Source organism: Petromyzon marinus, chromosome 79, assembly GCF_048934315.1.
Source record: "Petromyzon marinus isolate PM22_M1 ecotype Great Lakes invasive population chromosome 79, UKy_Petmar_22M1.pri1.0, whole genome shotgun sequence".
In the NCBI taxonomy this organism is placed as follows: Eukaryota; Metazoa; Chordata; class Hyperoartia; order Petromyzontiformes; family Petromyzontidae; genus Petromyzon; species Petromyzon marinus.
Genome location: NC_133745.1, coordinates 17,856,376 through 17,928,464, shown reverse-complemented (window position 1 = coordinate 17,928,464; position 72,089 = coordinate 17,856,376). Strand labels below are relative to the sequence as shown.

General features: G+C 45.7%; 1 protein-coding gene, 1 long non-coding RNA gene and 4 other non-coding genes across 11 annotated transcripts in view; 1 reads left to right on the top strand and 5 right to left on the bottom strand.

Moving 5' to 3' along the window:
* The first annotated feature begins 15,668 nt into the window (after positions 1 to 15,668).
* LOC116957620 (putative methyltransferase DDB_G0268948) lies at positions 15,669 to 44,208 on the top strand. Its single transcript, XM_076056964.1, has 6 exons — positions 15,669 to 15,743; positions 29,011 to 29,171; positions 30,258 to 30,471; positions 38,135 to 38,235; positions 39,679 to 39,813; positions 42,971 to 44,208. The coding sequence occupies exons 2-6, from the start codon at positions 29,137 to 29,139 to the stop codon at positions 43,068 to 43,070; spliced, it is 585 nt and encodes a 194-aa protein (XP_075913079.1). The 5' UTR covers positions 15,669 to 15,743; positions 29,011 to 29,136; the 3' UTR covers positions 43,071 to 44,208.
* A 16,513-nt stretch (positions 44,209 to 60,721) lies between these two features.
* LOC116957611 (uncharacterized) overlaps positions 60,722 to 72,089 on the bottom strand; it is a 16,887-nt gene continuing 5,519 nt past the window's right edge. Inside the window, exons 2-11 of one of the 6 annotated variants that reach the window (XR_012931008.1) lie at positions 71,665 to 71,734; positions 70,770 to 70,848; positions 70,331 to 70,402; positions 69,675 to 69,743; positions 68,931 to 69,010; positions 67,985 to 68,054; positions 65,549 to 65,635; positions 64,626 to 64,695; positions 63,426 to 63,497; positions 60,722 to 61,474 (exon numbers count right to left, since the gene is read on the bottom strand). This is a non-coding gene — a long non-coding RNA (uncharacterized LOC116957611). Of the gene's footprint in view, positions 61,475 to 63,425; positions 63,498 to 64,625; positions 64,696 to 65,548; positions 65,636 to 67,984; positions 68,055 to 68,930; positions 69,011 to 69,674; positions 69,744 to 70,330; positions 70,403 to 70,769; positions 70,849 to 71,664 lie in introns of all 6 variants that reach the window. The other 5 variants (XR_012931011.1, XR_012931009.1, XR_012931010.1 and 2 more) reach the window with 5 other exon arrangements.
* On the bottom strand, positions 65,399 to 65,475 carry LOC116957650 (small nucleolar RNA SNORD83). Its single transcript, XR_004405221.1, has one exon. It is a non-coding gene; the product is annotated as a small nucleolar RNA SNORD83 (small nucleolar RNA).
* LOC116957649 (small nucleolar RNA SNORD83) lies at positions 68,754 to 68,830 on the bottom strand. The gene has a single exon (XR_004405220.1). It is a non-coding gene; the product is annotated as a small nucleolar RNA SNORD83 (small nucleolar RNA).
* On the bottom strand, positions 70,597 to 70,673 carry LOC116957647 (small nucleolar RNA SNORD83). Its single transcript, XR_004405218.1, has one exon. It is a non-coding gene; the product is annotated as a small nucleolar RNA SNORD83 (small nucleolar RNA).
* Positions 71,924 to 72,000, bottom strand: LOC116957648 (small nucleolar RNA SNORD83). Its single transcript, XR_004405219.1, has one exon. It is a non-coding gene; the product is annotated as a small nucleolar RNA SNORD83 (small nucleolar RNA).

The window sequence follows — 72,089 nt, the reverse complement described above, 5'->3', positions numbered from 1 at the left end:
CCTGTTGGGGATCAAGATAAACCCTGGGCACCTCATTTCACCTGCGAGAAATGCAAAAAAAAAACTCTGGAAGGTAAGATAGACAATTGTTCCTCGGAATTTAATGTTATTAAATTTGTAAAAATAATAATAATCGTATTCTAGATTTAAAGCTTTCGTGACTGCAAGGATCCATACTCTTTGGACTTTACCCAATAATAATTGTAACAGTTTTTAATTTTAAAATGTTTTACAATTTTCAATGTTATTGAAAATATATATATATATCATATATGAAACATGTTGCGATAATCTCTTATTAATTAGTCATGGGTGGAATAAATGTATTTTTGTAGGATGTTACAGAGGGGAAAAGAGAGCCATGAATTTCGCTATCCCAAGAATTTGGCGGGAACCCAATGACCACTCAAGCAACTGCTATTTCTGCATGGTGGACCCTTCCAAACGTCGGACTGGCAAGAATGCACCTGCTACCACGTATCTGGACCTTCCTTCATCCATCACCCCGGTGCCACACTTCCATGAGCTCCCCGTACCCACTTCTCCGGAGAGAGAGCAGCCGTCTTTAGAAGAGAGCAGCAAGTCAGAGAGCGAGGAAGGGGTTGTAGATCCAGATGACAATTTCAGAGGTGGAGCTGAGGAAAGAAACCCATAAGACCACAACAAAAAAGACTTCAACGACTTGATCAGAGATCTTGGTCTCACCAAGTCCAATGCCGAGCTTTTGACGTCTAGGCTCAAGCAGTGGAACTTGTTGGATGAAAGTGTGCAAGTCGCAGATCAAAGGAAGTGTCACCAACCTTTTTACAGCTTCTTCACAACAGTACCCATGAAATATATCTACTCATTAATCCATAATAAATTGTCATAAAAGCTGAGATGCTTCTTGGCCCACAACCTGTATAGACTACTATACATTGCAATGTTATACCTTCCAATCTAAACTACATTGTATAATTTCGTATACACAGCCCAATGTAAGCTCTAACATTATGCATTATATTGATATGTCTTCAACTAAACTTTTTTCTACATTACACGACTATACACCGTAATATACACTGCCATAGACAAACCCACCCTTGAATTATACAATGCGTTACTGTACACTACCCTATACTTTAGACTGTAAAATATAAGACTTGTAATATTACACTATGTATTATTATACCAACCCTACTGTATACCACACTGCTGTGTCAGTTTAACACGTAGGCTCAGTTTAACACGTAGGCTTTCGCGACCAATATTATTCGCTGCACCTGAATACGTTAAATGATGATGTCACCCTGCTGCTCTATTTAAGACCGGAAGCAAGTGAGGGTTTTAATAAAGTATTAAAGCTTTCGTGACTGCATAAAATTACTCATTGTTTTTTTCGGTAAAGTCACGTATGTAGAAATACAATAAAATTATATTAGAACAAAAAACAATCACGACGCTTCGATCACAACGCAAGCGATCTTCATCAGGTGTCAAGAACAAATCACAGAGGTGAATACAACAAAAAGATGAGAGACGAGAATTCAACAAACCTGAAAAAACATTATGTGAAGCACATCCAGTCAGGCCAACAACACAGTTAGACACTTCCTGGCGGACCACGAATTTCAGAAGAGTGTTAAATTTCATGTTCAACCTTTGGATTGCACATACCAGCATAGATAGAATGAAAAATACGAGGTACACGGTCAGTAGAAATACATATACAAGTCCACCAAGAGGTAAGGAGGGAGGAAAGACGGACAGGGAGGCAGAGAGAGGGGGGGAGGGATGAACAGAAGCTTAAATAGGAAATACGGTTGGAGGGGGGGAGGGGCTCTCGCTCTGGCCCCTCCCCCCCTCCAACTTTAAGGATTCATCTTCTTTGGTTCTTTCGGTAAAGTCACGTAGAATGAGAATAAAATAATACATTGATAAAATAAAATAATACAATAAAATTCTCACGACGTTTCGGCCACAACACAAGCGGCCTTCATCAGGTGAAGGGACGAGACTGTCTGGAAGACAGCGCTGGAGCGAACAAAGCCAAGCTCAGATCGCGACCTTTAAGCTGTGTGAGAAGAAACAAAGCGCCTTGACAAAGGAATTAGCATAGAATTTAGCATTGAAATAGCTGAGTGATTAGCTTGTGACTGGTCACAGAAATGGCTATGTTAAAGTCAAAGCATACACATCCACAGAGGCACCCTTGACAAAGGAATTAGCATAGAATTTAGCATTGAAATAGTTGAGTGATTAGCTTGTGACTGGTCACAGAAATGGCTATGTTAAAGTCAAAGCATACACATTCACAGAGGCACCGAGTACAAATCAAACAGGAGAATTAAACATTGAAATAACTGAGGGATTAGCTTGTGACTGGTCACAGAAATGGCTATGTTGAAGTCAAGGTCTACACATCTGAGCTATTCACAGTAACTGGGTATACAATACAATGTATAATGAATACTATATAGTAAACAAATAAAAAACTAAAATATAAATTCCTTTGTCAAGGCGCTCTGTTTCTTCTCACAGCTTAAAGATTGCGATCTGAGCTTGGCTTTGTTCGCTCCAGCGCTGTCCTCCAGACAGTCTCGTTCCTTCGCCTGATGAAGGCCGCTTGTGTTGTGGCCGAAACGTCGTGGTAATTTTATTGTGTTATTTTATTTTATCAATTTATTATTTTATTCTCATTCTACGTGACTTTACCGAAAGAACCAAAGAAGATACAAGCCCATAGGCTGCACATAAATGTAGCAGCCTCCTAGCATTGTTACTGAGCTAATCCGGCCCATAGTTTCCAATAACTCCAGCCCACGTATCAGCGTCATCAGCCACTTAGACCTTAAAGACACCCAACAGCATGACTGTGCCGAGGGCAACTTAAGCTAGCACCTGTGACATGCGGTCACAAAAGGCATCTGACTACACATACATACACACCTTGACACACACACAGACACAAACTCACATTTGGGTGGGGATTTTCGTTGGCTCCTCTATAAAAACGGGTATCGCTCTCTGGTCTAGAATCATCAGGGAAGCTCCACACCACCTCCTCATCCTCGACACCTTGAGTCAGAGAAGTTTCGCGCAGTCCATATCCTCCTCGCAGCAGCAGCAATGTCTGTGCGCATGTTCGAGGGAACTGAACATGCCTGCCTGTACAAGCGCTACCGGCCCACCCTGTCGGCAGATGTCTTGAAAACGTTGACGGACTACGTGTGGGAAAAGGTGCGTGAGTATTATGTGTGTGTGCTGCAGGCTATGTGTGTGTGTGTGGTGCAGGCTGTGTGTGTGTGTGTGTGGTGCATACATTATATTCTTGCTTATGGCAGCAATCCGTTCAGAAGCTGAATGCCAATTTCGAGATATGCTGGTCAACCACGTGGTTTTGCTTTTCCTCCTTCGTTAGAGAAGTGCGGACCTCAGTGGCTAGGAGATGTTAACTACCTCACCTGGTATACACCACGTCGTCCGCTGGATCCCGACTCTGACGCTTGCTGGATGTTTGGAGTTTGCGTGTATGTCTCCCTGAGGCCGCGTGCACATTTAGAAACATGCATTTAGAGTATTTTGCTGCTATAAATTTGCACGTGACAAGCCACTTCTTTGGGCTATAATTTGTGATGACCAGGTCGGGTCTGATTAAAGAGCTACATACCTCAGTGGTGGGGCCTTAGCTGCCAAAATAAAAAAAAATCGAAAATGTCAATCCATATTGTAACCTAGAACGATCTAAAATACCTTTCTAAAGTCATTGATCGTAAACAACGTGGTTTCCAAGCGTAACCAGCGAGCGCGAACAAATTTTTATCATACATGCAGAGCGTCCGTTGATTTATTTTAGTGTTATTACACGCTTTTATTTAACTCACTCTGTTGCTCAATTTTAACCCACTTCCCAATGTCCTATCGACTGCAAACTTTGTATACGTATGTCATACTGATGACAATACTATATTCTATCATTAAAAATAAAAATAATTATGTTAAACCATCTTTTGTATATGTTATGTTTCGGCTTGAGTCTAATTGTCCACGCTCAACTAACGTTGGCTGTAAATCACCACGGCCCCCTTACGTTGTGGCAAGCTTCGGGGACACTTCCTGGAGTCGTGGAGTTTTGCCATTACGAGTACGGTACATTTCATTAAAGCGTGTTTTAAAAAAAAAGTATTTTTTAAATATTACTTATTCGCTTGCAGTTACTAAACGAACACTGGTGGTGAGACAAGGCCATATTGAAGGATGTGTCTGCTGTACGTCAATCCGGTTCGAAGACAATGCAAACAAACATGCTCTGATAATTTTCAGAGCATGTTTGTTTTCATGTTTTGTCACAAGTACTGTGCGGTTAATGCAGACTTGATGCCTTTGCAATACTGGGTATTTATTTGGTGTTTGAACATCTTAACACAACTCCTGTTTTATTTCCAGAAAGGGACAAACCTATTCCCATCTTTTTTTATCATTATGATACTGGCAAAAAGGTATGCCATAATATAACGACACAACCCGAGCTATATATACTCTGATATGTGCATTGTCTTTGTACTGTTCGCCTTTTAGCGTCCTCTGGTCCAACATCGGTGGTGGCACAAGGCCATGAAGCAGGCTGCCTCTCGTGTAGGCCAATCAGTTTCAAACACAATGTATATATTAGTATCAGAGCATGCATATATATTGAACTTCTTTCGCACCATACATAGCAAACCGTAATAATCGGAGGTGCGTTTGCATGTTTTTTCTGCAAGTAAAGTGTGGCGAATGCAAACTTTATGCCTTGCAATACTGTGTATTATCTATTTGGTATTTGGACATCTTAACAGAACTGTTTTAGTATTGGCAGAAAGGGTAATGAAGCCATGAAACCCATTCTAATCCTATTTTTCATCAACACGTGAAATTGATGAGCGTGCTTTTTTTTTTACACAATCCACTAAAACGGTTGCATATATTTTTCAATGTAAATTTCCTTAGGATCAGAATGAATACTTTAGCGAGGCATTCCTCAGGGCAGAGAGGAGAGTCGGAGACGAGCCCAGAGCAGCCCCGTCGGGTCGGGACAGGGGGTTATGTAATTGGTGACGTTTTGGGCAATAGGCCTTCTTCAGGAGGCACAACAAAGTTGGATAAAAAAAATGAACACGCGGATGTGTCCTTTAAAAGGTTTTTGGGTTAGATTGCTAAATATAAAACTATTATGTTCAGTTGTGGCAGAAACTGTAAAATAACACATTTACCAAAAGAAAACGCACACTAACGCAGTCACACCATCACCCCGCACAGAAATCCTCATCAATGCACTCAAACATCGGGCTAAGAAGGTGTCAGATGGTGAAAGTCTGAGGAGTGAGATTAAAAATGTTTAAGAAGCGCTGCAATTAACGGTTTAAATGATGCACAGGACAGGGCACTGAATGCCCAAACCAAATCAAATAGCACAAACGTTGAAACTGATCAAGCAATTACAACTATTAAAATACCGTACATTGTGGGATTAACTGATAAACTAGCCAGATCTTTGGAAAACAAAGCATCCGAGTGAGATCTTAATGATACATATGTATATATGTAGTGCCTTGGATTCACTCGGACGACAATTGCCTTTCTACCACCGTCACTTTTATTTCCATCATTCCGCACACACACACACACTATATAATTTCTCCTCTCCGCGCTCCGCCAACTCGAACACTTGAATTCCCCTCAGCACCGTCCGCTCATACTCCTTGTCTCCCCACACAGTCTCTTCTTCTCTCACCGCACACACAGTGGTTCTATCTCTGTCCATCTCTTCACACGCAGTGACTCTGTCCATCTCTTCACACGCAGTGACTCTGTCCATCTCTTCACACGCAGTGACTCTGTCCATCTCTTCACACGCAGTGACTCTGTCCATCTCTTCACACGCAGTGACTCTGTCCATCTCTTCACACGCAGTGACTCTGTCCATCTCTTCACACGCAGTGACTCTGTCCATCTCTTCACACGCAGCGACTCTGTCCATCTCTTCACACGCAGCGACTCTGTCCATCTCTTCACACGCAGCGACTCTGTCCATCTCTTCACACGCAGCGACTCTGTCCATCTCTTCACACGCAGCGACTCTGTCCATCTCTTCACACGCAGCGACTCTGTCCATCTCTTCACACGCAGCGACTCTGTCCATCTCTTCACACGCAGTGACTCTGTCCATCTCTTCACACGCAGTGACTCTGTCCATCTCTTCACACGCAGTGACTCTGTCCATCTCTTCACACGCAGTGACTCTGTCCATCTCTTCACACGCAGTGACTCTGTCCATCTCTTCACACGCAGTGACTCTGTCCATCTCTTCACACGCAGTGACTCTGTCCATCTCTTCACACGCAGTGACTCTGTCCATCTCTTCACACGCAGTGACTCTGTCCATCTCTTCACACGCAGTGACTCTGTCCATCTCTTCACACGCAGTGACTCTGTCCATCTCTTCACACGCAGTGACTCTGTCCATCTCTTCACACGCAGTGACTCTGTCCATCTCTTCACACGCAGTGACTCTGTCCATCTCTTCACACGCAGTGACTCTGTCCATCTCTTCACACGCAGTGACTCTGTCCACCTCTTCACACGCAGTGACTCTGTCCACCTCTTCACACGCAGTGACTCTGTCCACCTCTTCACACGCAGTGACTCTGTCCACCTCTTCACACGCAGTGACTCTGTCCACCTCTTCACACGCAGTGACTCTCCACCTCTTCACACGCAGTGACTGTCCACCTCTTCACACGCAGTGACTCTGTCCACCTCTTCACACGCAGTGACTCTGTCCACCTCTTCACACGCAGTGACTCTGTCCACCTCTTCACACGCAGTGACTCTGTCCACCTCTTCACACGCAGTGACTCTGTCCACCTCTTCACACGCAGTGACTCTGTCCACCTCTTCACACGCAGTGACTCTGTCCACCTCTTCACACGCAGTGACTCTGTCCACCTCTTCACACGCAGTGACTCTGTCCACCTCTTCACACGCAGTGACTCTGTCCACCTCTTCACACGCAGTGACTCTGTCCATCTCTTCACACGCAGTGACTCTGTCCATCTCTTCACACGCAGTGACTCTGTCCATCTCTTCACACGCAGTGACTCTGTCCATCTCTTCACACGCAGTGACTCTGTCCATCTCTTCACACGCAGTGACTCTGTCCATCTCTTCACACGCAGTGACTCTGTCCATCTCTTCACACGCAGTGACTCTGTCCATCTCTTCACACGCAGTGACTCTGTCCATCTCTTCACACGCAGTGACTCTGTCCATCTCTTCACACGCAGTGACTCTGTCCATCTCTTCACACGCAGTGACTCTGTCCATCTCTTCACACGCAGTGACTCTGTCCATCTCTTCACACGCAGTGACTCTGTCCATCTCTTCACACGCAGTGACTCTGTCCATCTCTTCACACGCAGTGACTCTGTCCATCTCTTCACACGCAGTGACTCTGTCCATCTCTTCACACGCAGTGACTCTGTCCATCTCTTCACACGCAGTGACTCTGTCCATCTCTTCACACGCAGTGACTCTGTCCATCTCTTCACACGCAGTGACTCTGTCCATCTCTTCACACGCAGTGACTCTGTCCATCTCTTCACACGCAGTGACTCTGTCCATCTCTTCACACGCAGTGACTCTGTCCATCTCTTCACACGCAGTGACTCTGTCCATCTCTTCACACGCAGTGACTCTGTCCATCTCTTCACACGCAGTGACTCTGTCCATCTCTTCACACGCAGTGACTCTGTCCATCTCTTCACACGCAGTGACTCTGTCCATCTCTTCACACGCAGTGACTCTGTCCATCTCTTCACACGCAGTGACTCTGTCCATCTCTTCACACGCAGTGACTCTGTCCATCTCTTCACACGCAGTGACTCTGTCCATCTCTTCACACGCAGTGACTCTGTCCATCTCTTCACACGCAGTGACTCTGTCCATCTCTTCACACGCAGTGACTCTGTCCATCTCTTCACACGCAGTGACTCTGTCCATCTCTTCACACGCAGTGACTCTGTCCATCTCTTCACACGCAGTGACTCTGTCCATCTCTTCACACGCAGTGACTCTGTCCATCTCTTCACACGCAGTGACTCTGTCCATCTCTTCACACGCAGTGACTCTGTCCATCTCTTCACACGCAGTGACTCTGTCCATCTCTTCACACGCAGTGACTCTGTCCATCTCTTCACACGCAGTGACTCTGTCCATCTCTTCACACGCAGTGACTCTGTCCATCTCTTCACACGCAGTGACTCTGTCCATCTCTTCACACGCAGTGACTCTGTCCATCTCTTCACACGCAGTGACTCTGTCCATCTCTTCACACGCAGTGACTCTGTCCATCTCTTCACACGCAGTGACTCTGTCCATCTCTTCACACGCAGTGACTCTGTCCATCTCTTCACACGCAGTGACTCTGTCCATCTCTTCACACGCAGTGACTCTGTCCATCTCTTCACACGCAGTGACTCTGTCCATCTCTTCACACGCAGTGACTCTGTCCATCTCTTCACACGCAGTGACTCTGTCCATCTCTTCACACGCAGTGACTCTGTCCATCTCTTCACACGCAGTGACTCTGTCCATCTCTTCACACGCAGTGACTCTGTCCATCTCTTCACACGCAGTGACTCTGTCCATCTCTTCACACGCAGTGACTCTGTCCATCTCTTCACACGCAGTGACTCTGTCCATCTCTTCACACGCAGTGACTCTGTCCATCTCTTCACACGCAGTGACTCTGTCCATCTCTTCACACGCAGTGACTCTGTCCATCTCTTCACACGCAGTGACTCTGTCCATCTCTTCACACGCAGTGACTCTGTCCATCTCTTCACACGCAGTGACTCTGTCCATCTCTTCACACGCAGTGACTCTGTCCATCTCTTCACACGCAGTGACTCTGTCCATCTCTTCACACGCAGTGACTCTGTCCATCTCTTCACACGCAGTGACTCTGTCCATCTCTTCACACGCAGTGACTCTGTCCATCTCTTCACACGCAGTGACTCTGTCCATCTCTTCACACGCAGTGACTCTGTCCATCTCTTCACACGCAGTGACTCTGTCCATCTCTTCACACGCAGTGACTCTGTCCATCTCTTCACACGCAGTGACTCTGTCCATCTCTTCACACGCAGTGACTCTGTCCATCTCTTCACACGCAGTGACTCTGTCCATCTCTTCACACGCAGTGACTCTGTCCATCTCTTCACACGCAGTGACTCTGTCCATCTCTTCACACGCAGTGACTCTGTCCATCTCTTCACACGCAGTGACTCTGTCCATCTCTTCACACGCAGTGACTCTGTCCATCTCTTCACACGCAGTGACTCTGTCCATCTCTTCACACGCAGTGACTCTGTCCATCTCTTCACACGCAGTGACTCCGTCCATCTCTTCACACGCAGTGACTCCGTCCATCTCTTCACACGCAGTGACTCCGTCCATCTCTTCACACGCAGTGACTCCGTCCATCTCTTCACACGCAGTGACTCCGTCCATCTCTTCACACGCAGTGACTCCGTCCATCTCTTCACACGCAGTGACTCCGTCCATCTCTTCACACGCAGTGACTCCGTCCATCTCTTCACACGCAGTGACTCCGTCCATCTCTTCACACGCAGTGACTCCGTCCATCTCTTCACACGCAGTGACTCCGTCCATCTCTTCACACGCAGTGACTCTGTCCATCTCTTCACACGCAGTGACTCTGTCCATCTCTTCACACGCAGTGACTCTGTCCATCTCTTCACACGCAGTGACTCTGTCCATCTCTTCACACGCAGTGACTCTGTCCATCTCTTCACACGCAGTGACTCTGTCCATCTCTTCACACGCAGTGACTCTGTCCATCTCTTCACACGCAGTGACTCTGTCCATCTCTTCACACGCAGTGACTCTGTCCATCTCTTCACACGCAGTGACTCTGTCCATCTCTTCACACGCAGTGACTCTGTCCATCTCTTCACACGCAGTGACTCTGTCCATCTCTTCACACGCAGTGACTCTGTCCATCTCTTCACACGCAGTGACTCTGTCCATCTCTTCACACGCAGTGACTCTGTCCATCTCTTCACACGCAGTGACTCTGTCCATCTCTTCACACGCAGTGACTCTGTCCATCTCTTCACACGCAGTGACTCTGTCCATCTCTTCACACGCAGTGACTCTGTCCATCTCTTCACACGCAGTGACTCTGTCCATCTCTTCACACGCAGTGACTCTGTCCATCTCTTCACACGCAGTGACTCTGTCCATCTCTTCACACGCAGTGACTCTGTCCATCTCTTCACACGCAGTGACTCTGTCCATCTCTTCACACGCAGTGACTCTGTCCATCTCTTCACACGCAGTGACTCTGTCCATCTCTTCACACGCAGTGACTCTGTCCATCTCTTCACACGCAGTGACTCTGTCCATCTCTTCACACGCAGTGACTCTGTCCATCTCTTCACACGCAGTGACTCTGTCCATCTCTTCACACGCAGTGACTCTGTCCATCTCTTCACACGCAGTGACTCTGTCCATCTCTTCACACGCAGTGACTCTGTCCATCTCTTCACACGCAGTGACTCTGTCCATCTCTTCACACGCAGTGACTCTGTCCATCTCTTCACACGCAGTGACTCTGTCCATCTCTTCACACGCAGTGACTCTGTCCATCTCTTCACACGCAGTGACTCTGTCCATCTCTTCACACGCAGTGACTCTGTCCATCTCTTCACACGCAGTGACTCTGTCCATCTCTTCACACGCAGTGACTCTGTCCATCTCTTCACACGCAGTGACTCTGTCCATCTCTTCACACGCAGTGACTCTGTCCATCTCTTCACACGCAGTGACTCTGTCCATCTCTTCACACGCAGTGACTCTGTCCATCTCTTCACACGCAGTGACTCTGTCCATCTCTTCACACGCAGTGACTCTGTCCATCTCTTCACACGCAGTGACTCTGTCCATCTCTTCACACGCAGTGACTCTGTCCATCTCTTCACACGCAGTGACTCTGTCCATCTCTTCACACGCAGTGACTCTGTCCATCTCTTCACACGCAGTGACTCTGTCCATCTCTTCACACGCAGTGACTCTGTCCATCTCTTCACACGCAGTGACTCTGTCCATCTCTTCACACGCAGTGACTCTGTCCATCTCTTCACACGCAGTGACTCTGTCCATCTCTTCACACGCAGTGACTCTGTCCATCTCTTCACACGCAGTGACTCTGTCCATCTCTTCACACGCAGTGACTCTGTCCATCTCTTCACACGCAGTGACTCTGTCCATCTCTTCACACGCAGTGACTCTGTCCATCTCTTCACACGCAGTGACTCTGTCCATCTCTTCACACGCAGTGACTCTGTCCATCTCTTCACACGCAGTGACTCTGTCCATCTCTTCACACGCAGTGACTCTGTCCATCTCTTCACACGCAGTGACTCTGTCCATCTCTTCACACGCAGTGACTCTGTCCATCTCTTCACACGCAGTGACTCTGTCCATCTCTTCACACGCAGTGACTCTGTCCATCTCTTCACACGCAGTGACTCTGTCCATCTCTTCACACGCAGTGACTCTGTCCATCTCTTCACACGCAGTGACTCTGTCCATCTCTTCACACGCAGTGACTCTGTCCATCTCTTCACACGCAGTGACTCTGTCCATCTCTTCACACGCAGTGACTCTGTCCATCTCTTCACACGCAGTGACTCTGTCCATCTCTTCACACGCAGTGACTCTGTCCATCTCTTCACACGCAGTGACTCTGTCCATCTCTTCACACGCAGTGACTCTGTCCATCTCTTCACACGCAGTGACTCTGTCCATCTCTTCACACGCAGTGACTCTGTCCATCTCTTCACACGCAGTGACTCTGTCCATCTCTTCACACGCAGTGACTCTGTCCATCTCTTCACACGCAGTGACTCTGTCCATCTCTTCACACGCAGTGACTCTGTCCATCTCTTCACACGCAGTGACTCTGTCCATCTCTTCACACGCAGTGACTCTGTCCATCTCTTCACACGCAGTGACTCTGTCCATCTCTTCACACGCAGTGACTCTGTCCATCTCTTCACACGCAGTGACTCTGTCCATCTCTTCACACGCAGTGACTCTGTCCATCTCTTCACACGCAGTGACTCTGTCCATCTCTTCACACGCAGTGACTCTGTCCATCTCTTCACACGCAGTGACTCTGTCCATCTCTTCACACGCAGTGACACTGTCCATCTCTTCACACGCAGTGACTCTGTCCATCTCTTCACACGCAGTGACCTGTCTATCTCCTCACACGCTGTAACTCGTCTATCTCTTCACACGCAGTGACTCTGTCCATCTCTTCACACGCAGTGACTCTGTCCATCTCTTCACACGCAGTGACTCTGTCCATCTCTTCACACGCAGTGACTCTGTCCATCTCTTCACACGCAGTGACTCTGTCCATCTCTTCACACGCAGTGACTCTGTCCATCTCTTCACACGCAGTGACTCTGTCCATCTCTTCACACGCAGTGACTCTGTCCATCTCTTCACACGCAGTGACTCTGTCCATCTCTTCACACGCAGTGACTCTGTCCATCTCTTCACACGCAGTGACACTGTCCATCTCTTCACACGCAGTGACACTGTCCATCTCTTCACACGCAGTGACTCTGTCCATCTCTTCACACGCAGTGACCTGTCTATCTCCTCACACACTGTAACTCGTCTATCTCTTCACACGCAGTGACTCTGTCCATCTCTTCACACGCAGTGACTCTGTCCATCTCTTCACACGCAGTGACTCTGTCCATCTCTTCACACGCAGTGACTCTGTCCATCTCTTCACACGCAGTGACTCTGTCCATCTCTTCACACGCAGCGACTCTGTCCATCTCTTCACACGCAGCGACTCTGTCCATCTCTTCACACGCAGTGACTCTGTCCATCTCTTCACACGCAGTGACTCTGTCCATCTCTTCACACGCAGTGACTCTGTCCATCTCTTCACACGCAGTGACTCTGTCCATCTCTTCACACGCAGTGACTCTGTCCATCTCTTCACACGCAGTGACTCTGTCCATCTCTTCACACGCAGTGACTCTGTCCATCTCTTCACACGCAGTGACTCTGTCCATCTCTTCACACGCAGTGACTCTGTCCATCTCTTCACACGCAGTGACTCTGTCCATCTCTTCAAACACAGTGACTCTGTCCATCTCTTCAAACACAGTGACTCTGTCCATCTCTTCAAACACAGTGACTCTGTCTATCACTTCACACACAGTGACTTGTCTATCACTTCACACACAGTGACTTGTCTATCACTTCACACACAGTGACTTGTCTATCGCTAACTCTCCCTGTACCTACCTATACCGTAATCTCCACTCTGCTCACGCTAACTCTCGCTATCGCTATTTATTGTCCTCTGGGTTCGGCTCTCAATCTATTTCCCACTAACACTTGCCGGGCTTCCCACTCTTCGCATCTCTCTCTACCCGCTGCTGTTTCCACTTCTCGCCAACTCTCCCGCCGTCCAAATCACCTAGCGTTTTTATCCCCTTTCCAATCAGCCTTAATTAATTGCCACGTGCCTCGCTGGCATTATCCCGTCAGCTCCGCACCTGTCCAACGTCCCAGACTCCGTGACGCCGCCACTTAACGCTAACAGCCTCTCGACCAATCACAGCCCTCGTCCCTTGACTCCCTTAATTACTTTGGCTTGTTTACGCCACCCGTGACTTCATCGCCTGATCGAACTTACATGACCCACACTGTTTGTATGTACTGTATATGGCCAACTTACCCATGTGTATTGTCTACTCCACTACATATATATGAATAACGTGGGGAGCGGTGGTGTAGTGGTTAGCGCGCTGCGCTACCAGCCCCGGCGGCCATGGGTTCAATTCCTGCTCATGGCTAACAACAGTGACAATTATCTGAACCGGTTCTGGGCCTCCCCATAGGTCGACTCAGCCTCAAATGAGTTGTACCTAGGTGCTGCGTGCAGCAAACATCGCCACTTGAGAGACGAAGGCGGCCCGGGGTAGTGTCGGCCACCCATTCCTTCTTGTGCCATGCCGGCCTTCACAGGTGCTACTCGCTAACAGCACCCGCCCCAACATTCTTGTGAGATGTAAATTACATCTCACAATCGCTTCTAATAAACATCACGACACGTGTAGAGGCTATTTGGCCGCTGTTATGAATTTCCACACGACGATGATGATAGTCCCACCTCGTTGAGCTATGGGGCCATCAATAAATGACGTCACGCGATTTTGGCCGATTTTTACCCCCCCCTCTAGTCACATGACGTCACAAAAAGTCAGACCCCCTGAAATATGACGTCACAAAACTCTGCCCCCCCCCCCCAAAAAAATGCTTCAAATCGCTTTAAACTATTGGCATTGTAGTGGCGCTGCACTCTGATGTTGTAGGAGAAAACATTTATTTAAAAGTTTATTTAATTAAGTAGAACGTGTTGTTTATATTTATTTAAAGTTGTGAATTTTGATGTGACGTCACATTTCTCAACCCCCCCCCCCTCGTCACACATCGTCACAAATTTCTGACCCCCCCCCCCACCCCCCCATATGGTATTTTAACAGGCTTAGTGCGGCCTGGAAGCGTATTATTAAATAATACAAATTACAATTCCTTACAGAGGAAACACATACTAATGATCTGATTACTAACGTAGCATATAATTACAATAACACACATTACAACTCATTGCTAATCATAGCAATTGACTGATTACCAATCTATTATATATTTACAATACCCCCGCCCACCCCGCCTGAAATCACTGCACCTGCATGAGTTAAATGATGACGTCACCCTGCTGGCGAATTGCCCGATGACGCTGGATGTAATTACAAGCGAAACGTCACAGTACTACTCAAAAACTGTAAATGTTGTGGATTCACTCTTCAACACCACCGGTGGGCTAAAGTAGTGAACTATTTATGTCTTTTGTCAACGTGACACTTTTTTGCTGATTGGCCGTGTCGGGTGGTGGAGGGTTGCGACACATTTATAAATAACGCGATCTAACCCAAACACCTTTATTATGAACAAGTGGTGCAAGTAGTGCAAGTAAAGCGAGTGGGTTAGACAATGGGGGAGGGGGTAGAGACAGGGGGAGAGAGAAGGGAGGTAGAGAGAGAGGTGGCGCTGAAAGGTGAGGGCGCAGTCCAAGTGTGTTCGACAATGAGGGGAGGAAGAGGGTAGAGATAGGAGGAAGCGAAGGGGGGGAGGGGAGAACGGGGGGGGGGTAAAAGTAGTGCCTTTCAGCTCCACCTCATCTCTCTCTCTCCCCCTGTCTCTGCTCCCTCCCTCCCCCCATTGTCTAACGCACGAGTTGTACCCCCCTCTCTCCCCCTATCTCTACCCCCCCTATCTCTACCCCCCCCCTTCTCTACCCCCTCCCCTTCTCTACCCCCTCCCCTTCTCTACCCCCTCCCCTCTCTCTCCCCCTCCCCTCTCTCTCCCCCTCTCTCTCCCCCCCCTCTATCTCTCCCCCTCCCCCTCTATCTCTCCTCCCCCTCTCTCTCTCCCCCTCTATCTCTCCCCCCCCTCTATCTCTCCCCCCCTCTATCTCTCCCCCCCCCTCTATCTCTCCCCTCTCTCTTCCCCTGTCTCTGTTCCCCCTCTCTCCCCCCATTGTCTAACGCACACGCTTTACTTGTGTAAAGGAGTTCCCGACGACTCACTCGGAGGCTAAGGTAAGGTAGGGGCTTCCGCCAAGGTTTTATTACAAATCTTTAACAATACACAGGAGGTGAACAACTCCCCAGGGGTTAGGGGTCCCGGGCTAGGTCCCGACCCAGCCGGCTGCCCTGTGCTGTCTCCTGCCCCGGCCGTGGGATCAACCAACACGGCCGAGCGAGGAGCACAGCCACCTCTAGCCTGGCACTGTGACCTCTCCCCTATCCCTACCCTCTTGCCCCTGGCTCCCCGTTCCACCCTTCTCAGACCCCTACTCTCCAGCTACGACCCCGCTTACGTCACGGGGTCCCCCTTTTTATCCTCGAGGAGCCGTGACGTCACTCTGCTGCCCCGAGCGCATGACGTCACGTCATCGCCCTGGACAGCGCAAGTGACGCCACTTCCCCATTCTACTCCTCTACATTTGCACTACTTGTGGCGCTTTGCCCCTCCTACTTTTGCGCTGGCTACCCCGCCCGTGCTGTTTACGCCGCACAACTTTGCACACTTTGAAAGCCCTGATGAGCAGTTGCATTTGGAGGCTTGCCCCCTCTTTTCTCTCCGCCTGATGAAGACTGCTTGTGTTGCGATCGAAACATCGTGGGTTTTTTTGTTTTTATTATTTAAAATGTATGTTTTTTTATTTAATTGTATTATTATTTTTCTCCCAACAGAATATGAATTCCTGCAGTCACGAAAGTTTGAGCCAAAATTTTACAATGATTACGCTTGGCTTGTCAACGCAGTGGTAGAGAGTATTACATAAGACGTCGATCCCTCCCCCTATACCCTGTAACCGACTGTTTGGGCGGCAAGTGCTGTGATTAGCGAACATCCTGCATAATGCGTTCAGCATCTCCCTGACCCTGACGCCTGCTGTATGTTTAGAGTCTGCGTCTCTCTCTCTCTGCCCGTGGTCGTGTGGATGTTTCTCCGGGTCCTCCAGATTTTCCCTCCACATTTAGAAACATGCGTTTAGACGTCATCGCATATGTTTGTTATACATTTACACATGCAAAGTCACCTCATAAGGCTATCATTTGTAATAGCCAGGTCGCTATATATATAAAAAAAATATTTAAATTACAATGGACATTATTGGTTGGGTTATTCACATTGAATCACCGTATATAATGTATGCACATCACGTGTCCACATTATGCGTGAACATTGTGTGCATTCATTATGTCTACATCCTGCCTCTAATGTTGTGCGCTTTATTTGTTTACTTGCACCCTCTGGATCGGCATTAAAAGTCTACCGCAGAATTCGGCCGCAACCAAATGATTCTTCCTCACCGAGGGCCACATTTGTGTTCTCTTTTGGAACCCAGCCCCATATGGAACCAATTGGCAAACAAATCGAACGCTAGCACGGCACATCTCGGTCTCGACATCGAGCTACTGCACAGCCCCATTTTGAGGTTGGGTGTATTTCACAAATTCCTGGGCCCAATTTTAGACGCCAGTCCCGTCAACTGGCGGTCTATGCCGAGGGTGACTGGGCCCGACAGACAAAAGTGACACGTGAATCATTCAAATAACGATTTAAGAGACACCTGTGACAGGATAATTCCCTGTGGCGGTTTAGTCCCGAACGCCAAATATATATCATAGTCGTCTTAGGGTACACATCATGGAAACAATGGGGTCCAGGCTGCAACTATGTCGACTAAACATTAAATAACAACCCTGGGTGTGTAAACATGAGCGGTGGGGATACAAAGGTGGCCCGAGCGGCCTTCGCGTTGGTCACCCATCACTTTGTGTGCCACAGTGCCGCACTACTCGCTACTAATAACACTTGCCCCTATAGCTTGTTCTAGGCTATACGGGGGATCTTTGTCTTTCTTGGGTATGAGTTGGCGGTGCAGCGGCTAGCGTTTTGCTGCACTACAATACAGCGACCAAGTCCCGAGTTCGATTTCCAGCTCACGGCAACCAACAATGGTAATAGCGATTATCCGAACCGGTCTTGGGCCTCTCCTCTGAGGTGGACTCAGCCTTACCTTGAGCGGGTGTGTAAGCGTATCAACTGGGGAAGACAAAGGCGGTCGGGCGTGGTGCTAGCTCAACCCACCTCCCACAGATATAACCATAATTTTTATTTTTATTTTACCAGGTAAGACCCACGGACCTAGGTAGCTTTTTTTTTATCAGAAGCGACCTTGCCACAAATGATAGCTCAACGAAGTGGGCCCATCATCCTGTGGACATTTATAGCATCGGCCAAATAACTCTGAACGCCTGATGTTCATTCGTGTTGCTGTGCATTCTATATGTAGTATATTGTAACAGCTCCGATAATGTTATCGAGTCCAGCATGACAGATTCATGCACACATCTCCCGGTTGTGCCTGTGACATCCGGAATAAGATGGAGTGTGAAATGTACAGCAAATTGATTTTTTTTCGCATTGCTCTGTGGCTCTGTTGTTCACGTGCACCAAACAAGATTTAGTTTTTTTATTTTAACTGAACGAAAAACTGTTATTTTTTTCCAGGAAAGGTCCACGGAGCAATTATCTTGTTTTTCAGAAGCAACATTGCCAGCACAAATGATAGCTAAACGAAGTGGCTTATCACGTGGAAACTTATTGAATTAGTTAAATACTCTACGCGCATGTTTCTAAATGTGGAGGGGAAAAACCGGAGGACCCGGAGTAACAATCCACGCAAGTACAGGAAAAGAGGCTATGTTGTATATTTGCCAAAAAATTATATTCATTGGGACAGTGTCTATTTTTAATATCATAGCTCCTTGCAGATAAATATGTGCATTAAGTGCATACTGAGCGTAAACAAAAACATAAGAGGCAGAACCAATTGGCATGAGATCCAGGAGTGACCCAAGGACATTTCTGAGAGATAAATTTACAGACGTTGTAATGGCATCAGCGTCTCCAAATAGCTGAGCAGAACAGTATGCGAAAGGGACGATCTGTGGCAAAACACGATAAACTCACTGACCAACCATGGACAAATACAGGGCAAAAATATAAGAATGTCCCTTGCCATTTAAACGACTGTCTAAATTCACAAAGCCTGGTGTCTGGAAAGTGTAAATGTTCAAATTAATATCCACGTGCATATGAATAATCTTAAAGATCGTGCTCCTACATGGTAATATCATAATAGGATGTATTGTTACATGACAATACAGCAGAGTCAGGAGGGTTTGAAAATGACTAATTTGCATGTGTTTATTAATGATCACCGTTATAACATACGGTCTAAGTTAAGCGTGTGAAACTTAAATTTTGATTTAAAGCTTTCGTGACTGCAGTAATTCATATTCTTAGTTTTTTCGGTAAAGTCACGTTGAAGAGAAACAACACATTACATAAAATCCGTGATCTGGTTCCGTCTGTAAAATATGTGATTCCGGACATACAATACCCTGGTGTCTACAAACTAAGTTGCCTCTGTGGTAGTAGTTACATTGGAGAAACCAAACGCCATGTCTCGGACCGCATTCGTGAACATAAAGCAGACCTTAAACACGGTAGGACCAACACCTCGGCCGTAGCAGATCATTGTTCTAATTCAGTAGGCTCACATGCCATTGACTTTTCCAAGACGGAGGTTCTTTGTAAGCCATCTGGCTTCCATGAGAGATTCGTTCATGAGGCTATCCACATATACAAGCACAGAGACAATTTCAACCGAGAAGATGGATTCTATCTTAGCAATCATTGGAAAGATTTGATAAACCATTTCAGTTCTTAATTGATTGTTCACGCTTACAGTGGCTTTCAGACAGCATACATTATAAAAAAATTCGTCTCCCCCCTCCTCTTTTCAAAAAAATAGATGGACTAGTCCTGGGCAAACTGCCAAATCGCTGCGCGTGACGCCAACGTTTTTTTTATAAATAAATAAATGTGCCGTTTAAAAATACATTTATGCAAACCAACACACCTGATGATGACCGTTTGAGTTATGGTCGAAACGTCGTGACAATTTTTTATTGTTTTATATATATTGTTATTTTGTTGTTTCTCTTCAACGTGACTTTACCGAAAAAACTAAGAATAACGTGTGAAACTTGATAATAATGGAATTATGGAAGATAATTTTGAAGTATTTAACCTAAGGATCACTCAAGACAATAACGTGTGTATATATATATTCTAATTGTCAATTCTGCACAACCAAAAATAATATGTATTCAAGGTGTATAGCCAGAGCCATGCCCAAAAGCCTTTGTCTTCCCAGTTGGTTAATCCGGACCGTTCAGGCAACCGCCACCGTGTTGATTGTGAGTGGGACTTGAACTCGGAAAACCAAGCTCATAAAAAGGGACTCGAACACCCAGAGGGAGTAATGCCATTTCACACTTAAACACATGGCTATAGGAACATAAAGTAGCTATGTGTTTACACAAGCCTTGGGATGACCTCCGGAGGAAGGGAGTATGATAGGATTTATTACATCAGGAGACAGGATATCTGTGGGCCAGAACCAAAGATGACTTGAGGCTGATCCGATGGAGGCTTGAGGAGTGTGAAAGTGGGAGGACCTTTGGGCTTTTGATGTGCCTTTAGAAATTAAATTAAATAAGCTAGACATTCTGAAAAAAAAGTACAAGGACTCCTCTACTTACAGACAAGTTAGGTTCCAGTGGTCTGTTTGTAAGTTGATATGTTCATAAGTACAACTGAGCAGGCACCCCCCACCCCCCGCCCGAGTGCTTTTTGGGCACTTTTAATCTGCCCCTCGGCACTCTTGGCATCCACAACAATGCTAAAAAATAAATAATAGAGGTAATAAAAATGGATGTACGGTATGCGTGATTGAACTCTTGACTTTCTACTCCAAAACTAGGTTTGCAATGGAGGCGCAGCACACGGATGCGGTAAAATTGTTACTTTGCTTGTTAAACCCAGGAATGCCTCGTTGAGTCTCGAATGTTCCTATCCAGAAGGGTTCTGCCAAGTTACCGGCATAAGTATTGCGATGATCCTGCTGCTGTGTGTAAGGGCAGTCCTTGACTTACGAACATAATTCGTTCCCGAGACCCGTTCGTAAGTCAATGACTCTGTAAATCCCACTGAGAAGGCACTGATCGTAGTGATGTAATGCGTTGAGGAAGCTACCTCCCCCAGTGTTATTCCTTAGAATATATTTATGTTTGTCCATTGGTTCCTTGGCGGGCGAACCAGTGTATAGTTCAGGGGCGCACCAAACTTTTACAACATGGTGGGTATGCAAGATACAACTGTGGACCTCTGTCCTTTCTCCCGACTCACTTTTACTGAAATGGCCACAGATGGTTTTTAATCCATATCCAGTAATACTTAGGCTATAACTATATATGTATAAACAATAGTCCCTCGGTTAAGTGATATTGGTTAACGCGTTTTTGCGGCTAACGTTTCTTCTCCCATAGTGACCCCATGGTTTCGCCAGGACGTTAAAAATGTTTACTGATGGGAACTTTGTTATGTTATGCGCATGCAGCGGCGCTAATTTCGGCCAATCAGAACACTCATAAGTCTGACTGAGCTAAGCCCTCAGTCAATCAGCGACGCCCATTTATGACTGGGTTTAGACCTTGGACTGGCTTTGTTTAACATTATACCTTTTTTGTTTTTGGCTGTAAACGCATTAATTATTTTAATGTATAATTCCTATATTCGATTAAGAGTTAGTTCGGTTATTTGTTTACGTGGAACTGATTAAAAACGTTAACGGAGAGACTACTGTGTATTATTGTTCTCATATATATATTTTTAAATAATTTAGTCTTTACATTTTCGTTCTGGTTTTCATATGTTGATTCGGGACCCTCTGTGGCCGAATGGGCCCCTATGTGTTGTATAATGCTGCCACATACCGCCAAGCATAGTTTTGCCTCCGGTATAGGTAGCAATACAGAGACGCCTCTACTTGCGAACACATTAGGTTCTAGAAGTCTTTTCATAAGTCGATTTGTTCGAAAGTCCAACTTTACTCCTGTCGATTCCAAACATGTTGTACATCATGCACACTAAACACGGGGAATGGCTTTACAAGTTGTATAATCTCGTGTACGTGTAGATGCCACCACTGCCACACAGGCAACTTGACGGCAATTTTTGTCCCTATCTCTGAAAGTTCGTAAGTCGAATGCTCGTGAGTAGAGGAGTCCGTGTCGTCATATTTCATTTTGCATCATTCATAACAAATGAATCGCGCAACATTCTACATTAATTATACCAAGAGGGCAAGCAAATTAATAATAATGAACAGAAAACATATAGAGCACCAAAACAAAAGGCGCAAACAAACAAAAAAGTTATCACAATGGAGAATTGAATCACTGAAGTCTTACAATCCAGACCACAATGCCAACGTCGCACACAAGCCAGGAGACCTTCACGGGAGGGCTGGCTGGCGGCGGCGGTGACCACTCGCGATTGTCCAAAATGTTATGTTCCTAATCGATCAGCGTATACATTCCTGGATGAATAGTTACAGGGGTGCAACTATGGGGGGCGGGGTGTGGCGAATAAGTATGGAAGCGTCATGCACAAGGGGGGACCCGAATAAACATGATAAACAGTTACAGTCCCAAAAAATGTTAAGATGTAATTTTTTTTTTATGTATTTGCAAAAAATTACCTGAGGTCTACCAAGGACCATGCATCTGTGGCTATTATTTCAATAGAGCGGCATAACGTTGCGCAATCCTCCACCCGATGGGACAGGCATGAACGCAAGACGCATGATAACTTAATCGTGAGTATTGCAACTTTTACATTTTTTCATGATTACGACAATCATTGAGACCATCTTCCTATAAACCAGTAGTTATTAACCTTTACCATTGGCCAGAGCAGCGGTTCGTAACCTTTACTGCAGCCCTGTATCCCTTTGATTAGCAATCGTTATTTTTTTAAATAATTACATAGATTTGATCAAACAAAGCAGTTGTACTTACGTGCCCGTGGTTAATTTTTGTTTGGATTATTTACTTTCTAAATAAATCTGGCATGTCTCACACCCCCAGGAAGGGCATCTCGCAATTCCAGGGGGTGCGTGCAATCGAAGTTAAGAACCACTACCCTAAACCCAATACACGGTGCAACAAAAATAATAATATATAGTTATAACATAAACATATGATTGTATATTCTGGTTAAAAACCATCCGTAGCTATTTTAGTAAAAGTGAGCCTGGAGAAAGCAGGGTGACACAGAGTCAGACTTGCATAGCCCCCCCCCCCCCCCCACACCTTTAAAATAAATACCAGTTGCACACCTGAAAATGTGTACACATACTCAACCCAGGTGGTACTTATTGTATCGACTCACAGGGGTTTACAGACTGAGTCACCCCCCCCCCCCCCTGCACCACGTGATGATTGAAATGGAACGACGTGTGTGGGGTGATAGATTAGAAAACACAACAGATTGGTCTCTGGTACTGGCCGCAAACCAAACCCTCCAACCGTTCCCTCTTCCCCCGGGGCCTTTATTATCTGGCCGGCCTGGGCAATCAAACCTGGGCTTGCTGTAGTAGGTGGCTGCTAACCCAGCACCTACATTCTCCCTCCCCCCGTTGGTATTCCCCCTCGCTGCCTGCCTTAGCCTTTGTTTACCTAACTCTTGCCCCCCCCCGCCCCCTACTCGTTTCCATTACCCGTCTGCCCCACTGTCCTCCCTCCACCACAGACCAGCAGGGCACTTGGTCCAGGGTAAGCAGTGGTTGTGCCCATCCCCACTCTGCTCCCTCCCTCTCCTCACCTCGTACAACTCTGAAGAGTCACTAGAGCAGTGGTTCTTAACCTGGGTTCGATCGAACCCCAGGGGTTCGGTGAGTCGATCTCAGGGGTTCGGCAGAGCCCCCGCCACGGAGGTCCGGACACACTTGAATTATTGTGTAAATTTGTGATGACACACACGGCCCGCTTGGCCATCACTGGCTGCAGATAATCATGCTACACTGCTTGGCCAATCAGCGCTGCGGGGAATTTAGTGCGTACTCAGTACTCAACGTGTGACTGTTGTTGTCGTACGTCGTGTGATTTCTTTAATATTTTATCCATACTAACTATGTCGGGCAAAAGAAGAAAGTGGTCGGACGAATATGTACAACATGGATTCTCATGTATCACGGAACGTGATGGGAGTGAGCGTCCTATCTGCATGATTTGCAACGCCAAGTTGAGCAACTCTAGTCTTGCACCGGCAAAACTAAAGGAACACTTCTTGAAGCTGCATGGAGACGGGGAATACAAGAACACAACACTTGCTGAATTCAGGGTGAAGAGAGCCAGATTCGATGAAAGGGCCACTCTGCCTGCTCTTGGATTTGTACCTGTTAACAAACCGATCCTGACAGCATCGTACGAAGTTGCTTACCTGATCGCAAAGCAGGGCAAGCCACACATTATTGGTGAAACACTTGTGAAACCAGCTGCATTAAAGATGGCGAATCTGATACTCGGAACAGCGGCCGAAGGTAAATTATCCCAAATTCCCCTTTCAAATGACACCGTCAGTGACAGAATAGAAGACATGAGTAAAGACATCTTGGCTCAAGTAGTCGCGGATCTGATTTCAAGCCCGGCAAAATTCAGCCTTCAACTCGACGAAACCACAGACGTTTCTGATCTAAGCCAGCTTGCTGTTTTTGTACGCTATGTGAAAAACGACATGATAAAAGAAGAGTTTTTATTTTGTAAGCCTCTTACAACAACAACGAAGGCAGCCGATGTGAAAAAGCTTGTGGATGACTTCTTCAGAGACAACAATCTCTCATGGGATATGGTTTCTGCAGTTTGTACGGACGGAGCTCCAGTCATGCTGGGAAGAAAGTCTGGTTTTGGTGCGCTAGTAAAGGCCGATGCACCACACATCATTGTGACGCATTGTATTCTGCACAGGCAACAAAAACCTTACCTCCAAAAATGGCAGAAGTATTAAAAACTGTGGTGGAATGTGTGAACTATGTGCGAAAAAGTGCTCTGAGGCACCGCATCTTCAGTGAGCTGTGTAAAGAAATGGGCTCTGAATTTGAGGTACTTCTGCTCCATTCTAATATTCGGTGGTTATCCCGGGGACAGGTGCTGAATCGTGTTTTTGCCATGCGTGTGGAATTAGCCCTGTTTTTGCAAGAGCACCAACACTGCCATGCAGATTGCTTCAAAAATCCTGAGTTCATTCTCATTTTAGCGTACATGGCTGATATATTCGCAGCTCTCAATCATCTCAATCAGCAGATACAGGGTGGTGGAGTCAATATCATGGAAGCGGAAGAACACCTGAAGGCTTTTCAAAAAAAGCTACCGTTATGGAAACGACGAACAGAGAACAATAACTTCGCAAACTTCCCGCTTCTGGACGACTGTGCAAGTAAGATCGAAGATGTGTCTGGAATCGGAGATATTTCTGTATCTACGGAAATGAAGCAAACAATTGCCACGCACTTAGATGAGCTTGCAAAGTCTCTCGACGGATATTTCCCTACAAGAGAGTCATATCCAGCATGGGTGAGACAGCCGTTCACGTTTGCTGTTGAAACAGCAGATAATTGAAATTCAGCAGAGCCAGGTTCAACAGCAACTCTTCAGAACAACAACGCTCTCAACGTTTTGGTGTCGACAAATGAACAAGTATCCAGTTATTGCTAAGAAAGCCCTGGATTTTTTTATACCATTTGTTACAACATATCTTTGTGAGCAATCCTTTTCGAGGATGCTGGACATAAAAACGAAGAAAAGGAACAGACTTTGCTGTGGAAATGACATGAGAGTGGCACTTGCCAAGGTGAAGCCACGCATATCTGAACTGATCTCTCAAAGGCAACAGCAGAAGTCACATTGATTTCCAGGTATGTAATTTGTTGTGAGTTTATGCATTGTGTTGGTTTTATTCTTTGAACAAGGTAATGTTCATGCACGGCTCATTTTGTGTACCAGTAAAAAACATATCTACGTCTTGAATTTGAAAAAAATCACATTTTATTTTTCACTAAAGAGGGGTTCGGTGAATGCGCATATGAAACTGGTGGGGTTCGGTACCTCCAACAAGGTTAAGAACCACTGCACTAGAGCTTGTAACTGGGACTCAACTAGTGGCCTGCTAATTGCGACCCCCCAAGCTGATTGACTCTTTGGTTGGCTGAGCCTCCGCTGGTGGCTTTGCCGATCAACGCTGGGTAACTGTTTTGGATCACTGCCTGTGTGCACAATCGTAGCCTCACCTGTTTTCTACACGCAGGTGATGTTTCCTGCTGGCTAAACCAGCTTGGCCATTCAACGGTTCAGCCCCTGACCTCCTGGAGCCAGTCTGCTGGAGCTTGTTTGTTGGAGCAGGCCTACCAGATCGGTCTGCTGACCCGGCCCACTATTGCCAAGTCGTTACTTGCCTCTGCTCATCCAGGGATTTCACATGGTCGCCATGCAATACTACTACTCCCTTGCCTCTCTTCGAGGAACTCTAATCACTTCGATGCTTACCTTTTCTCAGTTTGTCAACTCCTTGGATTATATTATTACACTGCCATGCTTATTTTCACTGTGGGTTGGGTCACGCTCGGTTTATTAACCAGTTAACTGACTCATTGTTACACCAACATTACCACCATCCACTCTCATATAAGCATCTTTGCAAGACCGATCGTGCGCACATTCAGGACCACCACTGCCGGCCATTGCTTACGAAATGCCATCTCTCCATCTAGTATCAGCACTAGATTTTTTTCTGACCTTGCTTGTGTAACTTTGTTAAACATACGTTCAGTAAATAGTAAGGCACTACTCGTAAAAAAATGAATTTCGTTATTTTATGTTTACATTGCGCTTTTATCCAAGGTGCTTTCCAAGAGTTATGAGTGCTACAATTAGGGTAGCTGAAAGTGATATGGTGAATAGGGATAGGGTAGGGGGAGGGAGGTTAGTGGGTGTGGCACTTATGGGGGTGCCTAGGGATGGAGGGACGGATGGCCCAGGGAGAAGAGGTGGGTCTTGAGGGAGGAGCGGAATCTAGGCAGGGAGGGTGTTTGCTTAATGTGGAGGGGAGGTTTGTTTCAGTGCAAGGGGGAAAGTAGGAAAAGGAGCAGAACGGGATTGTACCCAAGGAGAGGGGGGGACAGTTAGGAGTAGGAGAGAAGGAGAGTGGAGCGAGTGGGAGGGGACAAAACGACACAAGGGAAGCGAGGTATGGTGGGGCAAGGCCATGAAGAGATTTATATGCTAGCATAAGGAGCTTAAACAGACAATATAAATAGATGAAGAGCCAGTGCATTTCCATAAGAAGGGTGGAGGTGCAGGAGCAGTGTGGTAGGTTGAATTGAAACGTGCAAACGCATTTTGGATCTGATGTAGTGGAATGAATGCATAGGATGGGAGACCGAGAAGTAGAAAGTTACAGTAGTTTAACCGAGGGAAGATGAGTGAGTGTATTCATAGTTTTGTGGTGGACTGAGTGATGAGACGGCTTATTTTGCGAATGCTAAAAAGGTGGACATTACAGGTGCGAGTGACGGCGGAGATATGAGAGGTAAGAGAAATGGAGGAAGTCATAGAGGACACCAAGGTTGCGGGCAGAGGAGACAGGGGTGAGTGAGAAGGGTGGGAAGTTCATGGAAGGGGTGGGTGGAGGGGAAAGCGCAGTGGGGAAAAAGAACCTGGATTTTAAAGGAGTTGGTGGAAAGGAAGTAAAGTGACATCCAAGACTGAATGATGGTTAGGCAGCCTGAAATGCGAGAAGAGAGGTCCGGAGTGAAAGTGGAGGAAGAGAATAATATTTAGATGTCGTTGCTGAAGAAGTGGTGGGATATGTTAAAGGAGGAGAAACGTATTTCGAGAGCAGAGATGTAGAGGGAGAAGAGAAGTGGGCCCAGGACAGAGCCTTTAGGTAAAGGAGAGCCTTTTGTTCTATCAATATCATTAAGATCTTCACATTGTACATCGCTTTGTATCCCACGGTCCAGGCGTCACACTCGAGGTGATCGTGCCTTTTAAAATTGCGGTACTTAAACTCTGGAACGCCTTTCCCTTCGAGGTCAGGGCTTTGGAGACACTGTAATTCTTCAAAATAGTTTTCTCTCTTAAGTTACTTTCAAACGTCTATATCACTTCCTTACTTGGTTGTTAACTGTTTCCTGTCTTTGGATGAACAGCACCCTGAGCATGATTATTGAAATGCTACGACGTAAGGAAGGACCCACTGCTACATCCTGCAACTGCCCAGTGGGCCTTACCTGGTGTTAGTCAATTGGCAGGTATTGATATGGTGCTTGATATCGCAACGTTTCAAGCCCGTGAAACTACTCCCTTACACAGCCGCCGGCAGATCACAGATTGTTCTAAGCTCTGCACGTCAATGAGTCGGCTCGAGACCCCCGTTGTCTGTGGCGCATTGTGAAGGGTCCTGCTTTACGCCAACCACCCATGAACCAGTCAATCCGGACTGTGCACAGGACTTGGGACATTCTTCGCAAGTAACATAGTGGCGATCAAGAGGGCAGTTTCTAAGCATTCTCCTGGTCTGCCATCTGAGTTTGATCAACCTGGAACCAATGAAAAACTCGACACTAGCAACAACGTCGGTGGCAGAGGTGTTGATGTTTATTGCATGCCTACCAAATAAAGACATCGCCGCTCGACTACTCCGCACGTAGATTCTCAAATCCTGCTCAGACACGCTCGTGCCGCCGATTGTCCACCCGGCATTTCTTTTCAGTGAGGGGTGTTTCCCAGACCATTTGAAAATGACGCAGGTAACACTGCTCCTGAAAAAAGTTGTCTTCAGAGCCATAGTGAACCTGAAAACTATATCCCGATTTCAAACCCAAGTGATTTAAAAGTCATAGACTCCCTTTGTCTCAAGAAGTTACTGGAGAGAACACGATGGGACTGAGAAGACAGTGGTGGCACATGCGCGAAATTCTAGTGGTACAGTGTGTTTGATCACAAGTCAGCGACCTGAGTGCGGAACAACGTACATCGAGACGACGTATATTGGGGACCCCCTGTACCATAGAAGTCTCATTGATCAAATACTGTGGAGGAGGTGTCGCATCCTTTCAATCGATTGAGATTATAATATTGATTTACTTTCGCCATTATGAAGTTCATAAGAGAGAGCCTTTTGACGTGCATTGAGTCAAGGTCTACTTTGAAAGACCACAGATTGTCCTTTAGCTCTGTCACACATCCCAGTTTGCCGACACACTCTGGAAATCATACCCAGGTTACATGCTCGGACGTCCATCTGAAAATAATTGTAGAAAGGCTTAGGGAGCGAACGGGCTACATTGCTAAGCCACCTAATCCCATGTGTGTGTGTGTGTAGGCGGGGACAAAGCCCACCCTCGCTGTGGACGTTGGCTGTGGGAGCGGCCAGGGCACGGAGCTTCTGGCTTCTATCAGCACAAAAGTGTTGGGGATCGATGTGAGCCCATCGCAGATTGAAGAGGCGATGCGCGCCAAACATCTCGACAACATCACCTACATGTAGGTTCACAACCACACGCTCAGAGATAAAGGACCCTCCGGCCTTCCATGGGCATGCATTCAAACATACACACTAAGTGTGTTTATAGGATTGAGTGAGTCAAGAAAGATTAGGGGCTGATTTGGTGGAAGATGTTTGTGTATTATATCATGCCATATAAACTAAAAAAATTAAACTCTTTTTTTTATCTTGCCGAGTAAAGCCCACTGAGCTATATAGCTTTTTTTGACACGTAACCTTGCCATAAATGATAGATCAGCGAAAAGGCTTATCACGTGGATATTTATAGCAGCCGAATACTTTGAAGGCAGAGTTATAAAATGTGGAGGGAAAAAACTGTAAAACCCGTAAAAAAATCCACACGACCACAGGGAGAACTTGCAAACTCAATATACAGGTGTCCGGGTCAGGATCGAACCCACGACACCCTGTATACCAGGCGAGATAGCTAACATGTCCTAGCTTCCTTGGGGTCATAATATATTGTGGTGGCATCCACTTGCCCTGCCACTAAGTAAAGGATCACAAAAAAACATCTGTCTGAAACATCGATGTTTATTTTTTATATCCGTGTATTGCAACCCTCTAACTTTAGAAAAATGCAACTTTTTTCAATGTTGTGGTCTATTTTACACCACCAAAGAACACGCTTGTCACGTCGAGGAAATTAAACTCACTGGGAGAATCAGTAAGAAAGCAGAGTAACTTTCCTTTCAATGTATTAGTTACAGATTGGACACCCAAGGAGATGACAGTTTTTCAGTATGGTTGTAACATCGATGGGCATACTACAACTATGTGAGCCTACTGTGCAAATGTATGGAGCCAGGAGACCATGGCACACTGTCTCCGGCTCTGAAGTCCGAGTTCAATTCACGCTCACGACCACCAAGAAGGGTGACGATTATCTGGACTGGTCCTGGACATCCCCTAGATCGACTTGGCCTCAAATTAGTTTCTTGGTGCGGTGTGAAGTAACCATCGCCACCGGGGAAACAAAGACGGCCGGAGGGCGTTATGCTTCGTGTAACAATGAACGAGCCACGATGCACATTCGGTTGTTTTTTTCGTCCCCCCCATCGTAGAGTGGGGCCAGCTGAGACCCTTCCCGTAGATGATGGCTCCGTGTCGCTGCTGACTGCCTTCGTGTCAGCGCATTGGTTCGACCTGCCAGCCTTCATGCACGAAGTCGAGCGGGTGCTGCAGCCGCGTGGCTGCCTCGTGATTTACTCCTACATGTACCCGTTTGACATCGAGTGTGGAGTTTTCTCGGAGAAACTCACACAAATCCTGTGGAAGGTGACAACATGCAACTTCATTATCAGGGTTTTGTGCTTCCTTTTGCTCGACTTTATTTGTGTATCTGCTTGAACCTTTCACGCTCATTACATACACAAAGCGCACACCACAAATGAACCACAACACCTCGCTGATCTCAAGGAGCATAAACCATCATCATGCCAACTCGGCTCATCTTCAGCAGCAGCTGCTTTTGGCTGGCAATCGTACAAAGACAGTATATAGAACAGGTGGGTTGATCACAGTCAATCAGTAATGCGATGCCTTGACACGGCATACAAATGGAAGGTGTATTAATAATTTTCTTCCCAGCAACACTAAGATTAGCTGTCAGAACGGTTAATTATTTTTATTTCTCTAAATTTCAATAGATTCCCTAATATTATTAGTCTTGACCTGTAATAATTAGTTTTAGACAACACATGAACGTTTTCAAAATCACTTGAATGTCCTTGTTGTCAAGCATGTTCTGCAACTGCCGACAGTTGTGTTTGTGAGTATTTTATATGTACTCTTTGGTTCTATTCGGTGAAGTCACGTAGGTAAAAAATAAAACAACAAAAATCACGACGTTTCGGCCACAACACAAGCGGCCTTCATCAGGTGAAGGGACCAGACTGTCTCGAGGACAGCGCTGGAGTGAAACACAGCCAAGCTCAGACCGCGACCTTTAAGCTGTGTGAGAGTAATTAAGGTACCTTGACAAAGGAATTAGCATAAAAATTTCCATTTAATAGACGGACTTAGCATGATGAAAGGTGGGGAGGGGGTGAACATGTGCAGGCTGGCGAGGGGGCAAGGTAGAGTCTACATGCTGGTGGTGTGAAAAGGGAATTTTAAGAAGCTGCGAAAGTTTAGGGTACCACTACTTGAAAAAATATACTGTACCATTGAAAATTAGTTTAATGTTTGGTTCGATTTAGAACATCTTTCCAATGGTTGCTTAATTTGAAACCATCTTCTCGGTTGAAATTGTGTCTGTGTTTGTAGATCTGAATTGCCTCGTGAACAAATCTCTGCTAAAAAAGCCCGTGGGTTTGCAAAGAACCTTGGTATCGGAGAAAATTATATCGTGATCATCCACAGCGTTGTAACAGTGATCAGCTACGGCAGAATAATTCGTTCTGCCATGTTTCAAATCTGATTTGTGCTCGCGAATTCGGTCAGAGACATGTCGCTTCGTCTCCCCGATATAGCAATCACCGCAGGTACAACTCAATTTGTAAACCCCGGGGTACTGTAAGTCAGGAATGACATCCTTCACGGATGGGATCAGATCGCGAATTTTGTGTACTGTATTGAACCAGACCTGGATCTTGTGTTTGTTTAGAATTTTGGAAATCTTTTTAGTAACGCCTGCTATATATATGGTAGTGTGATGGTTTTGACCGGGGTATCAAGTGGTTGTTTCTGTATGGAGGGAGAAACAGCTTGGCGGATGGTACGGTCAGAGTATCCATTCATTTTGAGGGCCAGGTGTACATCTTTCAATTCACTGGTCAGGTGGTGTTGGTCCGAAATGCAATGAGCCCTATGGTATAAAGTTTTGATGAGAGAATTATTCTGAGCTGGGTGGTGGTGGGAATCAGGCTTCAAGTAGGAATCCGTGTGGGTGGGTTTCCTGTAGACAGAATGCCCCAACGAGCCATCAGGTCTTCTTTCAAACATAACATACAAGAATGGTAGCCTGCCATCCTTCTCCACTTCCATGGTGAATTTGATGGCTGGATGTCTGGAATTGATGTGGTGTAGGAAAAGGTTCAGAGCTGGGAGGCCATGTGGTCACATGACGAAAGTGTCATCCACTTATCTCTTCCATAGGGAAGGTCTGAGGGTGGAAGTCTGGATGGCGTCCGATTCAAATTTCTCCATGAAAACATTGGCTATCACTGGTGACAAGGGGGAACCCATGGGAGTACCCTCATTTAGCTTGTAGAAGGAACCATTCCAAGTAAAGTAGGTGTTGGTGAGGCAGTGCCTGACCAGAGTATGTACCTCGGGGTTTAGTCCATGTTGTACCAAATTTTCAATTATATCAATGGTATCAGGTACCGGGACCTTGGTGAACAAGGAGACCACATCGAAGCTGACAAGGATATCATCAGGGGACAGTACAACGTCCTTGACCATAGAAACCAATTGGGCCAAGTTAAGTACTGCTGAGGAGGTCTTGCCAGTGAAAGGTAGCAAGGTATTCGAAAGAAAACGTGCCAGCTTATAGGTAGGGGAGTTGATCGTGGATATGATGGGTCGTAGTGGAGTGCCTTCCTTATGAATTTTTGGAAGACCATAGAATCTAGGTGGTCTTGCAGCAGAAAGTTTTAGGGAGGGACGTTTAGTTGGTTCGATTAGGGAGGTCGAACTTGTGATGATCTTGTTGGTTTTTATAGTTAGGCTATTAGTAGGGTCATTTTTAATTTTTGAGGAACTACCATCATTGAGTAGGTCCTGAATTTTATTGTTGTATGAGTTTTTATCCATAATTACAGTGGCATTGCCCTTGTCGGCTGAGAGGATGACTATATCATGTCTCTCTTTTAATTTCGCGAGTTCAGAGCGTTCATCTTTGCTGATGTTGCTAACGGGTTTCTTAGCATTCTTAAGAATAGTAGCTATTTCAGCTCTCGCGACGTCTGCTTGGATGTGTCCTATACCTTTGAGGGCTACATCGACCTGAGAAATGATATCATCTATCGGTATATGTTTTGGGATGACAGCGAAATTTAGTCCTTTAGCCAATACTGTTTTCAGATTGTCTGAAATCGGGGTGTTACTCTGATTGATAACAATTTTGTTCACGTCTAGTTTTGTGATCTGTGGAGCCGGGTTTTTCTTTGATAGGTGGTTGAATTTAGCAATTAGGTTAGCTTTGCATTTGATTGAAAGTGAATCGGCAGAAGACGCAGTCATGTTGTCTACGTGGTTCCAATCAGAAGGTGACATTTTTTGTGTTAACGTTAAATGAGCTTGTAGGAGAGTCCTTTCTAAAGTATCGAGTTCAAAGCGGAGTAGTCTTATCCCCTCTGAGATTAAAGAGAGGCCGGCCTTAAACAGAATCTGTTTAGAATTCGGTGAGGACACAGCAGCAGCAGTGAGTGTGAAGGCGATGTGTATTACCTTGTGGTCGCGAGGAAGGTTAGCGTCTCGATGACGTCGCGAGAGCTGAAATAGCTACTATTCTTAAGAATGCTAAGAAACCCGTTAGCAACATCAGCAAAGATGAACGCTCTGAACTCGCGAAATTAAAAGAGAGACGTGATATAGTAATCCTCTCAGCCGACAAGGGCAATCCCACTGTAATTATGGATAAAAACTCATACAACAATAAAATACAGGGCCTACTCAATGATGGTAGTTACTCAAAAATTAAAATGACCCTACTAATAGCCTAACTATAAAAACCAACAAGATCATCACAGGTTCGACCTCCATAATCGAACCAACTAAACGTCCCTCCCTAAAACCTTCTGCTGCAAGACCACCTAGATGCTATGGTCTTCCAAAGATTCATAAGGAAGGCACTCCACTACGACCCATTGTATCCACGATCAACTCCCCTACCTATAAGCTGGCACGTTTTCTGTCGGATACCTTGCTACCTTTCACTGGCAAGACCTCCTCAGCAGTACTTAACTCGGCCCAATTGGTTTCTATGGTCAAGGACGTTGTACTGTCCCTTGACGATATCCTTGTCAGCTTCGATGTGGTCTCCTTGTTCACCAAGGTCCCGGTACCTGATACCATTGATATAATTGAAAATTTGGTACAACATGGACTAAACCCCGAGGTACCTACTCTGGTCAGGCACTGCCTCACCAACACCTACTTTACTTGGAATGGTTCCTTCTACAAGCAAAATGAGGGTACTCCCATGGGTTCCCCCTTGTCACCAGTGATAGCCAATGTTTTCATGGAGAAATTTGAATCGGACGCCATCCAGACTTCCATCCTCAGACCTTACCTGTGGAAGAGATATGTGGATGACACTTTCGTCATTTGGCCACATGGCCTCCCAGCTCTGAACCTTTACCTACACCCCATCAATTCCAGACATCCCGCCATCAAATTCACCATGGAAGTGGAGAAGGATGGCAGGCTACCATTCTTGGATGTTCTGTTTGAGAGGAGACCTGATGACTCGTTGGGGCATTCTGTCTACAGGAAACCCACCCACACGGATTCCTACTTGAAGCCTGATTCCCACCACCACCCAGCTCAGAATCATCCTCTCATCAAAACTTTATACTATAGGGCTCATTGCATTTCGGACCAACACCACCTGACCAGTGAGTTAAAACATGTACACCTGGCCCTCAAAAGGAATGGATACTCTGACCGTACCATCCGCCAAGCTGTTTCTCTCTCCATACAGAAACAACCACTTGATACTCCGGTCAAAACCATCACACTACCATATATAGCAGGCGTTACTAAAAAGATCTTCAAAATTCTAAACAAACACAAGATTCAGGTCCGGTTCAATACAGTACACAAAATTCGTGATCTGATCCCATCCGTGAAGGATGTCATTCCTGACTTACAGTACCCCGGGGTTTACAAATTGAGTTGTACCTGCAGTGATTGCTATATTGGGGAGACAAAGCGACATGTCTCTGACCGAATTCGCGAGCACAAATCAGATTTGAAACACGGCAGAACGAATTCTTCTGCCGTAGCTGATCACTGTTACAACGCTGTGGGTGATCACGATTTAATTTTCTCCGATACCAAGGTTCTTTGCAAACCCACGGGTTTTTATCAGAGATTTGTTCACGAGGCAATTCAGATCTACAAACACAATTTCAACCGAGAAGATGGTTTCAAATTAAGCAACCATTGGAAAGATGTTCTAAATCGAACCAAACATTAAACTGATTTTCAATGGTACAGTATATTTTTTCAAGTAGTGGTACCCCAAACTTTCGCAGCTTCTTAAAATTCCCTTTTCACACCACCAGCATGTAGACTCTACCTTGCCCCCTCGCCAGCCTACACATGTTCACCCCCTCCCCACCTTTCATCATGCTAAGTCCGCCTATTAAATGGAATTTTTATGCTAATTCCTTTGTCAAGGCACCTTAATTACTCTCACACAGCTTAAAGGTCGCGGTCTGAGCTTGGCTGTGTTTCACTCCAGCGCTGTCCTCGAGACAGTCTGGTCCCTTCACCTGATGAAGGCCGCTTGTGTTGTGGCCGAAACGTCGTGATTTTTGTCGTTTTATTTTTTACCTACGTGACTTTACCGAATAGAACCAAAGAGTATGGATCCTTGCAGTCCCGAAAGCTTCAAATCTATTTTATATGTATTTGCTGTTCTTTAATCCCGTCTGATGTCAGAGTTGTCATTTGGTAAAGCTGGTTGTAGTTGCAATTAGTGGCGACACGTCACAGTAAGGGAATTGTTGTTGTGGTTTTACTCTCCAACACACAATTGGTTTAGTGCTGAGCTAGTAACTAATTGGCTACATTATTTTTACATGACAAATCTTCCAGATGGGCTGTGTCGGGGTGGTGGTGGTAGGTTTAACGACAGTTATATTTACATGATCGAACACAAAAAACCTTACGGATAATATTGGTCGCTAAAGATTACTCCTATTTGTTAAATTGAATGTGGTGATTATCACCCACCAAGGATTTGTGCCTTGCGACATTTTTATGGACAAGTCCTGGCCTGGTTACAGTCGGGAGAGGCTCATAACATAACAATACTTATCATAATAAGGCCACAATGTTATCTTAATGAGTTGGTTTCACGCAATTTGATTATGTTACATGATAGACGAAGAATGGTGGCAAAACCGATTCAATGGGAACATTCGCACGTTTTACTGTCATCATTTGCAGAAAACCCCACCGAAAGATTGTAACCTGGGGTTTGTGTGTTCCAATGACCCTCAGAGCTATGTCGCCTGGAGTCTTGTCCTCCTGGTAGGGTCTCCCTTAGCGAAAAGGTCTGGGAGAGGTTCCAGACAAATAAAGGTTAAAAAGCCCCTCATGAATAGTTAAACAATAAAAAAATCAGAGAACCTCCCCCAGACAATGGATACTCTGGGTGTTGTGTTTGCCGGTAAGTGCGTGGTGGCTCGGTGACCCACGTAACCCAGTCGGGCCCAACCTGACTGTGGGCCCACCATCTGCAGGACGAAGGATGAAGGGCAGGTGCAATTCCAGCATGGCAGGGAGAGAAATGGTCTCAGACAGATTTAATCTTGGCGATGGAGACTAGCTATTGGGGCATGTAATGTCGCATCACCTGGGGGGAAGGAGCCAGAGCTGGTGGAGGAGGTGGAAAGGTACCGACTAGACAGTCAGTCCCTTTCTCCACACAGTATTGGCACTGGAACCAAACTTCTCAATCGGGGGTGGTCTCTCTCCTATTCCGAAGTAACCCTGGGTGAAAGCCCTGTGCGGGTGTGGGGATACTCAATCCCCCGTCTGGGTGCTATTCAGTTGGAGTTTGTCCCAGGGGATGAGACAGTCACCTCAATGAGACTTCGGTTCTCAGAAATGAAAACTATGTTGTTTGTAATGCACCAAACAGCATTTCAGATAATTCGGCCTTCTTGAAGACGGTGGGTGCAGTGTTCGGCAAAGTGCTGCCTACCGACTCCATAGTCTTTCTGCTCAACTTCAATGCTTAGGTGGGAAACGATGGAGATACCTAGAGAGGCATAATTTGGAAGAATTCTCCCCTGATCTGAACCCGAATGGAGAGATGTTATTGGAATTCTGGCTAGTCACGGAATGTCAATAATAACAAACACCATGTTCGAACACAATGATGCTCATAAGCGTAATTGTTACTAGAGCACTTTGGGCAGATGGTCAAGGATTTACTTTATAGTTGTATTATTGGACCTAAGGCCTATGTTCTGGACATTCGGGTGAAGAGAGGAGCAGAGCTGTCAACTGTACATCACCTGGTGCTAAGTTGGATCTGATGCTTGGGGTACTGACAAGATAGACTTGGAAGGCCCATACGAATAGTGCTGGTTTTCTGGGAAGGTTTGGTGGAAACCCCAGTGCAGAAATATTTCAAATTCCACCTCCCAGGAAAATTTTTGCTCCACTCCAGGGGAGGTCGTGGACATTGGCCTGAAGGCAGCTGGTACATAGCACGGCGGCAACCCTAGGACCCGCTGGAGGACACCAGTGGTGAGGGAAGCGGTTATGTTGAAGGAGGCTTTCAGATTGGAGCGCCAAGCCACAACATTTATAATCTGAGTACGACGTTTCGCCAGTAATTACAACTAGCTTCATCAGGCGACAGCCGGTATGCTGTACTAGTCACGAATTGGCATGTTCTGTTTATGTGACAACCCTTCCCTTACTAGTTGCCTGTGTCGGGTGGTGGCAGGTTTTAACGACACATTTAAAATATACGTTATCTAACTCAAAAACCTCTATTATGGATTTACAGAAATTTGAAACTGATGTATGCCTTATGGTTTTTCCAATGTTTGCACGCAAAAAAACACATTCCTCCGGATTGAGTGAGATTCAGAAAGAAAGATTGGCGTCGCAAGCCAATGCCGTGACAATTTTAAATGCCGAAAATACCCACGGCAATATTATTGGCCATTGCTGGAATATGTTGAAGAACCCCCTGGGCCTAACGCATCCAATGTAATAATCTATTGTGGATTGCTGTTGTTGTTAGGTTATCGAAGATCTTCGCCCGTACGAGAGTCACAAGATGAACCACGTGCGTGAAGATTATACTGCCATGTATGAGGCCATTCCGTTTGCGGACAAGAAGAGGTTTGAATGTTTTTAACGGCCAAAACCGCAAATCTGTAGGAGGGTGGGTTATCAACATTAAAACAAAACGAAGCAGTCGGGAAGGCAACACTGTAGAAGATGCCTCTTAATGCTTAGTTCCCCCCCCCATTCTCATCCCCCATGCTCATCCCCAATTTAATTATCAGTGTCTTGCCATGAGGCAAAGTATAAATACAGTACTCTCGATTTATTCGATTTGCAGATTAACTACGCACCTGCGATTGACTAATAAATCATGGATTTACCCTTAAGCCCAAATAATTTTAAAACATTGTTATTCATTGTCATTCTTGGAAATGTTTATCACAAGTCACACGCTTAAATTTAACAAATATGTTGCTCCGGTTAATCTGATAACCACGTGATCAGCTCTACGATACAGTAGTTCCATATCTTTACAACAGTGGGCTGAGTTTAATATTAATAGACGTGACTCTGCTGTCTACTTAGTGAGCCGAGTCTTCTGCTGCTCGGGAAGTGGAAAGCGTTAACGCTGAGCACGGGCATTGATCGATAGTATTAATTCTAAATCTTTAAGTTAATTTATTTCATAAAAAAACTAAATTTTCTTAGCATTTTTTGCATAGAAAATTTATATTTTTTAATTACCCGCGATTTTGAATTATCCGTGGCCATCCTACCCTTAATTAGCAGAGATAATGGAGTCGTACTGTATATATTTGAAATTATTACAGAGCAGTGCAAAACGCCTCTGTGTTAGAGAATAGCCCACAGAAGTGGCTGTTACAGAGCCACTTCCTGACATTCATTCTAGTGACATCTGGTCCACACAGTGAGGGCAGCATGTTGCCACCTGCACTGCCACTGAGAGCAATGTTCACCACATGACATTAAAAGCAATATATCAGAAAAGGAAGATTTCATCACAATTCTGGCAAATGGTCCGATGAAGCTGGTGGTTGTAATCACCAACAAACCGTCAAATGCATTGTAAGTATTGTAGTGGGTTTCATCTCTAACAGACAACCGGTTAGTGCTGAACTAGTCTTTAATTGGCACGTTTTGTGCACGTGACAGACCCTTACTAAATGGCTGTCGGGTGGCCTGCGGATTAACAATCCATTTATATTTACACAATCTAACTAAAAAAAACATTTTATAAATTCCATGAATGTCTGCTCTACGTCTGGCATGTACAATTACCACGTGGCCTTACCCAAACAAACAAATGTGGTGTTAATTTGAGTTTTGTTATTCGATTAAAGCTTAGCAAAGCAGCAATGCAAGTTGTGTTAGATGATGCAAGTTTCATGTTTATAACGTACGTTTCGTTAACTTTACAATTTAGGTTTTTGTAATGCAATACAAAGCCAGTTCTGCTGGCGCTAACAGGCAAGTCAAAGGTGTTTTTAAGGAGAGTTAATAATATCGGCATTGCGGGTTTCTCTAAATCATCTGCAGGCTGGAGAGTGTCAGGTTAATTCCACTCAAGTTGCCGGAATTAATGGGGTTCATCGGTAGCTTCGCCGAATACCAGGCACTCAAGGCTGAAGATCCTCTTACTGCACAGGCCCTGATGGAGGAGACTGAGAAAAGGTGAGCTCCAGTAATACTAGATCGATTTATATTGGTGCACGATAATCCAGCTTCTTCCAACATTATCAGGTGATTCCAGGCCGATCCGACAAAACTGGTCCAAAGGCTGTAACCCAGTCCAGCAATCGTAAAGCACATGGTTGTGTTGAAACAAAAGCGTAGTACTACGTACATCACCCCATTCAGTATTCGAGATTGGAGTGGTTGGCACGGTACAGTAATTAGTTACTTTATTACAGGACTGTATTTTGTCAGTTTGTATGTTTATTTATGCAAATATCACGTAGTAAGCACATTTTAAACACTAAGCATACACAATACATAAACACGCTATTCAATAACGTGCACAAATAGGCTGTTTAAAAATATCGTGATTTAACCAGCGTTTTTGACAATCTGGTGCCCCCTTTCCCCCCCTGAAGCTGCCAGATTATCGAAAGTAATGCTCATCTTCATTTATAGAGCACCGTTAACACCACAAGGTTCCAGGCCATTTTGGCCACGTAACAACATATCATCGTCATTGTCACGATCCATGGGCAGATGCCCTGAGAATCTACTCGAATGAGAAGGATGTGTGGATTGTAATGGGGAGGTTTCCCTGGTTCGTTCAATTCAGTGGCTCGCGAACCATAATTGGCCTACCCATATTCATGTAGGTACTCATTTGTGTGAATGCATGCACACGTAATTCAAACACTTTGTCCTATTGTTTCGGAAGCTGTGAAGACCGATCTACACCCGAGTAAGAAATGCGTGCAACTCGGTTGTCCGCAACCTGGGTCGCAAAGATGTGGACGTCTCTGCTACCGGTTGCTGCTCGCGTATAGACACGTACATTTTGACTTAAAATTGAATGCGGCTGGCTCACACGAAATTTATTCCTCTAAGACGATAGTACTTTGCAAGCCTACTGGCTATCAACAACGATTCGTTCATGAAGCCATCCGTATATACAGACTCAATTTCAACCGAGCGGCAGGTTATAGACTCAGCAATCATTGGAAATATGTCATCAACCACTTTGGAACATGGCTTGACTTGTCCATAATAGATGTTATTTTGGGTTAGATCACGTAAATATATAAATGTGTTAAAACCCGCCACCACCCGACACAGCCAACTAGTAAGGGTTGTCACGTAAACAGAACATGTCAATTCGTCATTAGTACAGCACACCAGTGTGTTGGAGAACAAAGAAACATTTACAATCTGAGTACGACGTTTCATCCAGTAATTAAAACTACTGTTTCGTTCTTTATATAGAGGCATAGATGTGGTGACCACGCTTCTGCGCTCTTGCACAATGTGGGGGCGGGCGGGATTACTGAGACAATGTACAGTACATTATGTATGTGCATTATGCGAGCCCTTTGAACTTGTCCTTCCTGTCTATTGTGTTGATTAAAATAGCCCTACCAACGATAATCCCTATTGGAGTACGCTGCCCTTTGTAGGCCTGCATTTAAATAATGTATTATTTGATGATTCACTTTCACAGAACACTAAGGCGGTAGCTATCCGAACGGTTAAAACATCCGAGTCATGGTACATAAAATACAGAAATTAATATCTGGTACAAAAGATGTATTACCAAAGCTGTCAACAGAAGGTGTGTACAGGATTGACTGAGTGTGTGGTAAATGTTATATTGAGCAAACAGGACGAATGATCAGCACAAGACTAAAAGAATATCAGATAATTTTTTTTTAATTCTCCCAAACACAACTGCCAGCAGTAGCAGAACACGCGTGCCAACAAGGACACTCAATTGATTTTGATAATGTTGAAGTTTTGTGTAAAACTAGCTACTACTGGCCAATACTAATTACAGAATCTATCGAAATTGAAAGAAATGAAAATAACTTTAACCGTTCGGATAGCTACCACCTTAGTGATGCATTGAAACGAATCATCAAATAATACATTATTTAAATGCATGCCTACAAAGGGCAGCGTACTTTAATAGGGATTACCGTTGGTAGGGCTATTTTAATAAACGCAATAGACAGGAAGGACAAGTTCAATGTGCTCGCATAATGCACATGCATAATGTACGTTGCCTCAGTAACCCCCCCCCACACACACATTGTGCAGAAGCGCAGAAGCGTGGTCACCACATCTACGCCTCTATATACGGAACGAAACAGTAAGACTTATCCACAAATCTGGCTGTCACTTGATGAAGCTAGTTGTAATTACTTGCGAAACGTCGTACTCGGATTATAAATGTTGTGGCTTGGCTCTCCAACACACCGGTGAGTGCTGTACTAGTGACGAATTGGCACGTTCTGTTTACGTGACAACCCTTACTAGTTGGCTGTGTCGGGTGGTGGCGGGTTTTAATGACATTTATTTACACGATCTAACCCAAAACACCTCTTATGGATGATATTGGTCGCGAAAGCCTACGTGTTAAACTGACTTGACTTGTGTTTTCTTGTCAATCAACCTCCACCGTCAGCAGTGTGGTGTGTGGAGCGGGGTGCAGTGATTTATTAGCAGCCCTTTGCTGCGTTGGCATTGCTGTTGCATTGGATTGTTGCTGCATTGGTACTGCTGCCCCGCCCATGCTGTTATTGCTGCTGATACACTTGGGCTATGCCCATCTTCAAACCTTCATAAACAGTTTGCCTTTAGAGGCTAAGCCCTTTTCCTGATGACGACCACTTGTGTTGCAATCGAAACGTCGTGATATTTGTATTCACTTTATTTTCATTGTTTTTTCTATCTACGTGACTTAACCAAAAGAACCAAATAATATGTAGACAAACTCTTGACCCGCAAGCGCCGATCTGCTAGGCAATTTGCAGCCACGTTCCATCACGTGCTTCACGTTTTGCTCGCTATGATTGGCTGTGACAATCCTGACCTGCGTCTGGCTACGCCCATTTACAACAGAGTATTGCATACTCTGTATTGCGTACTCTGTTGTAAATGGGCGTAGCCAGACACGCTTTAGCCATGCCTAGACACAACGTGCTTGTCACACAATTCCTCGCCCAGACGTGGACAAAGCAGCTGCAGTCGATTGATGAGAGCGATTTGTTTTTGTTGCGCAACTGTACACATGGGTGTAGATCCAGTTTCACAGACATCAATGATCAATACGCCAATGGGTATTGATAGGTCAGATGGTCTACTCGTTACATTTCAGAGTTAAAGAGACTCTGGGTGATGCAGCAGCCTCTGCTGAAATGAAGATCGTGTTGAAGATCGTTCTGCTGCTGACCTGCAACAACTCTCAGAGCTCATAATGCCACTGCCGTGATTGAGGGCTCGAAGCCACCTCTGTTACAAACAATACAGGGACTCCTCTACTTAGGAACATTCGACTAACGAACTTTCATAGATATGAACAAACATCTCCGTATGTCCAGTTGCCTGTTCGTCCCGAGAGTCGTAAGTTCAACCGCCACTCTATAGATGGCGGTAGTGGCATCTACATCTGCAGAACACGAAGAACCATTGGTATCTACATCTACAGCAGGTTATACAACTTGTAAAGCCATTCCCGTGTTTAGTCTACATGCCGTATACCTTGTTTGGAATCGACAGGAGTAAAGTTGGATTTACGAACAAATCAACTTATGAACAGATCTCTAGAAACTAACTCGTTCGTAAGTAGGAGTGGGGTTGAACGATTAATCGATTTCAAATTGAAACCGCAATTTGAAACAATGCGATTAGCAAATCGGAAAGGCTGCGAATTTTTTAGCTATTTGAAAAGTCCTATTACTTATTTGAATTGTTTAATTTTACACTATAACTTTATTTAACTTAATTGTTCTATGTTTGATTGTTCTATTTCAATTAAAACATAATAAATACATGTTAGAAGCAATTGATATATTTTAAGTTCTCATCCTTGAGTTAGAATATATAGAGCAATTCATATTTTGATGGTATCATGTGGTAATGCTCCATTTCATGTTTTAAATCTATTACACAGTGAATATTGAACTGAAGCTTGACTTTAAAAAAATGTAATCGCAAATCAAATCGCAATATCTGTCAGAAAAAATTAAATTAGATATTTTCTCCAAATCGTTCAGCCCGAAGTAGGAGTCCCTGTAGTGTCGTTTCAAATAAATCAATATAGTGGATTGCAGTTGTGATTGTCTGTGTCGTTTATTTATACTTTTGGAGTCGTCAGGAATGCATTTCGCGCATTTTTTAAGGTATAACTCGATTGAAACGTTTTGGTAAATGATGAGATCTATCTAATAAAGATGGGTCACCACATTGCGTGGCTCTTTCAGATATGCTTCTGCGGCCGTATGGAATGCCCTTCCTTCAGATATTAGGAAGGTACTGGAGCTTTACACATTTAAATAATATAGCTTGACAAACTCATTTCTTTAGAACTGATTGTTGTGTTTAGTGTGTCCTTCCCCCGCACCTTCAATTTGGCACCGTTGGCTACGTACAGTGCGAAAGAAATTCAATATACATACAAATGTGGCCATGAGATAGGTCTTGCCATTGTGCCTCATTTTTCAAATTAAATTACCGGAATAAGAATGTTTATTTAGCCTGGAGGAGGAATCCGATAAGTTATGAAGCTCTGTTTCACAGATGTCCAGTAGGGGCACAGGGTCAGACAGTTACAACAATAAACAATACAAAAACACGATAGGAGTGCAAAGTATAAGAAAGTTAAAAAATAGCTTAAAAAGTACATGCAATAAAACGAAAATTATCTTACCAGTCAAAGCCCATTGATCTATTAGCTTAATTTTTAGAAGCGACCTGACCACATTATAGCTCATCGAAGTAGCTTATCATCGTTTGTAAATTTACAGCAACAAAATACTTTAAATGAATCTGTCTAAATGTGGAGGGGAGAACCGGAGGACCCGGAGAAAAAATCCGCCATGAGGAGAGAGACGCAAACTCCATACAGTTTAACATGTAGGCTTTCGCGACCAATATCCATAAGGTTTTATTTAGGTTATATCGCATCAAAATATAAATGTGTCGTTAAAACCCACCACCACCCGACACAGCCAACTAGTAAGGGTTGTCACGGGAACAGAACGTGGGCAATTCGTCACTAGTACAGCACACCGGTGTGTTGGAGAGCCAAGCCACAACATTTACAATCCGAGTAAGACATTTCGCCAGCAATTACGACTAGTTTCATCAGGCGACAGCCAGATTGGTGAAGTCCACCTGTTTCCTTCCTTATATAGAGGCGTATATGTGGTGACCAACAACTCTGCACTCTTGCAAAACGTGGGGTTTTAACGACATATTTACGCGATCCAACCAAAAAAGACCTCATGGATGATATTGGTCGCGAAAGCCTACGTGATATAATTACTTTGTTTCATCAAACCTACGTATTCATTAACATGTTTATTTACGATTGACAACCAAATGGATGCAAGGCTGCAGTAAAGTTTAAGAGCCGCTACGCTAGATGGCATCAGGAGTTGGTTGATGCATCTATAGCATCAGGGTTCTTCACTAATTTTCAGAGGGGGGCGGGGGGGAGTAGCCACTTTCGCCGGGCTTGTGATAGCAGCAGCAGCACGATGATTATGGGGGTGTTCTCACTGCTTGTGTATTGTCAGGGGTCACACTAAAAGCCACCAGGGGCCACCAGAGGCCTGCGGTGGCCTTGCAATGAAAAAGACTAACCGACACCACTGCAATGCACTACGATACACTACACTAATATATACCTCACTATACACCTCACTATACGCTATACTATACACTACTGTCCATTACACTATACACTACACGACTATGTACTACACTTATATACTACACTATACACTACACTACACCAGTGTTCAGTGTGAGACGTCAGTGCGAGAGCCATCACTCATTGAAACTATTGGGGCTTTGTGATAGCAGCAGCACGATGATAAATGTGGGGTGTTCTCACCGTGCGTATTAGGAATCGCCTCACCAACTGCAGCATTTTCTAGGAACCTAACCCCTGCGGTTGGCGAGGGATTACTTGTACAGTCGTCCCTTTGGTTAACGTTTTTAATACGTTTCACAAAAACTACTGTTAGCTGAAATAACTTAATAAAATATAGGAATTACACATTATAAGCGTTAATCCGTTACCAAGACGATCAGAGGTGAACCTACTTGACCCCAAAAACAGTTTTTAACATTTAAATGCCCATTGTCAATTAATAAACATTATACGAAAATGTTCAATGATTAATATTAATCTAAATATAAACGGTTTGCCCTAACCCTCTCTTCCCGTGATCATAACGAGGGGACAGGCCGATTTATAAAGGCAATAATAAGAGGAGTTGGGATGCGATGATTGGACACTGCGTTGTGTTCTGTCCTCCTCTTGAGGATCGAGTGACTTCACCACCGAGGGACACCAGAGGGTTGTGGAACGACAACTCTCTATTTCAAAGTGTTCTTCTGAGGAGCATTTCGAGTATCTGTACAGAGTCCATCTGAATAGCTGCCCTGCACCCTGAATTGATTACTCGACTGGTGGGCGTGGCCTACTGTGCGGTCACGTGAGGTTATGGGTCCAATCCATCGTCATCCTTAACTCTATTCATAATTATAAGTGTGATTAATTACATTAGGCCCGTACCGGCGACATAAAGAAAGCTATTATGAGACCTCCTTTGCCAGTAACAAGATATAGGAATCGGTTTTACCCTTTTAACTGGCACAAAAAACTGACACCTTTATTCAAGGCATCATGTTTGCAATAACCACAACACAAGCAGTCAAAATGCAAACAAAAAAGACAACTCTGATAATAATAACTGTCCTTGAATTTGATTGGTCCACACCCGAGACAGCTTTTACTTAGAGCCTAGTCTCCATTGGTGTTGGACCAGAAGACGCCAAAAGGCGTACAACTCAAAAACAGCGCACTATCAGAGTATTGAGGGCTCGGGGTGACCATTTACATTATGAGACCTCCTTTGCCAGTAACAAGATATAGGAATCGGTTTTACCCTTTTAACTGGCACAAAAAACTGACACCTTTATTCAAGACATCATGTTTGCAATAACCACAACACAAACAGTCAAAATGCAAACAAAAAAGACAACTCTGATAATAATAGTTAAAAGGGTAAAACCTATTCCTATATCTTGTTTCTGGCAATGGAGGTCTCATAATGTAAATGCTCACCCCGAGCCCTCAATACTCTGATAGTGCGCTGTTTTTGAGTTGTATGCCTTTTGGCGTCTTCTGGTCCAACACCAGTGCAGACTTAAGGGCTCTAAGAAAAGTTGTCTCGGGTGTGGACCAATGAAATTCAAGGACAGTGCCAATATCATTATCAGAGTTGTCTTTTTTGTTTGCATTTTGACTGCTTGTGTTGTGGTTAATGCAAACATGATGCCTTGAATAAAGGTGCCAGTTTTTGTGCCAGTTAAAAGGGTAAAACCTATTCCTATATCTTGTTACTGGCAAAGGAGGTCTCATAATGTAAATTCTCACCCCGAGCCCTCAATACTCTGATAGTGCGCTGTTTTTGAGTTGTACGCCTTTTGGCGTCTTCTGGTCCAACACCAATGGAGACTAGGCTCTAAGAAAAGCCGTCTCGGGTGTGGACCAATCATATGCAAGGACAGTGCCAATATTATTATCAGAGTTGTCTTTTTTGTTTGCATTTTGACTGCTTGTGTTGTGGTTAATGCAAACATGATGCCTTGAATAAAGGTGTCAGTTTTTGTGCCAGTTAAAAGGCTAAAACCTATTCCTATAAAGAAAGCTAATTGAGGTCTAAACCCGCTCATGCATGGGACGTCACTGATTGGCTTAGGGTGTGGCTCAGCCCCACTTCCGAGCGCTCAGATTAGTCGAAATTGGCGCCCCCCCCCCCTCCCTGTTTTGTGTTTGTTGCGGTTGCACCCGATTCAAGAGCCGAATGGCTCACAGGGCTATACCAAATAAATGAAACTATGAACTATGAACTGTATGCACGCGTACGTTGTACACCCCCCCCCCCCTTCCTCCGAATCCAATAGAACGGCCGATATTTAATCCACACAGAAACAATCAAAGATTAAAAAAAATATTAACGTGTTCAAGCAAACAAATTGTCCATCGCCGGCTGCATTAAACGATTAAGTTGCGTACCTTGGCCACTTATTTTGCCGAGCTGCGTGATAGCTGCAGTCAGGGGCACGGTGGCATACAAGTGACACCTCTCCCACAGTCCTACTTTCTCCCGGTAGTACTTGTGTGACAGCTGATGAAACTGAACTGTGGATCATTTGAAGGCCAATGTAGACAGATGATTATCGAGGCTTCACCCCACCCCCCGTTTCCTATGCGTACGTACACTGTCAGTAGACCCCCCCCATACGCAAACGTACGCATTTGGGTTAACCCCCTTCCCCCCTCCATGCGTACGAACTAAATGTATGGCCCCTTGGTCAACTTTTGTAACGTTCAGTCGAAACCATAAGGGTCACTATGGGAGGTGAAACGTTAACCACATAAAACGTAAACCAATGTCACTGTTAACCGAGGGACTAACTGTATATGTGTTTAAAATAAATTTACAGTAGAACATCGTATGAAAAAATAAGAATAGGTTTTAACCCTACGTGACTTTACTGAAAGAACCAAAGAGTATGGATTCCCGCAGTCACGAAAGCTTCAAATCAAGATTTACCCTTTCTGGCAACAAAACAGGTGTCAAGATGTCCAAACACCAAATACAAACCTTTTGCAAGGAATCATATCTGCATTAACCACACGTTCTTGCGGTGAACATGGGAACAAAAACATGCTCTGATAACACTGGTCTACAGCCAAAATTATTCTGAAATAAATGTAGTACAACTTTACTAATTCTGGAACACTGAGAATGAAAATGATGCTTAAAATGGTTGATTGGCTCTAGTTTTCAAGCTATGCTACTGGGTCAGTATATACGACCCTTGACTTGGGAATGGCAGAGGATAAGGGAGTTATAAAGGGAAGGGATCTCAATTTAAACCAGAAATGACGAAAATACATATTTGACTGGATATATGAATAAATATATGACTGGATTTGGACAGTACTTGCTTTTTTAGCAAAACAATGAATGATGCAATCTGAGCCTGGTATTGTGTCATCCATGATATGCATTGCATGTTATTCCTAGAAGTCATGGATAATACAATAATAATTGAGCTTACATCCCTCTGCTGAACTAATTGTCTTATATCAGCTCTAGAAACCATACCGTGTCATGCTCTTTTGTGCTAACAAAGCAGATAACTTCTGCTATGTTTGTGGTGAAGTGACTTTTGCAACACAAAAGCACAGTATAACCACTATGGTTAAGAAAGCATATCACCTTTATTTTGGCTGCAAAATTGAAGATCAGGACAAGATGTGGGCCCCACACATATGCTGCAACTCTTGTGCAACAATTCTTCGCCAGTGGTTGAACAGGAAAAGGAAATATATGCCTTTTTCATTGCCTATGATTTGGAGACAGCAAACAGATAATATCAGCAATTGTTACTTCTGCATGGCACCTCCAGTTGGGAAAGGTGTGTCAAAAAATTACAAGTGGACTGTGCATTATCCAAACATTCCATCAGCTATATGCCCAGTACACCAGGGAGAAGGACTGATGGTTGTGTTGTACCAAAATGACTTGCTTGAGTCAGACGAGGAAGAGGATGAAACTCCTGGTCCTGAACCATCAAGATCACATGACCCAGATTTTCTCACATCCTCCTCCTCTGAACCATACCTCATAACACAAGGTGAACTGAAAGACCTTTTTGGGATTTGGAACTACCCAAGAGTAAAGCAAAGTTGTTGGGCTCCAGCCTGTAGCAGTGAAATCTCCTGGCAGGTGATGTTAGGGTTTCCATGTTCTGTGACCGTCAGAAGGACCTTGTCCTATTCTTCTTCATGGAAGGAGATTTTGTAACCTGCAACAGCATCGATGGTGTGACGGTAGGCCTCAACATCGTTCATGATCCAGATGAGTGGAGACTGTTAATTGATTAATTGAAGATGAGTCTTAAAGCTGTTTTGTTGCATAATGGGCAAAGTTCTGCCATCAATTCCAGTTGGTCATGCAGTCCATATGAAGGAAACCTATGACAACACGAAACCACTTTTGAGGTGCATAAACTATGACCAACATCAGTGGCAGCTTTGTGGCGATTTGAAGGTTGTTGCTCTCTTGCTTGATCGTGCGAGAGATTCCCACTACATCAAGATAGATTGGTCACTACGACAGTCATTGGAGCCTGGGAGGAAAAGTGTTCAACATCCACCACTTGTTGAATCAAGGAAGATTTTGTTACCACCCTTACACATCAAGCCGTGTCTGATGAAGAACTTTGTCAAAGCCATGGACAAAACACAAGCAGCTTTCAAGTACCTCCATGGAAAATGTCCAAGGATAAGTGAAGCTAAGATAAAGGAAGGTGTCTTTGTTGGTCCTCAGATTCGTGAACTTCTTCGAGATGATGCATTTGACAGTGCACTGCGTGGTAAGGGAAAGACGGCATGGAAAGCCTACTTGTTGCATTTCAGAGTTCAAGAGACTCTGGGTGACCAAACAGCCTCTTCTGAAATGAAGATCGTGATGAAGACCGTTCTGCTGCTGGCCTGTAAAAACTCTCAGAGTTCATAATGCCACTGTCATGACCGAGCACTCGAAGCCACCTGTTTGCTGCAAACAATACAGGGACTCCTACTTAGGAACATTCGACTTTCGAACTTTCAGAGTTACGAACAGGTTTGTTCGTATGCCCAGTTGCCTGTTCGGACCAAGAGTCGTAAGTTCAACTGCCATGCAATAGATGGCGGTGGTGGCATCGACATCTGCAGAACATCAAGAACCAGTGGCATCTACATCTGCAGGCGATAATACAACTTTTAAAGCCATTCCCCGTGTTTTGTGTCCATGCCGTACATGTTTGGAATCGACAGGAGTAAAGTTGGACTTACGAACAAACCTCTGCAACATAACTCGTTCGTAAGTAGAGGAGTCCCTGCAGTGTCGTTTCAAATAAGGCAACAGAAGAGAGTGTAATTGTGATCGTGGCGTTTACTTATACTTCTGGAGTTGTCAGGAATTCATTTTCACGCATTTTAAGTTATACATCGATTCTAACATTTCTGTAAATTATTTAGAGAAAAACATGCAAATTTGGCCATGGGATCGGTGCTGCCACTGTGCCTCGTCTGTCACGTTACATCACCACATTCCGTCCACAAATGTAGAAAGTTAACATTGTGGTATTATGATTATTGTTGTTGTGTTATGAGCCTGTCACCACTGTGATCAGAAAAGGGCTTCTCCATGTAGATTTAGAGAGGCAGAAATCCATCCATGGGTAATAATCGCCGCATTGTCAGCAGTGACAAGTTTTTCGAAAGGGCATGCAATTCTAATTACAGCCACGATTTTTTGAGATGGCGATCTGAATTCTAAATTATGTGAACATTACAGATGTAGTGGCATAGCGCTGGCTGCTGGCAGAAAAGGGGATCTGCGGCGACGGGAGTGCTGACGTCAGCAGGCCAGGATATACACGAGAGGGGGATCTAGGGAAAGGTCACAGAAGGGGCCCACCAGGAAGTAGGTTCCAGAAAGGGGGCATGGCCGGTGGGCGGAGCGAGGCCACGCTGACAGTATAAGAGGGGCCCCTGTAGGGGACCTCGAGGCTGTTGCTGGAGTGGGATCCCCGCCGTGCTGCTGAAGTCCTTCGTCGCCATTCTTCTCGTCGTCTTCACCATCCTTCTCGTCTTCACCATCCTTCTCGTCGTCTTTACCATCCTTCTCATCGTCTTCACCATCCTTCTCGTCGTCTTCACCATCCTTCTCGTCATCTTCACCATCCTTCTCATCATCTTCACCATCCTTCTCGTCGTCTTCACCATCCTTCTCGTCATCTTCACCATCCTTCTCATCATCTTCACCATCTTTCTCGTCATCTTCACCATCCTTCTCGTCGTCTTCAACATCCTTCTCATCATCTTCACCATCCTTCTCGTCGTCTTCACCATCCTTCTCGTCGTCTTCACCATTCTTCTCGTCATCTTCACCATCCTTCTCATCGTCTTCACCATCCTTCTCGTCGTCTTCACCATCCTTCTCGTCGTCTTCACCATCCTTCTCGTCGTCTTCACCATTCTTCTCGTCGTCTTCACCATTCTTCTCGTCATCTTCACCATCCTTCTCATCATCTTCACCATCCTTCTCGTCGTCTTCACCATCCTTCTCATCATCTTCACCATCCTTCTCGTCGTCTTCACCATTCTTCTCGTCATCTTCACCATCCTTCTCATCGTCTTCACCATCCTTCTCGTCGTCTTCACCATCCTTCTCGTCATCTTCACCATCCTTCTCGTCATCTTCACCATTCTTCTTGTCGTCTTCACCATCCTTCTCGTCGTCTTCACCATTCTTCTCGTCGTCTTCACCATCCTTCTCATCATCTTCACCGTCCTTCTCATCATCTTCACCATCCTTCTCGTCATCTTCACCATCCTCCTCATCGTCTTCACCATCCTTCTCATCATATTCACCATCCTTCTCATCGTCTTCACCATTCTTCTCATTGTCGTCTCTGTCTTCACCATCTCGGGGGGCGACACAAAGTCAGGCAGCCTACCAACTGTCCTGGCTGAGTAGCATCGCCAACAATAGACGGACTAATTATTAAGTGTGTTAACCCTGATGGTGCTTGTTAATAAAGAAGTGCCTCAAAGTGTTATCGTCTCCGAGTTAGTCACTACACATGTATTGTCACACAATTTCGGTGGGAATCACGTGCTTCGATTCCTCACTTAGGGTGCCATTCTCTGTTTGTTTCTATTTCTGCGTGGAATTCCTCCGTCTTTTATGGTTACTTCCCACAGCTAACAAAAAAACGGGTTTAACACTTAGGCTTTCACGACTTCAGGAGTGTGTCCTACCTGAAGACGATTGCTTGTGTGGTGATCGAAACGTTGTGATCTACTAATATTTTTTCTACCTAGGTGATTTTACCGAAATAACTGAAGAGTGTGGATTCCTGCAGTCACGAAAACTTCAAATCAACAATGATTACGTCAATCTGGAACAGATGGGTTCATCACAGTTCATTAAGTGATATGACGCCTTGAAACGCCATACAATTTGAAGGTGTATCTTTATCAATAAAGACCTTAATCTGTATGTCTCAAAAATATCTAAGATACTTCCCGACAAGCTAGAAAGTTGAAATACGTTACATAGGAAGCTTTTAGGATACAAACAGCAAATATCTGAAAATCCGAAATATGCTAAGGCCCCCAAATCTCGATGTTAAGTGCCCCATAAATATATTTGTTCCGTGTCATTCAGAAATCGTTTAAAATATAAGATTGCGGGATTTTTTGTTTGATAGCGCATTATACAGCAAACAAATTTAAGTGAGAACCATTACTATATCTGCAGTATAACGAAAAAATACGCATTTTATGATCTTCAAATCTGAATAAATCGAAAACTGTAAAAGATAGGAGCTTCTCCTTTTGCAGTATTAAGTTAATAATTTGTACTTCTTTGCAATAAAAAATAACAGAATCTTTCAATTGAGCGGTTTACGATGGGTACGGCTTTAAATATAAGACGTTGAATCAAGTCAACAATTTTTATTTTGCGGAAAATACGAATTTTAGTAGTTGCTAGTGTTTGTTCGTAGATAAAAAATTGTAAAAATCATATAAGGTCAATCATTATATTTATTGAAAACTTTTGACGGCGAAGACAGGCTTTAAGAACTAGTTAATAATACGCTTCAGCACACCGGTGTTTTGGAGCATAAACCCACATTTACAATGTGAGGAGTGAAGCATTTGCAACTAGCCTTTTCCTCGACCAAGGACGGGTGTATTGCAGGTAATCTTAAACTTGCAAGCAAAAAGTAGACCGTGACATTCATTGCATTAATGCGATTGCAATTTGTAAGGGCTCGGTGACAGAGACTTATTTAATTGTAAGGTTATAATCCCTTGTCCATCATGACGTCTTTTTTACTTTGATGTCTCAGCATTAGGGAGATCGCGTGACTTGAGGGTTCTGCCTTTGAAGTGAGGGTTGCAAGTTGACGCTGAGGAGGGGGGAGGAGGTGCCTCGGCCCCCCATGTGGAGTGACGTCAGCCGCTATTATTATGAATGGAGGGGGGTGTCCATTTGGAGGATGTCGTATCCACAATCAACTCCCCTACCTATAGACTAGTCCGTTTTCTGTCAGATACCTTGCTGCCTTTCACTGGCAAGACCGCCTCAGCAGTACTTAACTCAGCCCAATTGGTCTCTATGGTCAAAGTTGTTGTACTGTCCCCTGACGATATCCTTGTCAGCTTCGATGTGGTCTCTTTGTTCCCCAAGGTCCCAGTACCTGATACCATTGAAATAATTGAAAATTTGGTCCAACATGGACTAGACCCCGACACACCTGCACTGGTTAGGCACTGCCTCAACAATACCTACTTTACTTGGAATGGCTCCTTCTACAAACAAAATGAGGGTACCCCCATGGGATCCCCCTTATCACCAGTGATAGCCAATATTTTCATGGAGAAATTTGAATCAGATGCCATTCATACTTCCACCCTCAGACCTTCCCTGTGCAAGAGATATGTGGATGACACTGTCGTCATTTGGCCACATGGCCTCCCAGCTCTGAACCTTTTCCTACACCACATCAATTCCAGACGTCCCGCCATCAAATTCACCATGGAAGTGGAGAAAGATGGCAAGCTACCATTCTTAGATGTTCTGTTTGAGAGGAGACCTGATAGCTCATTGGGGCATTCTGTCTACAGGAAACCCACCCACACAGATTCCTACTTGAAACCTGATTCCCACCACCACCCAGCCCAAAAGAATTATCTCATCAAAACTTTATACCATAGGGCTCATTGCATTTCAGACCAACACCACCTGACCAGTGAATTAAAACATGTATGGTTACTCTGACCGTACCATCCGCCAAGCTGTTTCTCCCTCCATACAGAAACAACCACTTGATACTCCGGTCAAAACCATCACACTACCATATATAGCAGGCGTTACTAAAAAGATTTCCAAAATTCTAAACAAACACAAGATCCAGGTCCGGTTCAATACAGTACACAAAATTCGTGATCTGATCCCATCCGTGAAGGATGTCATTCCTGACTTACAGTACCCCGGGGTTTACAAATTGAGTTGTACCTGCGGTGATTGCTATATCGGGGTGACAAAGCGACATGTCTCTGACCGAATTCGCGAGCACAAATCAGATTTGAAACACGGCAAAACGAATTCTTCTGCCGTGGCTGATCACTGTTACAACGCTGTGGGTGACCACGATATAATTTTCTCTGATACCAAGGTTCTTTGCCAACCCACGGGTTTTTATCAGAGATTTGTTCACGAGGCAATTCAGATCTACAAATACAGACACACTTTCAACCGAGAAGATGGTTTCAAATTAAGCAACCATTGGAAAGATGTTCTAAATCGAACTAAACATTAAACTAATTCCAATGGTACAGTATATTTTTCAAGTAGTGGTACCCCAAACTTTCGCAGCTCTTATAAATTCCCTTTTCACACCATCAATAGGTAAACTCCCCCCCCCCCCCCCCCCCCGCGCCAAATGGCAAGTCCACCGGCACGTACACCACCTCTTTTCTTAAATCGGCCAATCAAATGCAAATTTTTATGCTAATTTTTTTGTCAGGACACCTTGTTTGCTCGCACACAGTTTAAAGGTCCGCGGTCTGAGCGTGGTTGTGTTTCGCTAAATTCTCCTGTTTGATTTGTACTAGGTGCCTCGGTGAATGTATGTGCTCTGACTTTAACATAGCTATTTCTGTGACCAGTTACAAGCTAATCACTCAGCTATTTCAATGCTAAATTCTATGCTAATTCCTTTGTCAAGGGGTGCCTCTGCGGATGTGTATACTTTAACTTAGCTATTTCATTGAGCCATTTCAATGCTAAATTATATGCTAATTCCTTTGTCAAGGCGCTTTGTTTCTTCTCACACAGCTTAAAGGTCGTGATCTGAGCGTGGCTTTTTTCACTCCAGCGCTGTCCTCCAGACAGTCTCGTCCCTTCACCTGATGAAGGCCGCTTGTGTTGTGGCCGAAACGTCGTGATTTTTGTTATTTAATTTTTTACCTACGTGACTTTACCCAATTTGAACCAAAGAGTAAGGATGTCACCTGCTCATGAATATTAATGGAGGTGGCTGGTCGATGTGGAGTTTGTTGTATATATTAGGTCTAGAAAAGAAAAAAATAATGAAATGAAAACAAAAAATGTGTAATTTTCCGAAATTATGCTAATTATTGTAATTTTGCAGATTATGCATTTATTCTAATTAGGCTCTGCTTCGTTGTCTCGGGTGTATTACCAATCGTGATCATACAATGATTCTCGCTTTAACTTTTACTGATTATGTTTTGGTGTGTGTATTGCAGGTCTCAGGATTCAGATCTCACCACAGGATACAGTTCTTATAATTAAGATTATTATGCATTAACTTAGGAAGGCACCACTCAGACTCTTTTGTGTTAAGCAACTTTAATATCTAAAAACACTCGAATATGCGAACTCTTATGCTCGAAATTGTCAACACAGTACTCCTCGAGATATCCTACTCATTGATCCGTACCAATAACCCTCATTGGTTACATTTGTTAAACTGGGTAACAAAACAATCGGATAATTCCTCAAAGTAAAGCGAGCATACACGGCGATAGGAAAAAGTACTTAAAATTAATGGGACAATATTCATACGACCAGTAGTAAAAAAATATGTGCCCAAGGCAAAAGTAGTTTCAATTAATTCATTGGTAAGATGATACAATTAACGAAATGCCCTGGAACAATAGTGTGCGGCAGTGAGCCTGTTTGCCTAATAGATGCTTATCAATTGGCTAATGGGCTTCAATTGAATCGCGGGCAAGATTCAGTGATCAAAAGAAAAAAAATCTCAACAAAATAGCATTCCTGTGAGTGTGTAGATTCGTAACATCGATGCTTAAAAAAGTTTAGCGTCAATGAATTCATTGATAAAGCTATGCAATTAACGAACCGAATGACTAAAATACTTCTAAATGACCATATTCATGCAGCTCAATTGACCGAACAATGTTTTTCACGATCAGCTAATAGTTAACGCAACACCTTAAACACGAAGATAACTTTTGGAGCAATCTTATTAATCCCGATATGCCTGTTATGTGTGTGTGGGTGTATTGTCTTCGTGCTCAACTCTTTGAGTTAAGAGGGCGCCGAGGTGGGGCGTTCCTTGTAGCGAGAATACCTCGGTTCGGTTCCCATCCTGGGCGATGAGTCGTGTGCGTGTGTGGGCGTGTCATACACACGGCGCCCTTTCTCTCTCTTGGCGGCAGCTCCAGGCTTCTCCACTGCCGGATGATTGTTGAGTCGGCACGATGCTCGCCTTCGGCAGTGCCCGATAGCGCTCGCAGCTCGTCCGCTGGTCGCTAGCGCCAACACTCCTTCTTGGTAGCGCTGCGTCGATGTGTGTGTGTCGAACACCCGGCGCCTTCGCCAGTGCCGCCACTCATTCTCGGTTGCGCCGGTCACGCTCTCTCCCTTGCACCAGGCACGGTTGATCCTTGTAGACTCGACCTTTGCAGGAATGTGCTCGGCTTCCGAGTCCGCGTGGTCGTGGTTAGTCGTTAGCTGCTGCTGGTCCTGTGCGATGCTCGCTTGGTCGATATTTGGCGCTTTCTGCCCTTTCTCCAGGTTGATTGCTTGTCGTTGCTCGTCATTCTTTCTCTCTCTTCCTCTCTTGCTGCAGCTGCTGGTGGGAGCTGTCACTCGATGTAGAATACAACTTTCAATGCAAACGTTGTTTTTAATTGGAATTAAGAAAGTCAAGCCAGGTCGCGTCCTTTAAGCTGTGTGGGAGGAAACCAAATGCTTTGACAAAGGAATTAGCATAAAGTGCAGTTTGTTCAGATGGACGAGTCCATCTATGTTCGGAAAAGAGGAGGGGGGGGCGGCCGAAAATAATGGATGCGGTCTGAAAGCCACCGTAAGCGTGAACAATCAATTAAGACCCGAAATAGTTTATCAAATCCTTCCAATTATTGCTAAACCAGAATCCATCTTCTCGCTTTAAATTGTCTCTGTGTTTGTATATGTGGATAGCCTCATGAACTAATCTCTCATGGTAGCCAGATGGCTTGCAAAGAACCTCGGTCTTGGAGAAGTCAATGTCATGTGAGCCTACTGAATTATAACACTGATCTGCCATGGCCGAGGTGTTGGTCCTACCGTGTTTTAGGTCTGCTTTGTGTTCACGAATGCGGTCCGAGACATGTCGTTTGGTTTCTCCAATGTAACTACTACCACAGAGGCAACTTAGTTGTAGACGCCAGGGTACTGTATGTCCGGAATCACATATTTTACAGACGGAACCAGATCAGGATTTTATGTAATGTGTTGAATCGGACCTGGATCTTGTGTTTATTCAAGATTTTGGAGATCTTTTTTGTGATCTCCGCAATGTAGGGTAAAGTGATGGTTTTGAAAGGCTCCTCAAGAGGGTCCTTCTTCATGGTTGGAGTGATAGCTTTGCGGATTGTGTAATTGGAGTAACCATTAGCCTTAAGAGCTTGGTGTACGTGCTTGAGTTCGCTGGCTATGTGTTCCTGGTCGGATATGCATTGGGTTCTATGGTGCAGAGTCTTGATGAGGGATTTATTCTGGGATGGATGGTGGTGGGAATCCGTTTTCAGGTAAGCATCCATATGGGTAGCTTTCCTGTAGACAGGGTGGCTCATTGAACCATCATTTCTCTTTTTATTAGGACATCCAAAAAAAAGGTAGCTTGCTATCTTTTTCGACTTCCATGGTAAATCTGATGGCTGGGTGTATGGAATTGATGTGGTTGAAGAATTGGTCTAGAGCAGGCCGGCCATGTGGCCAGATGATAAAAGTGTTATCCACGTACCTCTGCCATAAGGTTGGGCGTAGAGTGGCAGTCTGGATGGCGTCAGTCTCAAATTTCTCCATGAAAATGTTGGCTACAACCGGAGATAGGGGGAGCTCATTGAGGTGCCCTCAGTTTGTTTCTTAACAAACTGTCAAATCACTCTCCGTGGTGCTGACGTTAAAAATAACCGCCACTTTTTTCAAATTTTCTTGCTGTGGTTTTCACACCTGATGATGATTGCTTGTGTTGCAGTCGAAACGTCGTAAGAATTTCATTGTTTTATATTTTTATTATTTTGTTTCCCTTCTATGTGACTTTACCGATAGAACCAAGAATATGAATTCCTACAGTCACGAAAGCTTTAAATCAAAATGTCTCGGACCATGTTCGTGAACATAAGGTAGATCTGAAACACGGCAGGACGAACTTGGTCCGTGGTTGGCTCACACTAAATTGATTTCTCTCAGACGAAGGCACTTTGCAAGCCCACTGGCTGTCAACAAAGATTTGTTCATGAAGCCATCCATATATACAAACATATACATAATTTCAACTGAGATGATGGGTACAAACTCAGCAATCACTGGAAGGTCGTTATCAACCAGTTTAAGTCAGAACTGCTGTAATGTTTCAATTTTTAACATTCTCCAATGCTCAGTTTTTTAACCCCTCACGCAACCTTCTCCACTCATTCCACCTGCAACCGCTGGGGAGAGCCGAGGTGAGGAGCCCCGCTCTATCCACCGCTGGCCTAGACTAACGGCTATAGCTTGCTCTATCCACTGCTGGCCTAGACTACTGGCTATAGCTTGCTCTATCCACTGCTGGCCTAGACTACCTCTAGTACACCATGCCTATTGCATGCACTATCCACTACTGGCCTAAGCTCCATCTCTATAGCTTTTGCTCGATCATGGCCTAGATTCCATCTCTATAGGATGCTCTATCCATTTCTGGCCTCGACTCTTGTGCCCCGCCCACTCCGTTCTGCATTTAGAGGCTTACCCCCTTTTCTCTCCGGATGACCGCTTTATTTGTATTAATTTGAACCCATCTACGTGACTTTAACGAAAGACCCAAAGAATGCGAGTAGTGACGTTTCGCTGGTAATTACAACCATCTTAATTACGAAACCGTTCTCATAAATGTAACTGGTGTTGGCCAGTTATTTCGGCTAGTGACAGCCAATAATTTTGGCCAGTTAACATTTCCCGATCCACCGTGATACTATACAACTGGCGTCAGGGTCTGGATTGAACCGACGACTTCCTGTATGCCAGGCGGGGTAGTTAACATCTCCCTGGCCACCATTGGCAACCTTTTAGTGCGAAGATCCACCAACCCACACTGCCTTCACGGCGCTGGAATACGGGCAGTGACACGGTGACGAAGTGCAACCGGCAGCGAGTTACTTTTCAACCTCCGATCAAATGCCGCCGTTTCAGCTCACCCCAGTGGGAGGGGAGGGACGGGTGGGGGGGGGGGGGTTCACGGCCATGTCTCAAGATGCGGCCTCAAAGGGTTGAACTGGAACGCGGGCATCTTGACGTGACCGGCAAGTGGTCGCGGGAACGCGTGGACGTTCACATTAGGCTCATGGATGCCAGTGGGGAGGTGTAGTGCAACAGTTAGCGCGCTGCGCTACGAACCAGGCAACCAGAGTTCGATTCCAGCTCACGGCCAACACCAGTGACAGCGATCTAAACCGGTCCAGGGCCTCCCCTAGGTCGACTCAGCATCAAATGAGTACCTGGTGCAGTGCGTAAACATCGCCACTAGGAAGACAAAGGCGGCCGGGCGTGGTGCTGGCCACCCACCCCTCTCGTGTGCCGTGCCGTCCTTCATAGGTGCTCGCTCACAGCACTTGCTCCCAACAGCCTAAGGCTATACGGGGTAACGTTGCTGGTAGTGTGCGCACACGCGCCCCCCAAGTGTGCCTGCGTGTGTATCCGTTTGTGTGTGCAATTGTGGCCAGCATCAGGACTCAAGGTAAGTGAAAATATTTGTTATTTTGTTTTATTTACTATTGTTTTTCCAAATTACATGCAAATGTACAGTATCTTGTGTTTAACAATGCTTCCCTTATGAACTGGAACACATTTCATAACACTGCTCCGTATGGGGGCATTGAAATAGTGCATCATGATTGTGTTCCGACTTACAAACAGTTTGACTTACGAACAGGTCTCATGAGCTCGAGTAGACTCTCGATTATCTGCACGCGGTTTATCCGATTCGCGGATTAACCACGCACCTGAGATTTTGACAAATTAATAACTCGCGGATTTTCCCTTAAGCCCAAATTAATCATCTAAGTAATATTGTTATTCTTGGAAATGTTTTACAAGTCGCATGCTTAAACCAAACAAATATAGTTGCTTCGGTTAATCCGAAATCCGTGGCCTCCTCTACAGTACAGTCGTTGCAACATCTTTACAACAGAGGGTGGAGTTTGATTGATGTTGATTGGTGTGGCTCTGCTGTCATCCACTTAGTGGGCTGAGTCTTCTGCTAGGCTGGAGCAGGAACGTGTCATCAGTGAGCACGCGCATCGATCAGTTGATAATTTAGTTTTTGGCATGGAGATCCACAGAAAATGCATATTTTTGGATTAGCTGTGATCTTGAATCGTCCGCGGCTGTCCTCCCCGTCATTAGCACGTAAATCGAAAGTCTGTTGTAGTTCAGGTACGTCCATTTGCAGCCGTTGTTCTCTTGACATACAGGGTGGTGCACTGCTCACTGCTGAGAACCTGGAAGATATTGCATCGTGTGAGGTGGGACGGAGCAGGGCCAAGAGACAGGCACAGCAGTGGAATCCTCACACAAACACGCAAACACATTCATACACATCACACTCACGCGCAAAAAGGCAAAGATCCCGCATGTAGCCTGAACAGATTATTGGGGCAAGTGCTGCTAACGAGCACCTATGAAGGCCGGCACGGCCCCCATGAGAGGGTGGGTGGCCAGCACCACGCCAGGTCACCTTTGTCTCCAAAGGGCTGTTCATGACATGTCCGTCAGGAAGGCTCTTTCCTTCCAATATTAGGAAGCTGCTGGGAGCTATTCACTTTTAAATCATCTAGTTTGACAAACTCATTTCTTTAGAACTGCTTGTTGTGTTTAGTTTGTTATCCTTTCCCCACACGATTAGCACTGTTGGCTACGCACGGCACAAAAGAAGTCCAACATACATTGCAAATTGCTAGACACTACACGACTACACAGTATATTATATACTACACTATACACTACTACATACTACAATATACTAGGCACTACACTATGTGCTACACTGATATATACGACACTACTAGACTACATTTATAACCAATTTATTTAGGACTGATTGTTGTTGTGTTTAGTTGTCCTTCCCTCGCACCTCCGACTAGCACGTTTTGGTTACCGACCTATCTCACAGCGCGGCAGCCAACGCTGCAGCATCCTGTATCATTAACACGCTAATTTTCTCACATGAGCATCACTAACCCAGCTTCTCTCTACCTTCCATCTATTACCTCGGCCCAACTCCCCCCCCCTCCTTGCCTCCCCCCCTTTCTTCCTTCTCTAGCTCCGCCCACTTACCCCTGAGGTTGAGCCAACCAAAAGCTCTTGGTTGTCAGCAGATCTTTCCCCTAAATCGGCAGTTGTCCTACCGTATCGGTTCCGACTGATGACGGTCGCTTGCGTTGCGATCGAAACATCGCGATTTATTTTATTTTATTTCTACCTACGTGACTTTACCGAAAGAGCCAAAGCGTACGGTTACCAACGGTTCGAAAGAAGTTCAACATATGTACAGACAGTCCCCTGGGTTACCAAAGGGTCAGGGTGTTCCCCGAGAAATATCCGCAACCCGAATTTTCTGCATGTCGGAAACCGAACAATGTTACCCCCAAATCAAGATAAAATCCTATATCCGGAAAAAGTTGTGCCTCCCCTAGCGTTTTTTCTCTCTACTGTATCGCGCTGTTGCCCATTTGCTATCACTACCTATTACTGTACATACGCTCTGCACTTCCTTTGATTCTTTATTTTATTGAATATCTACCCTGACACTTACCCATATTTAACTAATGGAACACATACTCTAGTGTGTCCATTGGTTTATGCATACCATGAGGCATAGAAAACAATTACGTAATGCCACAGAAGGAAAAGAGACGATGTGGCAGGTAGAGGTCTACTCACGATAACAATCGAACAGCGTGACTCAAGAGTGCTATACAGGGTACCACCGCCTTGGGGAATATGCGGCCCCGCCTTACACCTCGCTCCGATGCAGTAATTCGTAACCTTGCCGCGCTCCACTATTTGTGCTTGCATAACTAATGCACACAACACACCGCATTACGTCCTCTCATTGAAAGGCCGAGTCCACCGAGGAGGGGGGCCCCGAGACCAATTCAAATATTCACCAGTTACTGGTCGTGAGGTGGGGGATAATACTCAGAATGCCGGGTTGGTGGAAGAGTGCACTAACCAATACACATTCTCACACCATGCGCGCGCTCACACGGTCTCTCTCTCAAGAGTCTCACTGCGTCACTGGGCTCAGTGGGTCGACTTGTCGTCAGGGAGACTCAGAGACTCTAGCCTGACCTCTTGGCTCATCACAGTCCAGTGGCGACCAACACAGTCACTCACAAACACAGACACTCACAGACACTCACACGCTCACCCCTGTACACACACACAAACCTGCGGGTCTGTTTACTCCATCAGACGCCTCAGGAGGGTGTTGCAGTGAGTCTTCACGCCACATTCACCGGCCTGTTCATACACGCAGAGATACGAAGAGACAATTAAAGACAAGGTTCCCCTGTATCGCTTTAACAGGCTATTGACGCAAGTGCTGTTAGCGAGCAGCGCCTATGAAGGCCGGCGCGGGACACGAACGGGTGGGTGGCCAGCACCACGCCCGACCACCTTTGTCTCCCGAGTGATGGTGTTTACACACAACACCAGGTACTCATTAGAGGCCGTGTCAACCTAGAAAAGGCCACGGACTGCTTCAGATAATCGTCATTGGTGTTAGTCGTGAGCGGGAATAATCTCCCCTTGCAGAAATTTGTAGCGAAGCGCGCTGATACTCTCACACACTTAGACACTTAGTCACTTAAGGCACGCACTTGACACAGATGAAGTGGACCTTGCAGTAAACCCATTGTAGCCTGCGCTCCCTACAACAGAGGGGGCTGGGGCATGAGGTCATTCTCCAGGCCATTAGAAAAAGTTCTGGAAGGGAGGCGTGGCCAGGGGCGGAGTGAGCCGGGACCCTGTATTTAAGCAAGGTCCCTGAACGGCTCAGCTCAGCATCGTCCAGCTGAAGACTGAAAATCAACCTGGATCCCTGAAAGAGAGAAGAGCCTTGTGGGCAAAGCAGAACCCCTGGCTAAGGTGAGGCTTGATCTGTACCAGTGAAGCTCCGAGCTTATAACCAGTGAAGATCCAAGAGAAGATTCTCGCCTCCGTCAGAATAGGTGCAGTGTAATCAGTAAGAGGCGGGTTCGCCTGGAGGGACTACCTCCATTAGGCTATCGGGTGAAAGGGGCCATTAACCCTTTGTGTTGTAGCCTGTTAATGTTATAATAAACGTGTTGCCTCAGAGTAGCACTTGCTCTGGTAACTGGGTTCGTAGCCCGGTTGCGCTTGCTAATGCACTACCGCTCTCTGCCGGACAGACAGACACACACACACAGATACCAAAGGCATACAACCACACTTGCTCCGAGTCTCACTGCATCACTGGGCTCAGTGGGTCAACTTGTCGTCAGGGAGACTCAGAGACTCTAGCCTGACCTCTTGGCTCATCACAGCCCAGCGACGACCAACGCAGTCACTTACAGACACAAATACTCACACTCACACGCTCACCCCTCTACACATACACACACCAACCTGTGGGTCTGTGTACTCCATCACTCCTCAGTAGGACGTTGCCATGAGTCTCAATGCCACATTCACCGGCCTGTTTATACACGCAAAGACACGAAGAGACACTTAAAGACAAAGATCCCTTTCATAGCCTTAACAGACTGTTGGGGCAAGTGCTGTTAGCGAGCAACGCCTATGCAGGCCAGTAAGGCACACAAACGGGTGGGTGGCCAGCACCACGCCCGACCACCTTTTTCTCCCGAGTGATGGTGTTTACACACAGCACCAGGTACTCATTAAAGGCCATTTCAACCTAAAGAGGCCACGGACTGCTTCGGATAATCGTCATTGGTGTTAGCCGTGAGCGGAAATAGAACTCCCATTGCAGGAATTAATAGCGAAGCGTGCTAACTGATACACCCCCACACACTTAGTCACTGAAGCCACACCACTCGACAGAGATGAAGTGGACCTTGCAGTAAACACATTGTACCCTGTGCTCCCCTTCAACAGAGGAAGAGCGCGAAACTACAAACACTCTTCTAAAGTCCCCTTGTGGGTTGCAGACTTCTACATTGACATTCAAAAACCTGAACACACTCTGCCTTGTTAAAGACTAAAACAGAGCTCCCTCGCCCCCCCCACCAACCCAGCTGTGAAGTCTGCAGAGGCTGTCGGGGTGAGGGCTGTCATGTAAAGAGCGCCTATGAAGGCCGGCACTGAGGCACATGAAGGGGGGTGTGTGACCAAGCACTACGCCCGGCCGCCTTTGTATCCCCACCATTCGGAGGTTGAGGAGCCATCAGAAAGGGGTGATAGATGTTGGGTCGACATTCGCTCAGCGATCCGCAACTCATCTCTCTCATCATGTGGCTCCTGTTGCTGCTACAGCAGCTGCCACAGAAGTGATGAACGCCGGAGCGGAGGGCGATCAAACGTAATTTTACCTGTTAGGGTTGACGACTGGGAAGGCGAATGAATGCGTCCCACGACCTCCTTCTCGTCCTGCAAGCTAATGGGGACCCCCCCCCCCCCTGTAAGACAGAGAGAAAGACGCGTAGAGCTTGCATATAAGAGTCACGACTGTGGAAGCAAATGACTGACAGATGCACCACCTGTGCTCCTCCCCACTGTGCCAATACATTCACACTCATGAAGACAAAGATCCCTCTCCCCGTATAGCCTTGAGCACACTGTTGGGAGCAAGTGCACCTGTGAAGGCCGGCACTGTGGCACACAAGCGGGATGGGTGGCCAGCACCACGCCCAACTCCCTTAAGTTCTCCCCTAGTGGCGATGTTTATGCATCACAACAGGTATCCATGCAAGGCCAAGCTGACCTAGAGGCCCCCCTAGACTGGTTCAGATAATCGTCAGCATTGTTGGCGGTGAGCAGGAATCCAACTCGGGATGCCGGCTTTGTAGCGCAGGGAGTGCCACTTTAACACTGCGCCACCGCTTCCCACATACAAACACACAGACATATATATACAGCGAGGGAAAAAAGTATTTGATGCCCTTCTGATTTTGTACATTTGCCCACTGACAAATAAATTATCAGTCTATAATTTTAATGGTAGGTCTACTTGAAGAGTGAGAGACAGAATAACAAAAATCCAGAAAAACGCATGTCAAAAATGTTATAAATTGATTTGCATTTTAATGAGGGAAATAAGGTTTTGACCCTCTCTCAATCAGAAAGATTTCTGGCTTACAGGTGTCTTTTATACAGATAACGAGCTGAGATTAGTAGCACACTCTTAAAGGGAGTGCTCCTAATCTCAGCTTGTTACCTGTACAAAATACACCTGCCCACAGAAGCAATCAATCAATTATATTCCAAACTCTCCACCATGGTCAAGACCAAAGAACTCTCCAAGGATGTCAGGGACAAGATTGTAGACCTACACAAGGCTGGAATGGGCTACAAGATCATTGCCAAGCAGCTTGGTGAGAAGGTGACAACAGTTGGTGCAATTATTCGCAAATGGAAGAAACACAAAACTGTCAATATCCCTCGGCCTGGGGCTCCATGCAAGATCTCACGGTGAGGAATCAGCCCAGAACTAAACGGGAGGATCTTGTCAATGATCTCAAGGCAGCTGGGACCATAGTCACCAAGAAAACAATTGGTAACACACTACGCCATGAAGGACTGAAATCCTGCAGCGCCCGCAAGGTCCCCCTGCTCAAGAAAGCACATATACATGCCCGCCTGAAAGTTTTCCAATGAACATCTGAATGATTCAGAGGACAACTGGGTGAAAGTGTTGTGGTCAGATGAGAGCAAAATGGAGCTCTTTGGGATCTCAACTCGCCGTGTTTGGAAGAGGAGGAATGCTGCCTATGACCCCAAGAACACCATCCCCACCGTCAAACATGGAGGTGGAAACATTATGCTTTGGAGGTGTTTTTCTAAGGGGACAGGACAACTTCACCGCATCAAAAGGACGATGGACGGGACCATGTACCGTCAAAATCTTGGGTGAGAACCTCCTTCCTTCAGCCAGGGCATTGAAAATGGGCCGTGGATGGGTATTCCAGCATGACAATGACCCAAAACACAAAGCCAAGGAAACAAAGGAGTGGCTCAAGAAGAAGCACATTAAGGTCCTGGAGTGGCCTAGCCAGTCTCCAGACCTAAATCCCATAGAAAATATGTGGAGAGAGCTGAAGGTTCGAGTTGCCAAACGTCAGCCTCGCAACCTTAATGACTTGGAGAAGATCTGCAAAGAGGAGTGGGACAAAATCTCTCCTGAGATGTGTGCAAACCTGGTGGCCAACTACAAGAAACGTTTAGACCTCTGTGATTGCCAACAAGGGTTTTGCCACCAAGTACTAAGTCATGTTTTGCAGAGGGGTCAAATACCTATTTCCTCATTAAAATGCAAATCAATTTATAAAATTTTTGACATGCGTTTTTCTGGATTTTGTTGTTATTCTCTCACTGTTCAAATAAAGCTACCATTTAAATTATAGACTGATAATTTCTTTGTCAGTGGGCAAACGTACAAAATCAGCAGGGGATCAAATACTTTTTTCCCTCACTGTACATCGATGTCACGTAGAGCCTTGGTTAGGGTAACTGCTCTTAGCACTTTCTCTGGTAACTGGGTTTGTAGCGTGGTTGCGCTTTCCAATGCACTACCGCTCCCTGCCACACACAGAGACACACACACACAGATACCAAAGGCATACCACAACACTTGCTGAGTCTCACTGCGTCACTGGGCTCAGTGGGTCGACTTGTCGTCAGGGAGACTCAGAGACTCTAGCCTGACCTCTTGGCTCATCACAGCCCAGCGACGACCAACGCAGTCACTTACAGACACAAATACACACATACACTCACACGCTCACCCCCGTACACATACACACACCAACCTGTGGGTCTGTGTGCTCCATCACTCCTCAGTAGGACGTTGTCATGAGTCTCAACGCCACATTCACCGGCCTGTTTATACAGGCAGAGACATGCAGAGACACTTAAAGACAAAGATTCCATTTATAGCTTTAACAGGCTATTGGGGCAAGTGCTGTCAGTGAGCAGTGCCTATGCAGGCCAGCAAGGCACACGAACGGGTGGGTGGCCAGAACCACGCCCGACCGCCTTCGTCTCCCGAGTGATGATGTTTACACACAGCACCAGGTACTCATTCGAGGCCGTTTCAACCTAGAAGAGGCCACGGACTGCTTCAGATAATCGTAATTGGTGTTAGCCGTGAGCGGGAATAATCTCCCCTTGCAGGAATTTGTAGCGAAGCGCGCTAACTGATACACTCCCACACACTTAGTCACTGAAGCCACGCCACTCGACAGAGATGAAGTGGACCGTGCAGTAAACCCACTGTAGCCTACGCTCCCCTTCAACAGAGGAAGAGCGCGAAACTACAAACACTCTTCTAAAGTCCCCTTGTGGGTTGCAGACTTCTACATTGACATTCAAAAACCTGAACACACTCTGCCTTGTTAAAGACTAAAACAGAACTCCCCCCCCCCCCACCAACCCAGCTGTCAAGCCTGCAGAGGCTGTCGGGGTGAGGACTGTCTTTGAGGAGCGCCTATGAAGGCCGGCACTGTGGCACGTGAAGGGAGGTGGGTGGCCAGCACCACGCCCGGCCGCTTTCATCTCCCTGCCGTTGCAAGGTTGAGGAGCCATCAGAAAGGGGTGATAGATGTTGGGTCGACATTCGCTCAGCGATCCGCAACTCATCTCTCTCATCATGTGGCTCCTGCTGCTGGTACAGCGGCTGATATAGAAGTGATGGCCGCGGGAGCAATCAAACGACGTAACCAGAGTCAGCGTAGGTCGATTGAACATCGTTTTTACCTGTTAGGGTGTGCGACTGGGCAAGCGAATCGTCAGACAAATGAATGCGTCCCTCCACCTCCTGCAAGCTAATGGGGATCCTGCAGGCACAGAAAGAGACGTGCAGAGCTCGTGTTTAAGAGTTACGACGACAGAAGCGAATGCTTCGCAAATTAATTACCTTGTGCTCCTCCCCACTATGCCAACACATTCACACGTAAAATAAAAGATCACCCCGTATAGCCTTTAGCACAGTGTTGGGAGCAAGTGCTGTTAGCGAGCTGCAACTGTGAAGGCCGGCACAGCACACAGTGGAGTGGGTAGGCAGCACCACGCCAAACCACCTCCGTCTCCCGAGCGATGAATACTACAGATACCACAGCCATACAACCACACTCGCTCTCTTTTGAGTCTGTGTCACTGGGCTCAGTGGGTCGACTTGTCGTCAGGGAGACTCAGAGACTCTAGCCTGACCTCTTGGCTCATCACAGCCCAGCGACGACCAGCACCATCACTCACAGACACAGACACTCACAGAAATAGAACCTCACAGACACAGAAAGCGACGAGAGCCGCCATTCGCCACTAAGTGGTGGTGACATCACCACGGCACTTGTGCCAGGCTGTGCACACTCTAAGGTCACGTGAAGTGCTGGGAGGTCATGGGACAGACCCAGGTGCCATAAGTTTACTGAGATGAGTGGCAGATGCACCACCTATGTCCCCGACTGTGCCAACCCATATACTGCACACACACACACACACCTGTGGGTCTGTGTACTCTGTGAAGACTTCTCAGGAGGATGCTGTCATGAGCCTTGGTGCCACTTTCACCTGCTTGTTTACACACGCAGAGACACGCAGAGACACACTTAATGACAGAGGTCACCCGTATATCTTTAGCAGACTGTTGAGGGAAGTGCTGTTGGTGAGCAGCGCCTTTGAAGGCCGGCATGGCACAAAAGAGGGTGGTTGGACAACATCACACCCGGCCGCCTTTGTCTCTACGGTGGCAACGTTTACACAATGGACCAGGTACTCATTTGAGGCCGAGTCGAACTAGGGGAATCTCAGGACCAGTTCAGATGATCGTCATTGGTGTTGGCCGTGATTGGGAATCGAACTCTGGTCGCCGGGTTTGTAGCGCAGTGCGCTAACCGCTACAATACCACTCCCTACACTACCGCTCTCTACACATCGACGCACACACACACAGATGCCACAGGCATACCACCACTTGCTCTCTGCGAGTCTCACTGCATCACTGGGCTCAGTGGGTCGACTTGTCGTCAGGGAGACTCAGAGACTCTAGCCTGACCTCTTGGCTCATCACAGCCCAGCAATGACCAACGCAGTCACTTACAGACACAGATACTCACAGACACTCACACGCTCACCCCTGTACACACACACAAACAAACCTGAGGGTCTGTGTACTCCATCAGACTCCTCAGCAGGATGTTGCCATGAGTCTTCACTCCACATTCACCGGCCTGTTTATACACGCAGAGATACAAGGAGACACACTTAAAGACAAAGATTCCCGCATCGCTTTCACAGACTGTTGGGGGCAAGTGCTGTTAGCAAGCGGCGTCTATTATGAAGGCCGGCACTGTGGCACGTGAAAGGGGGTGGGTGGTCAGCAGGACGCCCGGTCGACTGTCTCCCCGTCGTTGGGGGGTTGAGGAGCCATCAGAAAGGGGTGATAGATGTTGGGTCGACATTCGCTCAGCGATCCGTAACGCATCTCTCTCATCATGTGGCTCCTGCTTCGACAGCAGCTCCCGCAGAAGTGATAACCGCCGGAGCGATCAAATTACGTCGCCAGAGCCAGCGTAGTTCGATCGAACGTCGTTGTACCTGTTAGGGTGGACGACTGGGCAGGTGAATGAAGCGTCCCACCACCTCCTCCTCCTCATCCTGCGAGCTAATGGGGACCCTGTAGACACAGAGAGAAAGATGCGTAGAGCTTGCAATTAAGAGTCCCGACTGCAGAAGCAAATGACTGGCAGATGCACCACCTGTGCTCCTCCCCACTGTGCCAACAAATTCACGCACAAAAGAGACAAAGATCCCTCTATGTACAGCCTGAACAGACTGTTGGGAGAAAGTGCTGTTACCGAGCACCTGTGAAGGCCGGCACTGTGGCACTCAAGGGGGTGGGTGGCCACCACCACACCCGGATTGCCACCGTCTCTCCAGTGATGTTTACGGACCACACCAGGTACCCATTTAAAGCAGAGTCGACCTCGGGGAGGATCGAGAATAATCCATATGTTTGTCACTGACGTTAGTTATGAGTGGGAATCGAACTCTTGTCGCTGGGTTCGTAGTGCGATGCGCGCTAACCGCTCCCCACACAGAGACACACGGCACACACAGTTACCACAGACAAGCAACCACACTCGCTCGACGAGTCTCACTGCGTCACTGGGCTCAGTGGGTCGACTTGTCGTCAGGGAGACTCAGAGACTCTAGCCTGACCTCTTGGCTCATCACAGCCCAGCGACGACCAGCGCAGTCACTCACAGACACTCAAAGACATACTCACAGACACAGAAAACAACAGCCGCCATTCACCACTAAGTGGCGGTGACATCACCACGGCGCTTGTGCCAGGCTATGTGCACTCTAAGGCCACGTGAAGTGTCGGAAGGTCACGGGACAGACCCAGGTACCATAGATTGACTGAGATTACGCAGATGCACCACCTATGCCCCCTACTGTGCCAACCCATATACTAACACACACAAACCTGCGGGTCTGCATACTCGGTGAAGACTTCTCAGGATGTTGCCACGAGTCTTGACGTCACTTTCACCTGCCTGTTTATACACGCAGAGACACGCAGAGGCACACTTAAAGATAAAGACCCCATTATAGCCTCAAGCCTGTTGGGGGCAAGTGCTGTTAGCAAGCGACGACTATGAAGGCCGGCACTGTGGCACATGAAAGGGGGTGGGTGGTCAGCACCACGCCCAGCCGACTGTGTCCCCGTTGTTTGGGGGTTGAGGAGCCATCAGAAAGGGGTGATAGATGTTGGGTCGACATTCGCTCAGCGATCCGCAACTCATCTCTCTCATCATGTGGCTCCTGCTGCTACAACAGATACTGCAGCTTCTGCAACTTTTATAGCTATGACGACTACAGCTATCATATTCTTAGCTCTTTCGGTAAAGT

What these genes read in the sequence shown, in the direction of transcription:
- LOC116957620 (XM_076056964.1), top strand. Translation starts at nt 29,137, where the DNA reads ATGCGCGCCAAACATCTCGACAACATCACCTACAT. An exon ending in CTCGACAACATCACCTACAT is followed by an intron (nt 29,172 to 30,257) that starts GTAGGTTCACAA and finishes CCCCCATCGTAG; the next exon opens with AGTGGGGCCAGCTGAGACCC. An exon ending in TCACACAAATCCTGTGGAAG is followed by an intron (nt 30,472 to 38,134) that starts GTGACAACATGC and finishes TGTTGTTGTTAG; the next exon opens with GTTATCGAAGATCTTCGCCC.